Consider the following 72,089-nt stretch of genomic DNA (forward strand, 5'->3'; position numbering starts at 1 on the left):
CCACGGAGGATTAAACTTTTAAGTTTCATTATCTCTAATAGATCGCATGCGTAATCTAACATGATCAAGGTTTTCAATTCACTACCTATCATTTAGATTTAAGCCATATGGAATGTCCACTTTGCATAAGTAGATTTCATACAATCCAAATACATTTCCTTCGTATTCCTCTCGATTCATACCAAATAAAATGCCCTTTAAGCACACTCAAATAAGCCCATACAATATCTTTTCGGAAGTTGGTCAACCCTAAATAAGTCGTTAATTGAAACGCATTTTACAAACATAAAATCATTCTCCTCAAAGAAACTCCTATATGGTGTCGCTAATTCTAGCGACTTCCTTAACCTTGATAAATTGCCTCCATCTTGAAAGCAATATTGCTCGGCCTCATTCAAATGACCCTATACAGATCGACCACCCCTCCCAAAAAAAAACCTTCTTGAAACCTCGTATGAAATTTTGACCATGTATAAATGGACGTTTATAAGAACTACGTAGGGTTTTGATCCGGGAGTGGATTCAAATCCCACAATGAACGGTACTAGAGCAACTTTAATGCTCAAACTACCTAACATATATCATAAGGTTTGATTCACTTTTATTTTCCATTTGAGTGTGATTGACAACGTGGAAACTTTCGTGTTTTTTTATGCATTAGTTTAATGAAAAACATGTGAATAACCATAACCGATTAACAACGTACTAGTAAGAGCCTGTTCGTTAGAACAGAGGAAGAGACGAGTTCCAAACGTTCGATCTTCCTAACTTATACCCCGTACCTAGATCTGTAATTTCTTAATACCATATTTGTTTTGGGTGTTTTTGTCCCTCGGGAGAGTTACGTCACAAAGTCTGGTCCACGCGTGAGCTGTACCTGCAAAACAACGGAGACCCCAGGTGATTAAAGCTCCGCCTCCGACGATCAAGTTAGTAACTTGAATAGGAGTAAAAAGGTGCGGAAATTTAGGTGGGGATCTGCTCGGATTCCAAGCTCAGGATGTCTTTATCAAATAGTAAACTATGTAATAAATGGTAAAAACGTGCCTCCAAAAGGAGGAAATCTCCCTATTTATAGGGTCCTCGGGAATTCTGCCCCTGATTAGGTCATCAAGCCCTAATCATTGGTGGGCTGCGCCGCATTCCAGCTTTCTCAGGATTTGGGCCATGAAGGCCACCTTTTCCCCATTTCTTTGGGATGACACGTGTCAAACAGGGATTGGTCCTATTTGGACTAACCCTAAGGTGACACGTGTCACACTCTGACTGGACCATGTGTTAGGGTAAAATTACCCCAAACAATACTTATATAGTGCCTCACCTAATGGAGTCAATGTCGTTTCCTATTTGTAAACGATCATAAAAAAAAAAGACCGTCTGTATTCGGGCAAAAATAGAGTGGCGACTCTAATTTCTTTTTTAGTCAAATTATCAACTTACGTGGGATTTTGACTTCTATTTCTAATAATTAGTAAAAAAAAATGGGTACCGCAGGATCTCAAGCTCATCTCCCGGCTTGTACCATGAACCATATCCCTCGGAAGACCTCTAGTGAAAGGATCTGCCAAATTGTTACAAGACCTTACATAAACTGTAGTTATAATCCCGTTAGATATTAACTGTCTCACATATGCATGTCTCAAATTGATATGTCTAGACTTCTCATTATAGATCTTATTATAGGCTATAGACAATGTTGCCTCACTATCTATCACAGTGCAAAAAAATGGTTGGCATAAGTTGTGGCCACAACTTTATATCTAATAACATATTTTTCAGCCATTCTGCTTCTTTGCATACTGCACTTAAAGCTAAAAATTCAGCTTCCATAGTGGAATGAGTTATACAAGTTTGTTTCTTTGAGGCCCAAGAAATAACACCACCACCGAGCATAAAAATTCAACCACTTGTGGATTTGTTATCTCCATCATTTGACATCCAACTAACATCAATGTATCCTTCAATTCAAGTACAACCGAAAAATTTCCATAACGCAAGGCATATTTCTTAGTTTGTTTTAAGTAATCAAAAACTCTACCCATTGCATGCCAATGTTTTGTACTAAGATTGCTAGTGAACTTTGAGTGTAATAACCTTAAAATTCATTTCCTTTAAAATACTTGTTTTCCTCCTTTTAAAATACGAAATAGGAAAATCTAAGACATTACCGCCACTGTGAAAACGGCTAAGACAGTTATCAAAGACACACAGCGAAATACTATCTTTAAAACCATTCCAAACAAGTCAACTTTAAAGGTCAAACCAACGAAAGTAAAGTCAAACAAAGTCAACCAACAACTTGGAACCATTGTAAACCCTTAATAAAACCGAGTTAAATATTAAAAACCCTTGCGTTAGTCTCACAAACAAAATATATGATAATCAAACCAATAAACCACATCATATTATTATGGAAACTAAACATGATTCGCTCTTCACTCATGCCCATCATGAATATGCTTCATCACCCGAAAGGCTTCTCCTCACTTTGTCCCCACTATAAGGCCAAGCAAATGAAGGAATCATGTCTTCGATAAGTGCAATTACTAAATATATTAAGGATCATTATTATGGAGATAATAATTTCATTTTTTGGGTCGTCATTGTCTGTTGCTAGATATGATAAATGATCTTTTGGCTAGTCAAATAGTCCAAAGCCCAATAGAATGGATTCTATAAGGCTATGAGGTCACACAACAAGGGTATTAGGTTAAACAAGTAAGAGACCCATTAATGGGCCTCATGAGATCATGACAAACCATAAGGAATGTTGGGCTCTGTTTGATTAGGATTAGGAGTTTGGGCTTGACATTGACTCTTATTTAGAGATATGATCTACAAATAAGATCCATGACTTAGATTGACATAACAATTGACAAGTCAGTTAATTGTAACTCAAGCAACCAAGTCCCAAAGCCCTAATCTCTCTCTCTCTCACTCTCACGACCCATCTCTCTCCCCCCCTCGTCCGTACGGCCGGCCACCCTAGGTGGCGTGTATTGTGGTTCGTGGTTAATTAGTGTTTCTCTCTTCTCCGTAGAAGATTAATTGAAAGGGTTCAATTACAACTAACTAGCATTAGTGGAGGTTTAATCTGTGCCCGTGGACTAAGTAAATAAATCATGTTTGGGACTCTTTGTCTCCTGTTTGTTCCTGCTCAATTGCTAGTGGAATCACGCTTCAAAGGTATTATTAATTGTTCTTTAAGTGTTATGCATTGATCTTGGTGTTTAGATGCTTATGAATATGATTCATGCAATTTTGTAAAGTCCAACAGCAAGGCCACCCACCAAAACACAACATAAGTCCAGCCAAACAATCAACACCCTTATACAACGCAAATGCTGAAACAAAAGAACAAAAAAAAGAGAAAGACTAGCTAATCAAACAACTACAAGCTACTTATTGCACTAGCATACTCTAATTGTGTAACATACCTTCCACAATTATTACCAAGTTCACATGATGTATCATAGGGAGTGTTAAATTCTCTAAAACCTTTATCCAAAGCCCATTGAAACCCATATATGCATGACATTACCTCTACAAGTGAAGTTGATGTACAAACCCCCAACTTACTTTTGCTAATGATTCGATTATCCAACAGGTCACCATTATCCGAACACCATCCCATCTCAGCTTTGTGACTTGGTGAGTATCTTTGAACCATCTATTTGTAGAGAAAGTAAAAAGCACTCCCTTGGTTGAGCGATCCAATAGGAAGTGGAAGACAATGATTGTGGAGTTTGATTCCACAAATTCATGGTTTAGCCTTTAGGAGTTGGGGAAAGGGTTAAAAAATCTCCATCATAAAGTTGTTTAAATGGGGTTTGACTCCACAAATTTGTGGTTTTAAAATAAAACTTTCTCACTAAACCAAACCAACAACGCAACAAGCCTTATTTGAATCTTTTCTAACTAAACCAAGCCAACAAGCCGTGTTTAAATCTTTCCACAAACCAAATTTTACTTTCTTAGTTTTTTTTTTAGTTGACATCGTTTGATTTTTACACTATTCACACATTGCACTTTGACTAGCTTTTGTGATTTATAGATACGATAAAATATAGTCTTGTGATATCTTATCTGAATCGTCTCGATATATATTTTATTAAGAGCACCAGAATTCAAGAGGATATCTATCCTTTTACTCTCCTTTTATGTACTTTTTAGCTTCCTCATAAATGCTGGGTTTGCTAAAAGGATCCTATCTTGATTAGGAAACCAACATTTCCTTTCCGTGAAAAGGAAACCAAGCCTCGACCCACGTGCCAAAATGTAAAGAAGAAAACAAAAGAAAAAGAAGAAAAAAGTGATCGTTGGGAGCAAAATGCCAAACAACTACCAAAAAAACGGTAAATTATCAAAGCAAGCACAAGTAAAGTTGTGACACTTGTCACAACTTTAGAGGTCACATATTTTTTGTGACTTAAGTCTCTAAAACGGCTATATTTTGTTAATGGTAACTTATTTCAGAAAACCAAAACACCAACGGTCATAAAAAAATTTTCTGTATAAAATGAGTATAATTTTTCCATATTTTCATACACTTTCATTTTTTGCATTTTTCCTCATTAATCTCTGAAGGAGTTATGTCTTCGATAAGTGCAATTACTAGATATATCAAGGATCACTATTATGGAGATAATAAGTTCATTCTATAGGGTCGTCAATGTTTGGTGCTAGATATGAAAATTGATCTTTGGGCTAGCTTAATAGCCCAAAACCTTATAAAATGGATCCTACAAGGTCACACATAAGAGTATTGGGTTAAAAAAGTTAGAGGCCCATTATTGGGCCTCATGAGTTCATGAAATACCATGTTGATGATTGGGCTTGGATAGTTAGAAGAGTCTAATGGGTTTTGGACTTGACATGGTTTTATTTCTAGATATGATCTATAAATATAAACCATGCCTAGGTTTGCATGACATAACAATTGACATACAGTAAATTGTCACACAAGCAACCAAGCATCCCAAAACCCTAATTCTCTCTCTCTCTACTCGGCCCTCTCTCTCTCTCCTCCTTGTCCGTACGGCTCTCCCTTGTGGGCGGCGCGTGGGTGGTGTTGTGGTGTGTTCGTGGCTCGGATCTCCGTTGAAGGTTGATTGAAGTGTTCAGTCACGACTAACTAGCATTAGTGGAGGTTTAATCCGTGCTCGTGGACTAAGTAGAGGAATCACACGTGGGGTTCTTGTTCTCCTTATTGTTCTTGTTCGATCACTTGTGGAATCACGCTTCAAAGGTATTATTCTTACTCTTTATGTGTTATGCATGAGATCCTTGTTTAGGTGCTATATGAATATGATTTATGATTATTTCCGCTGCGTAGTACCTATAATCCCCTACAGTGGTATCAGTTAGCCTCTTGCAATTACATATATTGAGTATTAAACCTTTGATAATCCACAATTTTAATTCAATTAGGAGGGAGAATAATTTAATTATGGGTCAATTATTATATTAAATGTGATTTAACAATATAGAATCATTAAAGTTGTTTAATTTGCTCCATATTAGCTTTAAATTGATCCGAAAATAGCCCTATAATATTCGAAAAATTCGAACCCCCCCCCCCTTAATATTTCGAAAATTTCGAAATCATTAACCCCAATTTATGAAATTTGTGTTTTTTGTTTTGATTTAATTCGAAAGTTTCATGTTTAAAGAATTTAATCTATTTGATTCATGTTAAATTATGAATTTTTCATGATCAACCTATTTAATTTAAAAGTTAAATTGAATTGGGATTAAATTCATGAAGAACCCTAATTTTAAAATTGAATATGATTTAATTTTAAAATTAGATGGACCACATTAATTTTATTTTTAATAAAAATGTTTTGTTTTAAATTAAAGAGGCATTGAGGTGCGGCAGCCGCGGCTGGGTGGCGCAAACACGGCGACTGCCGCACCAGTGGTGGTCCAGGAGGGAGGGTGGGCTGGGTACGGGTCGGACAGGGGGCAGCGCAGCAGTGCACCACCCCGATGTGTGTGCTGCTGTTGTTGTCCACGCAGGGGCCGTATCTGGGCCGGGGCAGCCAGGGCGCTCGCCCAGGGCCCCAAAATTTGAAACCCATATTCGTATATATATAAAAAAAAAATACTGATTATACGAAATAAGCGGCGTTTATTCCAGACTTCAAGTTAATCAATCAATTTATTCCCTCAAAAATCCCCTCAAATTAATTCCTCCTAGAAAATAGCCCCTTCATCTTTGGGAAGTTGAATTTGCCAAATTAATTCCTATAATCTACCCAAATACAACCGTATAATCTTCAATTTCATTCCTGAAATCAATTATTTTTCTGATTTTTCATCTTCTTTCCCAAATTAATTCTAAGAAGATGATTTCCCCCATAAACGTTCATCTTTGCAATCAATTTTCAACGGGATCAAAGTCTAAGAATTTTCCTATAAATTATACTCTTTTAATTGTTCTTCACTTATCAATTTTCTTAATCACTTTTTCTATTTGTATCTATTATTTTTTCACCATTATTATGGAGTTTGGCTTCGATGTTCGAAGATGAAATCAGAATTCAGAAATCATACGAGTACGGAGTATCAGAGTATTTCTTGAGATTTCTGAAATCATACGAGTAAGTTCTTAAATTTAATTTTTTTTTCCAGCAATTTAAAGCAATTAATCTATTTTAATTTATGAATAATTCAATTTAAAGCAATTTAAAGATGCTACACGAAATACATTTTTTCAGAATTCCAATTAGTTCTTAATTTATCAGTTTGCTTGAATTATGAATATGATATTTGATTATGAATTATCAAATTGTCAAATGATAATTTTTAATTATGAATTTATGAATTATCTTATCACTTTATCAGTATCTCTACCCAAAAAAAAAAAGTTATTAGTATCACATTTTTTGTGAAATGTCGATTGATAGATTTTAATTATGGTCTTTAATTCTTTATGGATTAATAAATTATGAGTGTATCAGTGTATGATATTATTACAGATTCACCATATGTTCATATGTTTAACTGTTAAGTGGTAAATGATATATTTAAATAATGTATTATTCAATTGTACTGAATTTATAATTTTATGTTATTGTAGGTGTTGCCGATATTTGGACTTTTCGGATTTACTATTAGCATCTTGCAAGATTCGGTGATATTATTCTTTAACTTTTATTATATTATTTATTTTAATAATGTTTCCGAGAAAATATGCATCTGGACATGATAAAAGGGAAAAAAGAAAACGAGCCCAACATTTGATTGAATCTCAAAGAGGAGCATTAGATAAATTTTTTTGTAATAGTCGAGTGGAAGAATCTTCGAATTACTTGAATAATGACGATAATTTTAATGATGTGCCAATTGTCGATGTTCCTAATGATGTGACAATTGTTAATGTTCCTAATGATGTGCCAATTGTCGATGTTACTAATGATGTGCCTAATGTTGATGTTCCTAATGATTTGCCAAATGTTGATGTTCCTAATGATTTGCCAAATGTTGATGTTCCTAATGATATGCCAAATGTTGATGTGGGTATTAATGAACACTTTATCCCTCCTTTTGATATCTATGATCCTAGAAATTGGGGTTTAATTGATGCTAAAACTAGAGATATTTTGATTGAAAAAGGACCTATAAGAGAATTAAATCTCACATTTCCTATCGATAGTTTTTATAGGCGTTTTTCATATTCTTATTTTATAAGAAAGTTGAGTAATGGGGAACCTTCTGATAGAAAATGGTTGGTTTATTCAAAACATGTTGATAAAGTATATTGTTTTTGTTGTAAATTGTTCACTTCTCAAAATAACAAAACTCTTTTAGCAAATGATGGAGTGAATGATTGGAAACATTTGAGCGAGAAACTCAAACTACATGAGAATAGCTAGAGTTGAACATTTGACTAATATGAGTATTTGGAATGAAACAAGATTGAGATTGAATAAGAACAAAGGCATTGATAAAGAGTTACAAGAAGGGATTCTTAAAGAAAAGGAACGTTGGAGACAAGTTTTGATAAGAATAATATATGTTGTTAAGTGTCTTGCTAAACATAATTTAGCTTTTCGTGGATCTAATGGAAAATTGTATGAGGATAGTAATGGTAATTTTTTGGGTTTGATTGAAATGATAGCTGAATTTGATTTGATAATGCAAGATCATGTTAGACTTATAAAAAGTCATGAAATTCACTATCACTACCTTCAAAATGAATTGATTTCTCTTTTAGCCCATAGTGTTAGAACTTCTATGATAAAGATCATCAAAGAGGCTAAATATTTTTCTGTGATACTTGATTGTACCCCGAATGTGAGCCATCAAGAACAAATGACTTTGATAGTACGATGTGTTAATGTGTCTTGTGATAAGATAAAAGTAGAAGATTTTTTTTTAGAATTCTTAATAGTAGATGATACATCAGGGTTGGGACTTTTGAATGAATTGTTAAATGTATGCAAGTCTCTTGATTTAGATATTGATAATGTTAGAGGACAAGGTTATGACAATGGTTCTAATATGAAAGGAAAACATCAAGGGGTTCAAAATAGACTACTTGGAATAAATCCAAGGACTTTATATATGCCATGTGCTTGTCATAGTCTTAATCTAACTCTTTCGGATATGGCACATTCTTGTGTTAAAGCTATTTCTTTTTTTGGAATTGTGCAACTCATATACACATTATTTGCAAGTTCTACAAAAAAATGGAAGGTTTTAGTTGATAACGTTCCGGGTCTTACTGTTAAATCTTTGTGTAATACTCGATGGGAAAGTCAAATCAAAAGTGTTAAAGCTATTAGGTTTCAAGCGCCTCAAATAAAATTAGCTTTGCAAAAATTGTATGAATCTAGTGGTAATGATGCTAAGACTAAGAGTGAATGTGAAAGTTTAGCTAATTGTGTTGCAAGTTATGAATTTTTACTTGGCATTGTGATTTGGTATGACATTTTATTCTCAATTAACAATGTGAGTAAGAAATTGCAAACTAAGTCTATGTGTATTGGAGCTGCAATGAAGGAAGTGAAAGGTATTATTTTGTATTTTGAGGAGTATAGAAATAATGGCTTTGAATCTAGTATAAGTATTGCTAAAAGCCTTGCATTTGATATGGATATAGAGCCTACACTTCCAACAAAGCGTTAAATATTTAGAAAAAGGCAATTTGATGAGAATAATGGTAATGATGAAGAATTACAATCACCCGAGGAATCTTTTAGAGTTAATTATTTTTTGGTGGTTGTTGATATGGCAATAAACTCTTTGAAAAATAGATTTGAACAATTAGAGGTGTTTGATAATATATTTGGATTTTTGTTTGATTCAAACAAATTAAAGTCATTAGACAATGATGAATTAAAAAAATCTTTTCTCAGAATTAAAAGTATTGCAAATGTTGATGCAGATGATCTTTTCTCAGAATTAAAAGTATTGCAAATGAATTTACCAAATATGTTGATGTCGGCACATGAGATTCTAGAGTTTGTCAAAGATGTCGATTGCTTTCCAAATGCATCAATAGCTTATCGGATACTATTGACTATGCCGGTAACGGTTGCATCTGCCGAAAGAAGTTTTTCAAAGTTGAAATTATTGAAAACCTACTTGAGATCATCAATGTCTCAAGAAAGGTTGAATGGTTTAGCTACTTTATGTATTGAGAGAACTATGTTAGAGCAATGTTAGAGCATATTGATGTAGAAACTATTATTAATGAATTTGCATCTAGAAATGCTAGAAGGAAACATTTTGTATAAGCGTTATCTTAACTATAAATAAAATACCGCGTATTTTTCATTTTTTGCATACCCAAATTTGTCTATTATTAAATTTAATAGTTAGCTAACTAGGGCCCCATTTTTTAATCCGCCCCTAGGCCTCTAAAATCTCAGAAACGGGCCTGTGTCCACGCGTCGCTGCAGGGGCAGCGTACACCGCAAGGTGTATGGCCACCGTGGCCGGCTTCGACTGGCCACACCACGGTGGCTGAGACGGTTTTTTCAAAAAAAAAATTATTTTATTTTGAATAAAATCAGTTTTCAAAATTAAAAATTAAAATATAAGTTTTAATTTTGAAAATATAATTAACAAAGTTAAAGTTGTTAATTTTGTTAAGATAGGATAATTATGGAGAAAAAGATTCTATTTGGATAATAATTGATTAAATAATATGATTATCCCATAATTATTTTATGATATTAATTGATTTAAAATATGTGATTGGCAAAGTAATTAGGATAGAATTTCCTAAAAGTTAGGATAATCATGGAAAATAAATGTGATTTATCTTCCATAATTAAAATAAGATTTGATTCTATCTCATACCTAAATTAAAATATATGATATTTTATAATTGGTTATGAATAATATATGATATTATCTAATTACAGTAATTAATTAAAATATGAGATATTTTAGGAGCCATGTTTCCTTTACTGTGAACATTCGATGTTGTAGTTTAGGAAAGCATGATGAGTGATTTATTATATGGAATTTTATAATATATGATGTTATATACTGCTATATAGACTAGTATGGCCCATAGATTCTAAATACAATCTGCGCATCGTTTCAAATTTTTGTAATCTAAATACGGTCTGCGTACCGTTAAGTATTTTTGTAATTTATTTTATTTTATTTAAGTAGTAGATAGAATAGAATAGCATTACAGGTTGCTATTTAATCCAAGAATCCATGGAGTGGAGGCCCAAAGGAGCAAGATGGATGAGATCCATGAAGGTTCAAGTGGGAGCTTTTGCTTTATTAGTTTTCTTAGGATTAAGGGGCCATACTATGTCATGTTTTATTTATGCATGTTAGATTTTATTTATGTTGTTTGATGATGCGCTAGAGTTCACTAAATAATCACACAACATAATGAATCTAGGTCCCAGTAATATTGAGGTTGCTTTTCCAATTAAAAACCCAATGAAACCTTCGATATTTATGTCAGGTCATGCCTCAGCTGGGTGTCATACTATATCTTAGGGGAGTGGGGGGTAAATCACGTTTTACACTTTTAATTGGTTATACTCAACAAGGTTACCTAAAGAGTTTAGAACCTTGAAGCTAAGGGTAATAATTAAACATGTGATGGGTAATTATTCAACCAAGAATTGCAAAGATTTGTAATCAGTAAAGAGTTTACTCACCTTGAAAATGCAATGTTTGATGGTAGGGCCTCAGTCCGATCAATTATTGCACAAATAAAGGATCTTGGAATCATTCTATTCAATATGGATCAATTAAAGATTGAATGAATGTTTTAAAGTTACCAGTTTTATAATCGCTTATGGTACTTTAAAAGTTTATGAAACATAATTATTGAATTTTGCCTCTTTTTTTTTTGTTTGTAGATGAATAACTTATACCACAACACTATTTTACCAATGAAACTTAACTTAAGGCTAAATCTCAGAAACTTCAGGGAATGGGAAAAGGAGTTGAGAAATGTTCTCACAAGCCATGGGCTTGAATCTCGTTTATACATTCCTGTTGAGAGCAAATATACAGAAAAGAATGGAGCTGAAAGGCATGCTGAAATTGTTTCAGCTGCAGAGAAAATCAGAGAGCTCATTTTAGAATCTATTCCAACTTGTTGGAAAAGAATATTCAGGCACTATGAGCTAACCATCTTGTACAAATGTCTTCGTGCTATCTGTCGAGGTGGCATTGGAACATTAGGAAGTGGAGGCATAAATGATCAAAATGTAAGAGAGGTCGTTAACTCGATCCCTTAAATTTACTATTCCTAGACTGACAGTTTCAGGTATGAGGCTTACAATGTTCATCGTAAGACTCATGCATGGTCAGTCAGTAAGGGCCCATGTCAAGGAACTTATTGAAATGTTCAATCAGATGGATGTCCTTGGGAAACCGATCGATGATGACTCTGCTCGTGACATTATCTTGTTCTCACTCCATGATGGTTTTGACATTGTAAAGCTCACTCGTAATGATGAGGGATCTTCGGTTACACTGATCAATCTGTTGCTTAACCATGTTAAGGAGTTCCTGAAGAGGATAGGAAGCGAATGCTTCTTTTGCGGTAGTTGACCATGCCATACACCAGGGTGTCCCCACTATACACCAGTGAAAACAGAAGGTAAAGAGTTACTTGATGTTTTCGTTGTAGAAATTAATCTTACTTCTTCTTCCACTTGGGTACTTGATACCGGCTGTGGTGCTCATATCGTTAATAACGTGCAGGGCTTGAAAGAAAATAAGAAGTTAGCAAAAGGGGAAGTAACGCTTCGAGTAGGAAATGCAGCAAAAGTTGCTGCACTTGCTATTGGAAGCTATCATTTAAGACTTCCTTCTGGACTTATTTTGGTGCTTAATAACTGTTATTATGTTCCAACAATAACTAAAAACATTATTTCAGTTCCTATTTTAGATTCTGAAGGATTTTCATTTGAAATAAGAGACAAGTGTTGTTTTATTTCGAAAGAAAATATGTTATATGCTAACGCCAAATTAATTAATGGTTTTTATGTATTAGAATATACAACCCATGTCTACAATATTGATCATAAAAGGCAGAAAATAGATGGTTCAAACCCAACTTACCTATGGCATTGTAGGCTTGGTCACATCAACCAAAATCGCATCCAGAAATTACATAAGGATGGACTTCTCTCTTCATTTGATTATGAATCATTTGAAAATTGTGAGTCATGCTTGCTTGGGAAAATGACTAAGTCACCCTTCACGGGTATAGGTGAAAGAGCTAATGACCTTTTGGGACTCATTCATACGGATGTGTGTGGACAAATGAGTTCAAAAGCAAGGGGTGGGTTTAACTACTTCATTACTTTTACTGATGATTTAAGTAGATATGGTTATGTCTACTTAATGAAGAACAAATTGGAATCCTTTGAAAAGTTCAAAGAATTCCAGAATGAGGTACAAAACCAACTTGGGAAAACGATTAAAGCATTACGATCAGATCGTGGTGGTGAATATTTAACCCAAGAATTTGATGAACATCTGATTAATTGTGGAATACTTTCACAGTTAACTCCTCCAAGAACGCCACAGTTGAATGGTGTGTCAGAAAGGAGGAACAGGACTTTACTTGATATGGTGAGGTCCATGATGAGCTTTACTGATCTTCATATATCATTTTGGGGATATGCATTAGAAGCAGCTACTAGAATACTAAACAGAAGCCCGTCCAAAGCACTTGAAAAGACTCCATATGAGATGTGGAATAGAAGAGCTCCAAAGTTGTCTTTTTCTCAAGAATTGGGGATGTGAAGCCTATGTAAAACGTTTACAAGGTGATAAAATACAACCTAAATAAGACAAGTGTTTCTTTGTGGGCTATCCAAAAGAAACAAAAGGGTATTACTTCTACAATCGCGAAGATAACAAAGTGTTTGTTGCTCGCGATGGTGTCTTTCTAGAAAAGGAATTCCTATCTAGAAAGCCAAGTGGGAGTAAAGTGGTTCTCGAAGAAATTCAAGACGAGCAACAAATGGATGTGGATAACACCACATCAGAGGTGCATGAGTCGATTAATCATGCGTCGGAGCAAGCTAATTTGACTAGCGAGACTCCTATCGTCCCACTTGAACCTAGTTCATGCGAAAATCTTCAAGGAGTTGGAGAGAATATTTCTATTGTTTCTCCTACCCCACGTAGGTCTACCAGAATCAGAAACAAACAGTTTGTTGAGGTTCTGATAACTGAGGATTCTGAAATCTTCTTATTGGAGAATGAAGAACCCACAACCTACAAGCAAGCTTTGGCGAGCCCCAACTCAGATAAATGGCTTGAGGCCATGAAGTTCGAAATGGAATCAATGTCTGAAAATGAAGTGTGGACCCTAGTTGACTTGCCTGATGGGGTAAAACCTATTGGTTGCAAATGGGTTTACAAAATTAAAACAGACAATGATGGAAATGCCTACATCCATAAAGCAAGACTGGTTGCAAAAGGATACAGACAGATTCATGGTATTGACTATGATGAAACCTTTTCCCCAGTAGCCATGCTTAAGTCCATTCGGATTCTTCTAGCGATTGCTGCATTTTTCGATTACGAAATTTGGCAGATGGATGTCAAAACCGCCTTCTTGAATGGGTTCTTGACGGAGGAAGTGTATATGATACAACCTGAGGGTTTTGAAGATCCAGAAAATCCTAGAAAGGTATGCAAACTTCAGAAATCCATTTATGGATTGAAGCAAGCATTCAGGAGTTGGAATCTTCGTTTTGATAAAGCAATCAAACAGTTTGATTTTGTCAAAAGTGAAGAGGAACCTTGTGTATACAATAAGTCTAGTGGGAGTAGCATTGTTTTCTTAGTCTTGTATGTAGATGACATACTACTCATGGGAAATGACATACCAATGCTTGAGTCAGTCAAGGAATGGTTGAAGAGTTGTTTTTCCATAAAGGACTTAGGAGAGGCTGATTACATATTGGGGATCAAGATACATCGAGACAAATCTCGAAGGATGATTGGATTAAGTTAAGAAACTTATATTGATAAGGTTCTTGATAGGTATTCCATGAAAGACTCTAAGAGAGGATTTCTCCCCATGTCTCATGGCATTAAGCTCAGTAAATCTCAATGCCTTAACATGCCAGAGGAGATGAGACGTATTGTTGATAAACCTTATGCTTCGGCAATAGGGTCAATCATGTATGCCATGATATGTACGAGGCCGGATGTTGCATATGCTCTGAGTATGTGTAGCAGGTTTCAGGAAAATCCAGGAGAAGCGCACTGGACAGCTGCCAAGAACATCCTTAAGTACTTGAGAAGGACTAAAGGAATGGTTCTAGTATATGGTGGCGAAAATGAGTTAGTTGTCAAAGGTTATACAGATGCGAGTTTCCAAACAGATAGAGATGATTTCAGATCACAATATGGATACATTTTCTATCTGAATGGAGGAGCAGTGAGCTGGAAGAGTTCGAAGCAAAGCACTGTCGCAGACTCTACAACATAATCAGAATATTTAGCTGCTGTTGAAGCAGCTAAGGAAGCAGTTTGGATTAAGAAGTTCCTAACTTAGCTGGATATCATACCAAGTTCTCAAAAGGGAATCGAGTTGTATTGTGATAATAATGGTTTCATTGCTCAGTCAAAGGAGCCTAGGTCACACTTCAAATCCAAACATGTAGAGAGGAAATATTACCTCATTCGAGAGATCGTTGACAGAGGAGATGTCAAGATGTGCAAAATTCATACGGATGAGAACATTGCTGATCCACTTACTAAACCCCTTCCACTTCCAAAGCATGAGAAACATGCTAGTGGATCTGGATTGAGGCAAATGATGTAATTAGAAGTTGTATTTATTTTTGGAGAAAAATAAGTTACATATGTAATACACTCATTTGCAGAATTATGTTGAATCAGAAATTTCATTATTTCTCTTATTTAATGATGGTTTTCAATATTAAATAAAATGTCAAAAATAATTATGGATTGATGGGCTCATCAGGTTGATGACCTGATGAATGAAACCCCACAGGTGAACAAAATCCATATATTATTTAAGTTCCTAGTTCGGAATCATTAAACTGGACATAAATGATTTCCAATGAAGGACTAGCATGTAAGATTGATTGGATAGCACAGTTTCATGGGCTATAGGAGCATAGTGAGGCTCGGTCAATCACATGGATATGCATGAATGATGCATGATCGAACTAATGACCTACTTTGAAGTTCAAGTATAGAGCTTCCGGATATATTAGTGGATTCCTTTGACATGAGTGGAACACTGATTCCTTTCAATGATTGATTTAACTGTGATACATTCAAACGTCCAGCCGTAACTGGGGATTATAAAGGGTGTTTCCCGGTTGCTTCATGAGTTGAGTGGGAGCTTTGTGCCACATGATTGAATTGAGTCTGCCTATTTAATGAGGAATGTGTCTTGACCCCTTGAAGAGGGAGAATTCAGAAAAATGCATGGCCGTGCTCAAATGGATTACATAGTAATCATTTGTTCTGTGAATCTCACTCAGTTTTCAAGAAAAGATTTGTAGACTAATATGATCACGACATGAGATGCAATCATATTATCAAATCGACACATATTAACTTAAGGAATTTGAATATTGCGCACTTGTCTCAGACAAGTGGGAGATTGAAGGAGTTATGTCTTCGATAAGTGCAATTACTAGATATATCAAGGATCACTATTATGGAGATAAGAAGTTCATTCTATAGGGTCGTCAATGTTTGGTGCTAGATATGAAAATTGATCTTTGGGCTAGCTTAATAGCCCAAAGCCTTATAGAATGGATCCTACAAGGTCACACATAAGAGTATTGGGTTAAACAAGTTAGAGGCCCATTATTGGGCCTCATGAGTTCATGAAATACCATGTTGATGATTGGGCTTGGATAGTTAGAAGAGTCTAATGGGTTTTGGACTTGACATGGTTTTATTTCTGATATGATCTATAAATATAAACCATGCCTAGGGTTGCATGACATAACAATTGACATACAGTAAATTGTCACACAAGTAACCAAGCATCCCAAAACCCTAATTCTCTCTCTCTACTCGGCCCTCTCTCTCTCTCTCCTCCTTGTCCGTACGGCTCTCCCTTGTGGGCGGCGCGTGTGGTGGCGCGTGGGTGGTGTTGTGGTGTGTTCGTGGCTCGGATCTCCATTGAAGGTTGATTGAAGTGTTCAGTCACGACTAACTAGCATTAGTGGAGGTTTAATCCGTGCTCGTGGACTAAGTAGAGGAATCACACGTGGGGTTCTTGTTCTCCTTATTGTTCTTGTTCGATCACTTGTGGAATCACGCTTCAAAGGTATTATTCTTACTCTTTATGTGTTATGCATGAGATCCTTAATTAGTTAGGTGCTATATGAATATGGTTCATGATTATTTCCGCTGCGTAGTACCTATAATCCCCTACAATCTCATCTATTGTCGAAAACATCTAATATCACTCAAACAATTTTTTTTTCACAAATTTCACTTCCAATTTGAAATACCCTTCAATATGGATCGCAATAATTCAAATTACAGGAATAATATGAATTTTCCAAATAATCTAAACTTTCAATATAATCATAATAATCCTCCTTTAGACCCAAATTTATTGAGTAATCTTCATTTTTAAGCTGCTTTGTAATGGTTTAATAGTCAATCAAGACCAATAAATGTCAATAATATTCCACAATGTTAACCTTCTTTCCCTTTTCCTCAAAGTAGCTCTTCATCTCAACAATCTCTTGGTAATATGCCGGGTTTTCCCAATTCTGAACATTTCACTCAGAACATGAATAAATCACCGAGAGGTTTTGGTGGTAGCAATGCAACTCCAATAGAGGAGAGTGGTGATGAACTCCAATAAAGGAGAGTGGTGATGAACATGTGGAACAATTAGTAGGGGCGCAACATCTAGAAGACATTAACGATGTTGATGTCGAAATTGTTTTCGAACAAAATATCAACACCACCGGGCAAAGGAAAAACCAATCATGGAGCATAGCTGAAGACAAAGCACTTGTATCGGCCTATATAAACGCAGGGGGTGACGTAGTGAGAGGAACCAAGACAAAGAGAAGTGGGTTATGGGTTGACATCTAAAACTGCTACAAACGTACTAGAATAGAAAACCCCGATGATATAAAGGTAAGAAACATTAAATCTATGCGAAATCGCTGGGATCATATCAATTTACATTGTAGTAAATGGGTAGATGCATATAAGTATCATTATCGAACCAAGGGTAGTGGTGAGTCCGAGCAAAATTTGGAGAAATTTGCTCACAAAGATTATTACGCAACTGACAACAAGATGTTTTGTTTATTGCATTGTTTTGAGGAATTGAGAAAATATCCGAAATGGGATCCATCTTTGGCCAAAGATCAATCGAATATGTTACCCGGTGGCCAACAAACGTCAATCGAAAGTGAGGGAAGCGGTAGAAGATCATAACCTGATTCACCATCCGAGGTTTGAGGAAGAGGTAAAAGACCTGCTGGCATAAAACAAACAAAGATGAAAGGTAAAGCATCTACTACTTCATCTTCAAGTATAAATCTTAAAGCGTTAAACACAAATTTTAACGAAGTTGGTGATAAGTTGAATGATTTGGGTGGGTGACTTCTGGATTAGTTGAAGGAAAGAGATGAAATTAAAAAAGCACAAGTTGAAAAAAAGAAAAGGCAAAAGGACGAGGCCATGAAGTTTAGAATGTTAGAAAGATTAATGCAGACGCCCGTTTCTTGATGAAGTTGAATTATAAATGTATAAGAAACTTAGAGATGAATTCGGTAGTAAATTTTCGATTTGATTTAATTTACCTGATTGTACCGAGTAATCATGATTTGTTATTACGATTATGAGTTGTATGTTTTATTATTATTGTAACTTTGCAGAATTATTGTCAATGTACCTTTTTAATATGAATGTAATTTCTATGTATTAATATGAACTTTATGTTTACTAAATTGAGTTCAAGTTTGTTAATGTTACTTTGTATTATTGTGATAATGTATAAGATTGCTACCCATGACCTTTCATCTAACCAAAATCTTATCTTCTGAAATCCTTTGTTTTATGACCACATATCAATATCTGAAATCTTATCTTCTGACTAACCTTATCGTTTTTTTGTCTAAATAATTTATCAGATTGCTCCCATAACATTTCATCTAACCAAAATCTTATCTTATGACATCCTTTGTTTTATATGACCACATATCCTTGGGAGAAATCTTATCATTTGACTAACCTTATTGTTTTTTGTCTAGATAATTTATCAGATTGCTCCCACAACATTTCATCTAACCAAAATCTTATCTTCTGACATCCTTTGTTTTATGACTACATATCCTTGGGAGAAATCTTATCATCTGAATAACCTTACTATTTTTATCTATAAAATTCATAATATTACTCCCAATAACATTACATCTATCAATATCAACCTTATATTCCCTTTAGCATTTTTTTTATAAAAAAAACCCAAAACCTTCTATTTCAAATATTGTTTGGTAATAAACATAATATGAATTTCGATTCAAACTCTTCAAGTTCTTCTTCTTCATCTTTAAGTTCAACTGATGAAATCTATGATCAAATAGTCATGAATTTTATCAACAAGAGTCATCGATTACAAGTCATGCGAAATGCAGTACTTGTAGTTGTAAACCAGTGGCGGATCCAGGATTTGAACTTAGGGGGTTCGAACTTTATCAAACACCCGATATCTAAATAAACGGATATTAATCGGGTATTCAAGTATAAAATAAAGTGTTCAAATAAATACCAATACACAAGTACACAACAAAATAAGTCCAAATTTCAATAATATTCCAAAAATGCTCCAAACTTTTCATGCAATTCATGGTCACACTAGTACACTACAATAATTAAAAAATAATAATTAGTACTACATCTACCGTCCATTTTTCATAAATTATTTAACAGTAACAAACTAACATGTCTAACATACAACAAATGAACAAAAGTTACAAAATAATTAACATTCATTCGATCAACATAATAACAATTAAGAAATTGAAAAACTTAAAAACAAATTGAAAAAAACAGATTAACACTTAAATACTTAATAGAAAACAAATTAACAATCTACAGTCTACAATAGTACAATTTATAATTATAAACAAGTAGAAATAAACCAATTACAAAACAAATTAAACTAACTATTTAAGAAATTGAAAAAAACAAAACAGCGATAGAAACTTACCTCGCAGGCTGGTAGCAGGTCGTCGGCCCTCGTCGGTGAGTAGACTGGGTGCGGCGGCTAGAGTAGTGAGAAGAGCAAGAGATATAGATAGAGAAAGAAAGTTTGGGTTTGAGCTTTTTAATTTGTCTATGAAAATTGAGAAAAGAAATTAAGAAAGGGAACAAATGTACAGAGAATGAGAGTTACTAGAAAAAAAAGAGGAGAAAATTCAAAACAAAAAAAACCTCTAATTGTGTCCCGGGAGAGTCGAACCCGGGTTTTTTTGTCCAAGACTACACTTACTTATCCAACTGAGCTCCTCACCTTATATGGTATATCTTTGTTTCAAATACTTTATATATAGTTTTTCTTTTTTTTTTTTTAATAATTTTCCTAATTTTTTTCGGATCTAACGGGGTTCAGTTGAACCCCCTAAACCCTCGTTGGATCCGCCACTGCTGTAAACAATTCAGTATAGCAAAATAAACAAAAACGTAAAAGAAAATGAAGAATAACTATGGCGAGAAATCGCGAAGCGGCTCACGACAATTTAGTTTCAGATTACTTTAGTGACCAACCAGTATACGATGAAACCACATTTCGAAGAAGGTTTTGTATGCGAAGACCCCTTTTCCTTCGCATTGTCAACACATAAGTGCAACTAACCGTTACTTCCAACAACGCCAGATGTTACCATGCATCTTGGTGCTTCACCCCTTCAGAAATGCACAACTGCCATACGTATGTTAGCTTATGGTTGTTCTGCTGATCAAGTAGATGAGTATCTGAAGCTTGGTGAAAGCACTGCTAGAGAATGTCTTGCACAGTTTGTCGACGGAGTAATTGCTCAATTTGCAACTGATGAGTACCTTCGCAAGCCAACATTGGAAGATATCCAACGCCTCCTAAGAGAAGGGGAGGATAGAAATTTCCCTGGCATGTTGGGCAGCATTGATTGCATGCATTGTGTCTGGAAAAATTGTCCAACTAGATGGAAAGGAATGTATCAAGGAAGATCTAAAACGGCGATTGTTATTTTTATCAGATTGCTTCCAGGGATTTATGGATTTGGCACACCTTCTTTGGGACGCCTGGATCCTGGAACGACATTAATGCACTTCAATATTCTCCGGTGTTTGATGATATAATAAATAAATGTGCTCTACAAGTTCTGTTCACTGTTAACGGAAATAATTACAACAAAGGATATTATCTCACAGATGGGATTTATCTAAAATGGTCGACATTCATAGATGCTATTGCAGTCCCACCAAACCTTAAAGGATAAATTGTTCACTACACGTCAACAGAGTGCTAGAAAGGATGTTGAGCATGCATTTGGTGTGTTACAAGCTCGGTTTGCAGTAATTAGGAAGCCTGCTTTGGCATGGAGTGTGGAGTTGATGTGGAAAATCATGATGACTTGCATCATCATCCACAACAAGATAGTTGAAGACGAGCGTGATACATATTTAAACTATAAAGATCCACTTGAATTCGCCCAAGAACAGCCTGAAAATATGCCAGGGTTGTCCTTAACCTGAAATGCAACAACATTTACCGTAACTTCTGGGGCAGTATGATCCTAATAATTTTAGTAGATTGATAGCTTCAAGAGGGGAGATTCGCGATTGACAAGTTCATGAAGCATTAAAGAACGACTTGGTTGAGCATATATGGGCAAGGTTAAGGAGCTCGGTTGAAAATTAGCATTTTAATAATTTTAAATTATGTGTGTTATTTTTGTTGCTTATTTTCATCCGTGTATTTCATATTTTTAATTTATGTCTTTTAATTCATGTATTTCGTATTTTACTAATTTTTATATTAATGTGAAAATGTATTAGCTGACGTATTTTGTTTGATTAATAATAATAATAAGGAAAATTTCACATTTGCTACCAGGGAAAGGACCCTAATTCACATTTGCTACCCCTTTAATTTTTTATTTTATTTTACTACCACCCAAATCCCAAAATTTTAGATATCACTACCATTTGACGGATGCCGTTACTATTTCCGTTAGTGAAGCCCAACCACCGTCCAACCACCTCACCGCCACCGCTCCATCTTCAACCACCCTCATTGCCACCATCCAACCTCCATTTCCCATCAACGCCGGCGCCCAAAGAATCCCACGGCAGCAGCGAAACTCCACCAGCAGCCCACCTCCTTCCCAAACGCCACCAACACCTCCTCACCTTCACACAACCACCAAGAACGAACCCCTTTCCCAGCCCAGTTCCAGCGAACACCTTCACACAACCACAAATAAAAAATGGCCCCATTCCTAGCTCGAACCCTATTCACCCATCAGCGCGGAGGTTCTCCAGCCAGCCACAAATTAAATCGCAAACCCTAGCCACCCGATCAACCACGAACCCTCACGAGAAAACCAATCAACCCCCTTTAATTCGTTTTTCGTGGTTTTGGGGTGGTGGTTTAGGATTAGGGGAGGCCGAAAACGCGGTAAAGGAAGGGGAGGGGGGTCGATTCGGTGGAGGGAACGGGGTTGGGGCGGATTCCGGGGGTGGTTTTGGTTTCGGTTCGGGGTGGTTGGTCGGGGCAGCGAGAATAGGAAAAAGGGAGGGGGGTTCGCGTTGGCTGCGTAGGGGTGGGGGAAAGGGAGGGGGTGGGCACGGGCCGGCGCCGGCTGAAGTTCTGGGCGCCGGTCGCCAGCAGGGGGGAGGGCAGGGGGTGGCAGGGGAGGGGGAGGGGGAGGGGTGGCAGGGGAGGGGGGTGGTTTATTTTATTTATTTTAATTATTTTTTAATTTATTTTTTATTTTTTTTAATAAACTTAATGGAAACCGTAACGGATTCCGTTAAGTGGTAGTGATTTTTAAAAAACTCTAATTTAGGTGGTAGTAAAATAAAAAAAAAATTAAAGGGGTAGCAAATGTGAATTAGGGTCCTTTCCCTGGTAGTAAATGTGAAATTTTCCTAATAATAATAATAATAATAATAATAATAATAATAATAATAATAATAATAATAATAATAATAATAATAATAATAATAATAATAATAATAATAATAATAATAATAATAATAATAAAACATATTTTACAAACTAAAATAATAATTAAGTGTGTAAATAGGAGAGAGAATATATGGTGGGGTATATGTAAATAGGAGAGAGTATATGGGAAAGGATACTCATTGATGTTGGAAATATTTAAGAAATAGGATAAGTAAAAGGATGGAGATAGTGGGAAGTGATGTGGAAGAAAGAGAGTGTGATGTGTCAAGTGAAAGAAAGGAGAGAGAAATTGGGAAAGGATTGTTGTTTACTCTTGAATGCTGATGCTCTAAATAGGAGAGAGAATATATGGTGGGGTATATGTAAAAAGGAGAGAGTAAATGGGAAAGGATACTCATTAAGAGCATCCACATTGGTGCCCCATTTGAGAAAATAAACAAATGGGGACCTCCCAACCAATGTGGCTTGCTCCCTTTTCATTGAATATGAATGGGGAGACTCATTTTGTTGTCATGGTTCTGATTTCTTTTGTGGGGCCATTTGCCTTACTTTGTCTGCCAACAAGTTACCATTCTTTTTTTGTTTTTTTAATATTTTTTTTTTATTTTTTTTAAAACAAAAAATTGGAAAAATGACCGTTGAAGAAACAATATTGCCGTTGAGGAATAAATATTTTTGGCTTACCTCAACGGTAATATTACCGTTTTTTGTTGATTATACTTTATTACTTAATTATTTTTGTTTACAAAAATACCTATGCTTATATTTTTTGATCCTCTATAATAGAGACTAATATTGATATATTTTCAACACTTCTAAAAAATCATAAAATCTATATTTCTCATTAAAAATATTTCTTACAATCTTATTTGGTAATTATGGATCCCAATCATCCTAATTATGGAAATAGATATCAAAGAAATCAAAATTCCCAACAAAACCCAAGTTTCCAATCAAATTCGTGTTCTCAGCAAAATCCAAATTACCGACCAAATCCAAATTACCAATCATATCCAAATACTCAACAAAATTCAAATAATTTTTTTGATCCAAACATGCTAAACAATCCTTAATTATTTTCTATGTTCCAAGCATTCATGAATCAGAATACTCAACAAAGTTCCTCACATGGTACAATTTATCCAACATCTCCACAAGTTCAGCCACATCCCACAACTCCTGTAGGAGACGGGAATAACACCAACATGCCATTTGATTATCAATATGCAACGCAGTCACTGGTTGATGATGAAGATGAAGATGAAGATGAAGATGAAGTTCAAGTTCAACACATTGAGGTGACTAGTGGTAATAAAGGGAGAAAAAAGGTGGTGGGGTATGGGAATATAGGAGAGAAAAGGTAAATGGGGAGGTTGATGAATGTAGGTATGAAAATGTAAAATGGGAAGGGTATGAGATGAAGTCATTGGAAAGTGATGTAGACTAATGAGGTGAGGAGAGAGAAATTATGGGGAGCCCCATGAATGTTGATGCTCTAATGTTGAAAATATTTAAGAAAGAGGATAGGTACAAGGATGGAGATAGTGGGAAGTGATGTGGAAGAAAGAGAGTGTGATGTGTCAAGTGGAGTAAAGGAGAGAGAAATTGGGAAATGATTGTTGCTTCCTCTTGAATGCTGATGCTCTAATATCCACTTTTTATAATTTTACAATATTTAAAATTGAAGATGTTAATTGTTAAAAGGAAATTTTGTGTAGAACTACCCTAAAGATAGGGTCATTTGTGAACAACTACCCAAATTTTTTTTATTTGTTTAGAACTACCCACAAATTTGAAAATATTTGGGTATCACTACCCATTAACATTTTCCGTCCAATTAAGACGTTACCGGAGCTCATTTTTTTCACTTTTGCCACCCAATTAACTCTCCCAATTTGTATAAAGGTTTTAATCTACTTTAATTAACCTAATTAGGGTTTTAATCATAATTCATTTTAGGGTTCATGAGTATATATTATTTGGGGATTTTAATTTCTAAGGTTTGGAGGTTTAATTGAATTGGGGTTTTTGCTTATTTAGTATTAATTGGCTATTGTAATTGAAAAAAGTGAAAAATTGGACCAAAATAACGTTTTAATTGGACGAAAAACGTTAGTGGGTAGTGCTACCCAAACTTTTCCAAACTTGCGGGTAGTTTTAAACAAATTAAAAAAAACGAAAATTTCACCAAATGCCACTGAGTAATTTAAAAATTCACCAAATGCCATCGGACTTTTCAGAATTCACCAAATGCCACCCAGTTCTTATAAAATTCACCCAGTGCCATTAATGACCAACGACCGTTAACTCCGCTAGTAATTAGGGGTTAATCATGACACGTGTCATGACATATTTGGACCATTTATCTTAATTCATAAAAATTAAAAAAAAAAACAAAAAAAGTTAAAAAAATTAAAAAAAAAAAATCCCCAAAATTTTCCCAGCCACCTCGACCACCGCCAAACACTAACCCCTCCCCCCATCTCGCCGGAAAACGGCCGGTCACCACCGGAACCACCAACAATCGGCCGACCGACCATGTAGCTCCCCACCCGACCCACCGCCGACCCCCAAAACCACCCACGCTGCTCGTCCCGACCCCTAAAACCACCTACACATCCGCCCCGACCCCAAAAACCACTCGTAAAAAGCCCCTCCTCCCTTTCCCCACCCTCAAAATCGGTCGTTTCGACGGTGGGAGAAGGGAGGAAGGGCTTTTTACTAGTGGTTATTAGGGTCGGGGCGGTTGTGTGGGTGGTTTTTGGGGTGGGTGCTGCTCGTGTTTGCGGTTTTATGGGGTCGGGGCAGTTTGTGAGGGAGGTTTTGGGGGTCAGCGGTGGGTCAGGTGGGGAGCTACATGGGCGGCCGACTGATTGTTGGTGGTTTCGGTGGTGACCGACCGTTTTCCGGCGAGATGAGGGGAGGGGTTAGGGTTTGGCGGTGGTCGGGGTGGCTGGGAAAATTTTGAGGTTTTTTTTTTTTTTAAAATTTTTTTTTATTAGTATTTTTTGTATATTTTTTTTAACTTTTTTTTGTTTTATTTTTTTATTTTTATGAATTAAGATAAATGGTCCAATTATGTCATGACACGTGTCATGATTAACCCCTAATTACTAACGGAGTTCACGGTCGTTGGTCATTAATGGCACTGGGTGAATTTTTTAAAAACTGGGTGGCATTTGGTGAATTCTGAAAAGTCCGATGGCATTTGGTGAATTTTTAAATTGTTCAGTGGCATTTGGTGAAATAGCCGTAAAAAAAATGGGTAGTTGTTCACAAATGACCTTATCTTTAGGGTAGTTCTACACAAAATTTCCTTGTTAAAACATGCATTGACAAACATAATACTATAAATGTGTTACTAAGGCCTGTTCTGATTGACTGAGCTGAACTAATTGGAGCTGAACTGAACTCATTGGAGCTGAACTGAATCTTTTGTGAGAGAAGGAAATTAAGAAATTGAACTGAACTTATTAGAGTGAACGAGAACCGGCCCTAAGTATTGGTAAGAATGTGCATTATTTACTTGCAAGAGAATGCTAAGTATAACACAAGGTGTAAATTAAATAAATAAATAAACAAAATTCTTGAGTGTATTTCTGGATCTTTCTACATAAGAGAAAATCCCATTGTTAAACCTCCATCTCTCGCTCTAGATTCTGAATTTCAGAGACTAGAAGCCGTTGAAGATGTCCGTAATTAGGGTTTCAGGAAGAGCATCAAGAACTGCTACCACTTTGTGCCGGAACTACTTGATATCTCCTATTCTTCATTGCAATCGAGTAGGGTTTAATTGGGGTTTAAGAATTATTGTGCATTACTCATTTTTTGACCTCAAATTTATCATTTTTTGTCCTCAAATTTATCATTTTTTGTTCTTTGTTTAATGGGGTTGTTGAATTTTCTGTAAATTTGTTGTTTTTAGGAATATGAATTGTTAGTTGCTTTGTGTTTGTTTAATGGGGTTGACAATTTTTGTGTAAATTTGTTGTTATCAGGAATATGAACTGTTAGTTGCTGCTCAACAACGTTCGTTTTCTTCGTCTATTGGTGGATTAAATAGGATTCTTGGCAGCTCCTTTAGTAAAAATGATACCTTGAACAATAGCTGGTTGCGCAATGGAGTTTCAATTGGAGTATTTGGTGCTACAAGATCGATTCATGGCTCGGGTAATCATTTTTACTGCTAATTCCGTTTCATATTTTTTGATACTTTAAGGTATCATTTGTAAGATATAAAATATTACAAAGTTGCAAAAAATATGAAACGGAGGCAATACATTCATTTGATTGTTTTGTGTTGTAGAGCTATAGAGGTTAGGCCATAACTTCTTATGCAAAAAAATTAAAATAAAAAAATGATGTTATAGAAATTGTAATGTGCAAAATCTTTGAATAGAGTTTTGTGATACCAACTTGATTGTTTCTTTTGATAGGTGTTATGTCAAAAGATTATTACGATATACTCGGTGTGAGCAAGAATGCAACTCAATCCGAAATCAAAAAAGCTTTCTATGGGGTATGCTTTCAGCCTCACATCATTAGATGTTACAATTCAATGATTTGTACTTCTCTATTAATTAAAGAGTGTACAAACGAGAAAAGTGGAAAGTTTGCAAGTGAAGGCGATAAGTATGAATGCTTTGATGAGTTGATGACACCCATCATTGTTTTTCTCTGTACTTAGTATTTATTTTGATTTGTACTTTCTTCAATTGTTGGGTTGAATTGTGCTGCAGTTAGCCAAAAAGTATCATCCAGATATGAATAAAGACGATCCCAATGCTGATAAAAAGTTTCAGGAGATCAATAAGGCCCATGAGGTATTTTTTGGTGTCCTAAACTATAGTTGTATCAGCTTGCTATACAAGAGTTATATCTATTCAGGTGCATAATATCTTGTTATGTCAATTTATAGGTTTTGAAAGACGAACAAGAACGCGCAGCTTATGATCAGGTAAGTAAGAATGTGCAATACATGACAGTGTATCAGATGCAATTGTTCCTGTTTTATCCCTTGGAAATTGTGATGTTTATATTCTTCCTCATTTGGGGCTTGGGTGTGTATGCTTAATTAATACAACTATTTAGAATTATGTTCCAAATGTTAGGATAAGATTCTATCCAGAATTAAAATGTCGCGAGAAATCATTATGAAATTGCTTATTTCACTAATGCCCTTATTATCTTGTCTTTCCTCCTTTTTTTTAAGGGATCTTGCCTTTCCTCCTTATCTTATCATGTCTTCAGTGTTTTGAGCTTCTCATTTTACACTCTCTTTTGATAGTGTTTTGAAACAAATGAAGATATAGTGGTTTGTGCAAGCAAGCTCACTTAGTATTATCGATTGCTGACAAGGTGTGGGCAACAATTCTTAGATGTAAACTGATTGCTTTCTTTTATGGATAAACGTTTTTAAGGAGTCACCTCCTTCAACTTTTTATATACATTTATTCTTGTGCAATAATAGTCTAATAGGCTTATAAGAGTTAGAACATGGTAGCTGTGCACATTGGGTGCTCTTACAGATTAATTCTTGATTCTTGAGTATGGCATGACAACACTTGGTGGAAGATATTTTTGTTAACGTTGTATAGAACTTATATTTGTACGTGAGGTCATGTAAGCTGTATATGTTTAGGAAATGCTTGTACGGTTTCTTTGCAATGCAGGCACATCTCTTTTAGAGCCTTGTTGATTTGATTTTAAACCTATTTTAACATTTCCTTTCCCTTTTTCCTTTATTTTTGGAGATTTTGCTATCGCCTAACCTGATTCTCATCTCATCTCATCCCACCCACCCTTTTCCATTTATTTTTGGAGTTCTGCTACCCCCCTAACCAAATTCAAGCAATAAAGAGCTAAAGACTCAGCATACAAAGGCATGTGTTTTCTGCCCATGGTGATCAGAAAGGCGACCATGGTCGGTGGTGGGATTCTAGCAGGTTGTTGTTGTCGTATTTATTTAATTGGGATGGTGAGGGAAATAGGTGGTGATGGACTGTGGGTTGTGGGATAGGGAGGTTTGAGATAGTGTCGGCCTGTCGGGTAGCTGTATGTACTGCCCATGGTGATCAGGAAGGCAGAAAGCTGATCATGGTGGTGGCCGGTGGTGGAAAAGTAGGTCATGTAGCTGTTTCTTGCTGTCTGATTTATTTATTTGTTTTTACTTGAACAAAAACATAATGAAATCATATAATATATAGTATATACCCCTCCCTTCCTCAAAACAGATGAGGTGGGTAATTTTGGGTGTTTTGATTCAATTCCTTCTCTGTCTCTACTCTTATTTCCTTTATTTCGGTATTTCCCCACCCTTGGTAATATTGTGAATCATGTGACTATATTGTTTTAATTTTAAGTAGAGCACCTTGTTTGTTTTTTTTAGAACTAACTAATGTTTTTTTTTTTAGATGGGCCATGATGCATTTGTACAAAGCAAAGAAACCGGTGGTCCTGGTTCATATGAGAGCAGTGGTTTTAATTTTAAGGATTTTAATTTCAATCCTTTCAACGTAAGGCTATCAAACTTTTCTGCATAATGTTATTATGTTCTTACTTTTAACTGTTTTATATTGATCTTTATTTGGCTATTGTGAATTTGCAATTTGTTGGTATGTGTTGCTATATTAAGAGGTTGATTATTATCTATCTCCTCACATGGTCTCCAATCCTACCCTTCCCACACCTATTTTAATTTTTTACTCACATTCCTTACCTTTTTTTTTTTTTTTTAATCTTTCTGAATTCTCAACAAATCCCCCTTGTAGAATATATGAACGAAATCATCTCAACCGTATAAATCTCTACGTGGGTCTAAGTGTTGCATTTAAAAAGATGGAGGGGGTATTATAAGAAGATTCTTGATATGTGAGAGAGGGAGATGTTAATTTTTTTTAATGTGCATACTTTTTAAGTTGAACTTCTTTTTCTTAGCAAAAAACTCAAAAAAGTTCAAAATCTATGCATACTATGCTCGATGCTTACGTAAATTGAGGCAAAGAAATTTGAATTTTTTTCAAAATATGCGCGCATTCTCTTCGAAATTCTTCACATATAAACCTTCTCATTTTAACACCCTTATTTGAATAAAATAAAATTGTTTTTTGGTTAGTAAAAAAATAAATAAATTAATGTTACATATCTATCCTTTTTATTTATAAGAAAAATGACATTCATTTTAACACCCTTTGAATTGCCTTCTCGTTTTCACACCATTTTTGTATTTGAAATGAAGGATGCATGTGCATATTTGCAAACCAAATGTGCAGAGTTTGTTTTTAGTTGAATTTATTAATGCCTGGGAAAGTTATAATATACACAAATTCTATATAAAATAATACGCACACTCAAATGGCATTGTTGGTGACTTCTCCACATTCTCCCCTTTGTCATTTTTTTTTCTTCTCTCTTTGTCCTTGGTGTTGGATTGTTTGGTGAACCATCCACCATTAAGCAAGGAAACCAAAGTATGTGAGCATATTAGTGCTTGAGTTGATATTTAAGGTGCATTAGCAATCAATTGATATTAGTAATTTGTCTCTGTGATAGCCTGGACTTATGTCAAGTAGCATCAGCAAGTTCTAGTACTTGAATTTTTGATGCTCTGAGGAAAATAACCAAGAAAATACCAAAAGATAGCCAAATTTGGTTTCTGAATTCTTGCACAATATTTTAAACTGCCTACTTGTTGATAGTCCACTGGAAGGAGTGCGATATTATCATTCATTTTATTATTTTATTTTATTTTAATTTCATGCTCTGTGTTTATATGAGACTTTTGGCTTCTAGCTTTGAGGGCATTGCTACATTTTTTTAATATCTAGACCTAATCAGGGCAGGCTGCACTTGGCAAGTTGGCATTGTGTTGTTAATGGTTTTTTTTCCCAGCGTTTTTGTCTACAACCATCTGTTTGTTGCAACCTTTAATTGAACAGAAAATTAGATTGGGGCTCTTTGGCTGCCTCTAAGCAATTAAGCATGAAATAATTGCATCTAGTGACTTGAGCCTTTTTTTTGCTGCTTAGTAGCATGTATTTAGGTGGCAAGGAGGTTTCATTTTGTAATTCATTTTTAGCTATTTCTGGTTACACCCATGCTTCTGGAATTTACTTACATGTCTCATCTGAATACTAAGTAAGAATGTGAGAATATTTATATCAGCAATGTCAAAAGTGATGTTCTTACCTTTTGTGGAGCAGTTTTCTGACATTTTCACGCAAAAAACGGGCCAAGATGTGAAATTATCCTTAGAATTATCCTTCATGGAAGCTGTTCGGGGATGCTCCAAAACAGTGAAATATCAAACAACTTTAAACTGTGAAGCTTGTGGTATGTTAATTCCCCCTTCCCCCAGTAATGTATATTTTCAAGATCTTTCTGTTATTTTATTTATTTTATCTCCAAAACTGTATATTTTTTTTCCAGCTTGCTCCAGTTCTTACATATTTGTCTTTTGTTATCTATTTTAGGTGGAACAGGTGTTCCTCCTGGAACCAAACCTGAGACACTATGTTACATTGACACGGGTACGGGTATCCGATATTGGTACGGATCCGAGTGTCCGATACGTCATTTTCAAAAATTTAGGACACGGGGACACCGTCTTTACTTTGGACTTGGGTACGGATACGACAATAAAAGAAAAAAAAAATAGGATAATCATAGCAAGTCCCCATAAAAAAATTTGCAATTTTTATTTTAAATTAGACTGTATAATATACTCTGTATAGTAATACTATTTTTTTTTTTAACGAAAAGTAGTACTACTACTAGTCTACTACCTAAGTACCTAATATAATAGTCTAATACTGCCAAAACTCTTATTGATACTGCCAAATTTTAAAAGCATATGTTGAAATTTCTGTAAAAAGAGAGTGGAGTGTGGGTCCAATAAAAGACTCAACCATTCATTTTTTATTTCTCTCTCCTCTCTCCTCTCTCCTCTGTTGAGTGTTACTGTTCGCCATTTTTGAAGCTCTTCCCTGCTATTTTTGAAGCTCTTCCCTGCTATTTTTGAAGCTCCAAGACAACTATGCCATACCCGAGAGCCAAACGGAGTGTCCGGAACGGATTTCATACCCGGGTCCGTGTCGGGTCGTACTGACCCGGGTATGAGGCCAAAAATGGCGTGTCCGAGTAACATAGCTGAGACATGTAAACGATGTAGAGGGAAAGGCATGGTCTGTGAAATAAAGCACAATGTTTATATTATTCGTTATCTGATTATAGTACATAAATTACAATCTCTAATCCTGATGTTTTGTATTTCTGATTTTCAGATTTTTATGGAAAAAGGTCCAATTGCCTTTCAGACTACTTGTATTAATTGTAATGGAACTGGGAAAACATATACGGTACAATCTGTTTCCTTTTGTTTATATTTGTATTTTAGTACTTATGAGCTGATTCTTTATGCCGAGATGGTTCATGTTAAATGGATCTAATGTCACCCCCCTCCTCCTCCTGTTGGTTTGCTTATGCACTGGTTATCTATATAGATTTAATGTCACCCCCCCCCCCCCCCCCCCCCCCCCCCCCCCCCCCTTGCTTATGCCTTTTTTTTTTAATAAAAAAAATCAGCTGATAATTGAAAATAAGTTTGTTTGTACTTCATGAAGATATCATTTTATTTACACCCTCCCTGCTGCATTTTAATAATGCTATAATAAATGTTAACATATAAAGCATTGCCATACTTAATTGTTTTCTTGTGTGATTTTGAACTGTTGTGTTGAAGTGGTTTTCCTGTTTTCATGTCATGGAAAATATGTACTCTTGTTGCCATGTCATTACAAGATATTCACCAATGATGTTCTGTTCAAATGTTGTAAGAATGCTTGTAATTTGTTTAATTTTTTGGTCTCTGCCATGTAATTATTGTTTATTTTCTGCTGTAGAAACTTTTATTATCTTTGGAAACTTGTGTGGTATTCTGATGATAAGTTTGGTTTGGTAACTTTACTTGGCATAAAAAACTTATCAGCAACTTCCTTCGGGACAATAGTTGCATCATTTTGATCATGCATGTTTATCAGTGCAATGCTTTGACTTAATTATCTATAATTATATTTCAACAAAATCATAAAAAAAATGTTTTAATTAAATATATAGAGATTAACCAATCAACAATTAATGTAATGCTATTTATTGTTACATACTTCGTATTAGTTATTAAACATGGGCAAAATCAATATGAAGTGGAAAAAGTCAATATGATGCAATTATTGTGAATTGGAGGAAGTAATTGTTTTAGCTTTGTCACAATTTTCAAGAACCATGTTTGACAATTATTTTCATTTGTACTCCGTAATATATTATCTTATTGGGATAAAATCCTTATGAATATACTTTTCAAGAATAACCCAACAATGATATTCTTAAAACACAACCCATCGTAATTTTTAGGAAATTTTGTCTAAAACCACCCCCAAATACTGTTTTTTGTCAAAAACCATAAAAAAAAAAATGTTGCCTAAGACCACCCAAATAAAAAATTTTGTTGTCTAAGACCACCTAGATCAACTTTCCGGCATTGACTTTGAATTCCAGCGTTGACCTGGGGCATGTGACAACCACGTGACCCCCCTCCCCTTTTCTTTTTTTTCCCCCCTTGAATTTTTCTGACCACCACCCACACCACCGGCCCCACCTCAGAACCACCAGCTCACCCAACCAACACAAAGACCCCAACCACCAACCTACCCACCACTATTCCCACCAGCCCATTCCCCACCGTCACACACAACCGCACACCACCACCGACACCACACATCACCACCATTCCACCAGCCCCCACCCCACACTACCAGCTCCACCTCAAACCACCGCCTCACCCAACCAACACAACGACCCCAACCATCACCTACCCACCAACATTCTCACCAGCCTTTTCCCCACCGTGACACACACCCACACTCCACCACCAACACCACCACCATCCAAAAATTATTGCCAAAAACCAAAATTAACCCATTAAAATGAAAATCAATCCAAAAAAATCGAAAATTAACCTAAGAAACGAAAATAATGATACAAGACAATAGGAGAGCCACCCCAAAAGCTAGCTCAAGGGGAGGAGAGCCCATTGCCCTATATAAATCCCACATTAGTCCCCCATATGACCGATGTGGGACTCAAGTCCCATTCCTTGCAATGGATCATTAGATCCGCAATCAAGAGCCACCCTCTTGTGGCCTCAATGAGAGGATCGTAACAAATAAGCCCATAAATAAGAAAATTAACACAATAAAATCGAAAAATACCACACAAAAAAATTAAAACCATTAGATCTACAAAAACAACGATATTTAACAAACAAAAAATAAAGAAAATATATAAATATACAATTATCTAATAATATTTATAAACTAACATCACAATTACATAAAACATTAACTAGATCTACAATCTAACCTAAATTAAAACAAGATCTACAAGAGATAGTAAGTTATTGGCTCGTGACGGTGGTTGTTGGCTTTAATTTGTTGTTGTTGCCTTGTTGGTGTTACGCCGTTGTTGTAGTTGCGGTTGACTATGTTGGTTGTTGGCTTTGTTGTTGTTGCGGCAGTTGTTGTTGGTGGTGGTTGGTTGATGTTGTTGGTGTTGCGCCATTGTTGTTGGTGGACAGAGAGAGAAGAGGAGGACCAGAGAAGGAGAAGAAGAGGAAAGAGAAGAGAGAGGAGAGAGAAATTCAAGGCAAAAATGCTCAGAAAATTCAAGAGAAAAAAAAAAAAAAAGAAAGGGGGAGGGAGTCACGTGCTTGTCATGTGCCCTGGGTCAATGCCGGATTTTGAAGTCAGTCGGAAAGTTGATCTAGGTGGTCTTAGACAACAAAATTTATTATTTGGGTGGTCTTAGGCAACATATTTTTCTTGGGTGGTTTTTGACAAAAATTAGTATTTGGCAGGTGGTTTTAGACAAAATTTCCTAATTTTTAATATATCGATATTGAAGATTTTGAACTGAGGAAGTTCAAAGAGATATGATGAAATAGGAATACTAATTTTGAATGTTATGTAGATAAGTTTAATTTTCTGAATTTTTTTAATTTTAAGTAAAACCATTGACTTGTACTCCCTAATGTCCCATTTTAGTTGTCAGATGTAGGGAATGAAAAAATTTGAACTTCATTTATAATCATGTTTCCCACCTTTTAGATTACTTTTGATCAGCAAAATTTGAATTTAATGGCATATTAAATGCTTTTGTTGATTTTAGAAAAAAAAAAAACTTTTGTAAACATTATACTTCTTCCGTTTAATTAAATGCAGCATTTGTAAAAACACCTATGCAGTTTTTGGAGATGAGAGAGTTAGAGAGAGAAAGAGGACCCCTGTGACATGAGAGAGACAGAGAGAATTTATTAACTAAATAGGGAAGTGATGCATTTAATTTGAGACTTCCTTATCTAGAAAGTGAAATACAATGCTGAAAGAACACACGGAGGCAATTGACTAATCTCCGAATCAAACCTGTTAAACCTGTTGCCTGCGTGTTAACTACAATTTTCTTTTAGGCATACCCTCTTTATTTTTAATCCCTGTAGCTTATATACAAACAGCAATATAGGGGCTTTAGGCCTTCAATGGTTTTTGCACTCTGCAGTAGGCTGCAAAACTTCCTTAAAGTTTGATGACCATGTAGCCAAAACATGAAATATATCTCCCTCAACCCCAATGTCTCAATATTATCAATCATCAAAGAATCTGTATGTATTCTGCACCTTTTATTTCTGTTCTATGACAATTCCTTTCTGGATGCAATTTTGCTTGCTGATGTGACTCAAAGCTATTTGTAATCAAACGTTCAAGAACAATACCTACTCGAACAATCAGGCATAAAGATTTGAGCTTCTCATATGTATTAATTCACCAACGCCTTGAATATGGATAAACGGTTGAATTTTGAAATAGGTTTTAGTTGCAACCAAGGCTGTTAGGATTGGTATCCCTGGTTGGATTGATGAGGGAAGTAGGATTGAATCAGTAAAATCGGATTGTAGATTTGTAAGATCCTACAATTGATAAATGAGGCTATCAAGGTGTTGCTACATAACTAGATACCCATCTTTCAAGCAATAAGAATGCCAAAATGTATATTTAATACTTGCAACAATATTCTCAAGTAGTGTTCGCATTACAACTAAATATGTTCATGCTGTTGTATACTATTATTTGTCATTAATAGTTTCTTCTTAGAGCATCCTTTTTGCTGATGAATTACCAGTCCATACCTTGAAAGCTGCATACATATTTGGGATGTCTTCACTAAAATGCTGGATTTTTTTTTTCTTTATCTGGTGTTAACCATTTTTGAGATTCAATCAAATATCTTGTTAGTACCTTCCCTGCTATGTGGCATACAGACATTTGTATGTGGTGAATAATATGTTGAATCTGACAATTCTTTTGCTTTTGATATGTGGCATACAGACATATTGCAAGTCCTGCAATGGTAATCGAGTGGTGCTGGGATCAAAGTCTGTTCGACTAGACATCATTCCTGGTAAAAGCTTCTTTTTGATTAGCAGATTATGCATGTTTCTGTTTGTAGCTGGTTATGTGTTTCTTTTAATTATGTTATATGACCCTATCCATTATTATTGTTATTGTTATTGTTAGGGGTGTTATGGATGATTATTGTTGCCCAAGTCTCCATATTATTGATAATATGTGCATTTGGGATTTGGATTGTGGGTTGGTTGTGTGCTATATGTAATTCAAAGCTAAGATGGCTACAATGTATATATCTGTAAGCATCTCTCAGCTTATCTCAGGGGAGAGATGGAAAAGTGGATCTCTTCTATTTGTTTATATTTGTTTATTTTCATATCCAGCACCTGTTCTTTTAAAGGAAAGATAACTTATAAAATCATGCAGATTCTTGGACTAGAAAAATTGTCATAATATAGTACAATGATGACTTGGTACACTATCAAATCACTTTGGGTTGAAACCTAATAGTCTTTGGCTTTAATACAACAAACTGAAAATTATATAAACCAGTTTTCAGGGTATTGTTACCAAAATAAATGAATAAATATATATAATATGTACCATTATAATTGAGTGACCTTGCTTATAACTAATTGCTTTATTTTGGTATGCTTTTGGTTTTACCTTACTCTTAAGTGGGGGTTAAGTGAGTTTTTATTATTGTCTTAATACTCCCTTGTTGTTTGTCAATGAATTACTTTGACCATAAATTTCTTTAGTTTCATATTAGTGAAGATGTAAAATTTGAATATTAATAAACTTCTCATTGTGACAAATCTTATAAAACCCAATGCTTTGTTTTATATACTGAGGGGCCGTTTGGTTGGGGGTATTTAACAAAGGGAATGGGAATCAATTACCATAAATCCTTTTGTTGATGTTTGATAGACAAATTCAATCATTCCCTTTACCCCTCCCATTACCCCATTTTCCTCTGTGTTCATCCCCCCCCCCCCCCCCCCCCCGCCAAACCCCCAAATTCTTCTTTAGCCAACTACCTTGACCAACTTTCTAACTACGTTGACCACCCTTGAAAACACCAACTGACACCACAGCCAGCCACCAAAAACATCGGCCACATCATCACCACCTCCCAACCGCCACCAGAATCACCGCCTAGCCACCGGAAACATCGCCCAAACACTCATCACCGCACAACCACCATCCTTCCCCACCGAAACCACCAAGGAAAAAAAACCCACCCACACCCAAACCCACCCTTCCTTACCGAAACCACCCAAAACCCAGCAAAAAAAAACCCACCATCCTCGAAACCACCCAAACCCACCCAAAAATAACTTTACACCCACCACGTCCGCCGCCTATTACCCCAAAAAACCACCATGAAAACCACCCAAAAAACCCTAACCATCTCCATAAACAACTCAAACCACCCTATAAACAACCTCAAACACCCAAATAAACAACCCTTAACACCTTAAAAACAAACAAACTACGAGATCTATGAAAAAAAAAAATAAAAATTAAAAAAAGAGAGAGAAGAAGGATGGCATGGCTACGGCGGGTGGTGGGTGTTGGAGTCGGACGATGCGACAATAGAGGATAGAGGGGTGACAGTGTTGGAGGCTTGAGGACTAACAATTGCAATGGTGGTGTTAGAGAACAATGTTGGTGGTGGAGAATGCTGGTGCTTCATACGAAGTATTTGATTCCCATTCTTACTTAATAAAACACACAACACATTATAAATGGAGGCGTTGCTTTCCTTTCTCTCTCATTCCCTTTCCTAATGTGTTTCCTTTTCCCCTCTACCAACCAAACGACCCCTGAGAGTAACTTAGAAGATCCTCTTATCATATGAATAGTCTCTAGATTCCAAATGGATAGAACAAATAGGATTAGAGGGAATATTAGTGGGGCCTTTGGCTTCCAAATTATTGTTAATTAGTTATTAAGACGTCATGGGTCGTCAATTATTTATTAGGGCCTTTTACTTAGTTTGCTTGCAAGGCACTTAGGTTAGTTTTATTTTCCTATATATATTAGTTAAATGTCATCAATCTTGGATGTTTTATGAAATAAAAAGTAGATTGTTGATCTTTGGCATGAAGAGAATTTTGTTAAGGTTTAAAGTAGCTGTTAGGGTTTTAGGATTGTTGCTTTTAAGATCAAACTTAGAAGTTGTTGCCTTCTATCATTATCCAACATTTTTCTACCATAAAAGATCAAACTTAGAAGTTGTTGCCTTCTATCACTATCCTACAATTTTCCACCATTAAATCTATATACAACCTTCCATCCATTCATATCCACATCAAATTGGTAAATCAATCAATCAATCAATCAAAGCCTTAATCCCAAAAGTGGGGTCGGCTAACATGAACCAAATTTGATTATTCCGTGTAGTCATCAAATTGGTATCAAGAGCCTAAAATTGTGAGTTCTTCCTACTTACACGATCTTAGTTTATAAAAAAAGAAAAAAAAAAAAAAGAATTGTTAGCTGCTATTTCTTTTGAGGGTCAATATTGGGTTGCCAATTCGCGTCAACTTGGCAAATAATGGGCTTTTGGGGTAAGACCAAAGATGGGGATAAATTTAACTTTAATATTAGCTAGTTTGGTGGATTATTTTGTAACTATGAGTTTAGGGATGTGGTGGAGAAATTGTTCGAGCATTTAAATTTTATTGGTTATGGACTTGTTCCAATTGTGATTTCATCGTTCACAAATTTTGCTATGGAGTGGTGAAAAACAGTGGTTGCTTTAAAGCCAAGACTTTAGTAAAAAAAATTAAACTAAAGCCAAGGGCCCAAGAGTTTAGCAAAAATATTAAAGTAGATATTGACAAATTTTGGAATCTTTATTTTCTACGGTGAAAAATGAAAGGAATTTAATGTTAATGACAATCTACATCAAGAATCAGATATGGTGATGGAATTGCACCAAGGCTGCATTATTGAGGAGCAACCAATGTCTCCTAACACTCGGTAAAATGTTTTGTTGTATTATATGAGAGACCTACAAGTCTGTGTGTTCCAGATTTTGTGGCCAAGTTAGAACAATTGACAAAGGTATAGTCTTTACATATGTTTACTCCAAAGGAGGATTACATAACTTCTCCATGCATGCTAAAATATGGGTATATGCAACATTGGGAAGAAGCTAGCGGTTTGTTATGCTGTGATTTTTTTTTTTATGCGTCATCGTTGAAGTCCTATTGGATTCGAGGACGAATCTTTTCAAGAAGGCAGGTTCGGTGGGTTGGTTTCGTGGTTTCAGATCGGCGGGTTCGATGGTGGTTGTAGATCGGCTGGTGGTTTCGTGGGTGCAGTGGTGGTGGTAGATCGTGTGTGCGGTGCTACTGGGTGGTGGTGGTGGGTATTTCAGTGCTGCGAGTGGTCCTAATGGTGGTGGGTTATTAGTTTAATTGTAGTTGATTTTTTTTTTTTTTTTTTTTTTTTTTTTTTTTTTTTTTTGTGGGTTGGATTAATCCTTAAGTGTATTCCCTTACCTTTCACTAACTATACTTAAGATCTTTTGACTTGGGAACCTCAAAGTTGTCCTTTGTTGCGAGTGAATTGGACCGGAGGTAGTATATATTATTGCAACTTGCTTATATTTGTGTTTTCTGTGGTATTATAACTCTCTGGATGGAGTAGCTAGGCTGGTATTTCAAAATCAACACAAGAAGTTGTTTATTTATATTTTAAAGTGATACGTCATTATGGCTTTTCCATGTCTCCTTATGGGTGGTGTGAAATTATATGCTCGGTTAGAAGCAGCCAGCTGGAGGCTGGATGATAACCATTCTTTTTATGTCGTGGAAACCAGCTCCATACCAATATTGACATTTTGGTTTGTTTACAGGTGTGGATATTAATGAAACAATCAAGGTATCTAGAAGTGGTGGAGCTGATCCTGATGGATACGGGCCAGGTGATCTTTATGTTGTCATTAAGGTATCCTTGCTAATTCTTGTTCCTGGATCTACTGTTGCCATTGCTACTTCTGCTGCTGCAATGATCTTACCAAATTTGCACCCCAGGTTAGAGAAGACCCAGTTTTCCGAAGAGAAGGATCTGACATTCATGTCGATGCTGTTTTGAGTATCACCCAGGTAAATAGCTCTCACTTTTTCTGCCATTTTGTTTATGCTTTTGGCTGAATAGTTTCTTTTGCTTTTACAACAAAAGAATATAGTTCTGTTACTTCAACTGGGATTTGGATGTCGTGTCTAACATGGTGTCAAAGGATCAAACACTCCTCCAAAATTGTCCAACACTTCGACGCACTTAGATACTGCTACCATATGAAGTATCCGGACATTCATATTATTTAAAAACAGTACAATTTTAAAAACAATAAGATGAACATAAGTACAAGCATTAAAAGAATGATACTTCCTCCAATTGGAAATAGATGCAATACTTCCCTAAAATGGATTTTTTGTTTAGTTGCGACATCACTAATTAGTAAGTTTTTCCTAATAAAATACCAAAAGTAGCACATGTGGGGACCAGCACTCCCTTTTTATTACACAAGGGCTTCTTTGCCTAATCTCATACCCCATGGTGGGAACTAAAACCCACTAACTCCCTTTTCCATAATCTTTGTGCCCACACCCATGTTGCAACTAATTCCAAACGGATGAAGTATTGTACATGGAAAATAAAAATACACGGAGTAAAAATAAATTAAACTACTCCATAAAAAGCCACGTGGCCTACTTCTGTTTTACCCACCATTCAATTAAATGTAGTGAATCTGAGAATTAAATCTAGATCAATTTCCATGCCCCATCATCAATTAAATACAACACTAAAGCTTTCTTCCCTCTTTCTCTTTCTTCGCTCTCGTGAAATAGCTGCTATGTCAGCCATGGGCCCATGGTGGATATATCCACTGTGGAGAAGCACCTCTCAGGTTTCTATAAGCCCTATCGTTTTATTGCCTGTAGGTGTCCTCCATTTTATGAATTTTAAATATAGGTTTTTGGTCTAAACTAGGTCTGTAATTACAAAGAAGATAATTGGGTCAACGGTGAACTGGATATCGACACTTGTCCCAACACTTTTCTGGAGCCGTGTAGCACTGTAGCCCGTGTTGAGCGTTGTATGTGTCGGAGAACAAAGAAAACTAAATATAAAAGCAGGATTACAGCTGTCCTAATTCAGCAACATCTTTACAAATTAGGCTTAATTCGTAACACTTGAATGAGTAATTTACGCCACAAGGATGACAATTAGTTGGTACGATATCAATAAACCTACCCAAGTCTAATTTTTTAGCTTGACTTGTTTATATTATGGTGCCGCACTAAAAGGTGCGTACGATAAAGGTTGGTTGAAGATGTTACGCAGCTTTCAGAACAAGTCAAAGTAATATTCGGTCTATTTGATTGTCGTTATATTGGGTTTCTCCCATCTGGCCACAGATTGTATGATGCCATTTGATGATTGCTTTCAGGTTAAAAGTACTCAATGGGTTTATGATCATATTTGAGCTAGGTTCTTTTGTGGCTTCTTATTAGAAGAGGCTAAGAGGGTTATAGGAGGAATTATTTATTCTTTGCAAATAAAATAATTGTTATTAGCATTAGTTGATGTATAATTTTTCAAAAAATTTAGACTAGCATAGTTATTTTTATTTTGTACGAATTTTCTATAGTAACGCTAGGGGGGTTAGTAGCTTTATCTGGGATATACTTGCTCCATTCTTTTTGTTCTACTCATTTTTCTTACTTGTATTTTAGGTTTGCCCCTTTTACCGACACTCTGTGTTATTGTATTTTCTCTTTTTTCTCTTGCTTCATCCCACTTTTATCTTACAATCATTCACTTTTTTCAATATTTTCTTAAATTGTGTATCTACAAGAATTAGGTTGAATATATAAGATGGATGAAGTGTTTTTTGATAGATTACATGGCTTAATAAAATTAAGGTTGCAATTTGTTTTAAAAATAAAATAAAAATTTTAAGGTTGCAATATTTTATTAAATTTTTGGTTAAAGCAGGATTGTTAAGCATCTCTTCTGAGATTAAGAACACCTTTGTTTGATTCGATATGAATGTTAGAACATTTAAGTGATTGAGATATCATCTAGATGTATGTTCTTCACCTTGTTCCGCATCAAAACCATTTGTGATCTTTCTTCCATTAACTTGGATCATCTTGGAAGCATAACAATAAGTTATTGTATCACACATCAAATTGCATGACTTAGTAGTTCCTGTAAAGATGCGCAAATTCTGCTAAAGAATAGCAATATAGAATCTTCTTCTCCTTGCATCATCAGAACCCCACAAAATGCATTTGCAACAAATCCAAAATAGTGAAGGGTAAATTGAAGTTTTCATGAACACTACAGTAACGTGAACTGTGAAAGGTAAAACATTGTCATTCCTATATCCAGAGTTCCGTCATAGGGACGTGACTAGGGAGTAATGCTGTATCATTTGTATGATGTACCCCTTCCTGGAACTCTAATCCCAATCCTTAGACTTCAAGATCATGTTTAATGCAACATCAAAGCCAGACTATTTATTTAAAATTATATAGCCTAAAGATGGAAGGATTGTCTGTGGCCATGACCCACTTTTACATCTTCATGAACATGAACAGATTGCATGTGTTTTTTTTTTTTTTTTTTTTTTTTTTCTTTCCAACTTATGGTTAGTAATTCCCGACACCAAGTCTTTATTATGATCAGTGATGAAACTCTCTCCTCTTGTTTGACTTACCGAAGGTTATATTATTAATATTTGAGAACTGAATCCCTTGTGCAGGCAATTTTGGGTGGGACAATCCAGGTTCCAACTCTAACTGGAGATGTTGTTCTTAAGGTTTGTGCAATGTCTCTTTGTTTGTAGAGTCTTGAAGTTTTGTTGGCAGTGAAGATTCATATTGAACTCTATTTTTTTTTCTTTTTCTTTGATAAAGGTTCGTCCTGGGACCCAACCAAATCAGAAGGTCGTGCTGAAGAAAAAAGGTGAGCAGAAGGCATAACTGAATGCTATATTTTGCATTTTTGCGTGTTCAATTTTATCCCATATGGTTTCCCCGATTTCTAATTTGTATGGTTTGTAATTCTGGTTTGAGGAACATGGATGGTTGTTGTATCATGTAAGGAAGCTGTTGATATGTTTTGCAAAATATATAATACAAAACTGTAGTAGTAGTAGCTCAACTCTGTTGTTTTAAATATTAGTGCAGTCTCTCAAGTCTTAACTTTAATATAGGGTAAAATTTAATTTACTATTCAGAAATAGACAAGTTTGCTGCACCATCTCGTTTCTAGGCAATATCTTTCATGCTTAAATTTGTGTTAAATTGTTAATAACATTCTAGCTATATCTTATTCCCAACTTATTTAACCTCTAGTTTTTAGGAATCTGGTCATCGGTACGGCAGGGGAGGTTTTCAAAGATAGAGTTAACATCTACCGTCCACTAGGTTTACTGAGCTCTCTGTGTGGCATCATGCATGTTGAAATTTTGTACCCTGAAATCTTGTTACGTTATGTGATTCTTGCAGGAATTAAAGCAAGGGGCTCTGCCTCATTTGGGGATCAGTTTGTGCACTTCAATGTCAGCATCCCAACGTAAGTTGGCTTAGTTTTTCAAATGCTGATGATTTTTGTAGATTTTACATGTGTTTTAGGGATTCTTTAACAATAGATTATCCCCTATCTAATGTGAGGGTGTTATGTGGGTGGTGAACAATTGGCAGGAGCTTGACCCCAAGACAGCGGGAACTAATAGAAGAATTTTCCAAAGAAGAGCAAGGAGAATGTGACAAACGTGCTGCAGCTGGTGCCTCTAGATAGATAATCTTGGTTTTCATAAACAAAGTAGCAAAATCTGAACTGCATGATCTCTCATGCAGCTAAAGAAGAAAACTCGATCTGTTATTCCTGGATTTTAAATAATTTACGTTTTTTTTTATTTGTTGAAGGGGTTGAAATTGTTAGCGAGGTTGCTCTTTTTTGGGACAGTGGTACGGGAGGGGGTTGGCCGAATATGTGTTATATGATTAGCTTAACCTATTAGTGAGCTGAAAATTTTTGTAGGACATAAATACTTGGTCGATTTGACGCTGTTATATGCAAACAAGAAGTTGGCTGCATTGCCAGGTTTGTACTGTATATATTAAGTCTGAATAAATACAAATTTACAATGTACCTTGTTGAGTTTTTTTTTTTTTTTTTTTTTTTTTTTTTTTTTTTTTTTTTGGGCTTATGATAAGTAGATGACTCATTTTTCCTTTGTGAATTAAACATTTTTTTACTGGTTTTGATAGGTTTTAGGAATGACATTGCATTGTTCTATTAGTTCCCGTTGTATTCGGGTCCAAAAAAAAAAGGAATGACATTTGCGTAGTGATTTGTGATTCAATATTGGTTTTCCAATTTTATCAGCAGTACATATTGGACGTATCTACCATTAATCCTCTTTACCCGTACAACCTTAAATTGAATTGACTTGTGAGGTTTTAATTTGATAAGACTTTCGTACTTAATAAAATATTTTTTTTTTTTTAAAAAAAACCTAAATGAAATGTAGGATAATGGTTCAATCAGCTGGTATTAAAGGGGATTTGTGTTGGAGAGTTTATTAGACCTTATTGTTGGGCAGGTCAAGTTATAGTTAGTCAGTTAATCGTGGCTTGAGTCAAAGAGGGTCACATATTATAGGGCTAATAGCGGGTATGGGCCTATAAATTATCAATTAAAATAAATATTTAACAATAAATATTTAACAAAGTTATTGTTAAATACATACGGATACAAAAATATGTAACCAAAATACCATATAGAGTAAATTTTACATTATCTTTTTTCTTTATATATTAAATTGGATAAATATTTTGGCTCTGAACTTATTCAATAAGGGTCTTATAAGCTGGACCCTAACCCTATTAGACTACCCTATCCAATAACTAGGTCTAGGTTTTATAATGACTAAATTTATTTCTCTGATTTCATAAAAAATATTCTTAATTTAACCGTAAGCTCATTCCTTATTTTATTTTATTTTTATTTTTTTTTTTTGGAACAAAGAAAATTCTAAATTACTACGTAAAATATTATGCGAAAACTATAATGTCATATCTAGTTAGCAAAGTCTAGCACAGTGATACGATCCAAGCATAATATTGCTATAAATTTCTTATCTAATTAGTAAATTAAATTGTAATATTATGGTTCGTATCATTGTTAGCATGTAGTTTCATATCTGTGAACACAAATTTTAAATCTGCCAAATATAGATTCAAAACAAATGCAACAAAGTGTGAATTTTATTAATTTGATAATTTTGGGTACAATCTCTAATTTGATCATCTGATTCGATCTCCATTTTGACTTTGACGTGATTCAAAGATTGACTTGATTCTCGAACGAGGGCCGTCGAGGCAGACCTTTGACTTGTTATTGATGTAGACCTTTAATTTGTTGTTGACGTAGACCTTTGACTTAAATTCTTGATTGAGGGCCGACGAGGCTTGATCTCGATCAATGACTATTTGATGTAGAGATTTTGATGATTTGAAATCCTTCTTTCCTTCGTGTTGAGGGCCGTCGAGGCTTGATCTCTTCCACGAGTGATCTTCTATAGTAGAACGGCATGCCGAATGCTTGTTGTTCTTCTTTTAGGTTTTGAGAGGATTTCTTTGGAGAAGTTTAGAGTATTTGATGAGAGGTTTTCTCTGAAGAGGTTTAGAGTATTTGAGAGGTTTTCTCTGTATTTTAACTCTCTCTAGTTTTCTCTCTCTAGGTTTTCCTCTTAATTTTTCCTCATCCTCCCAAATGAATTAGAGAGCTTCTATTTATAGAGAGAGACACCCTAGGGTTAATTAGCTTAGGGTTTGATATGTATTGGGCTTTTGAGGTAATCATGACTCATGTACAACAGTTATCCATTTTAATAGGTTTTCACTATTAAATAAACAAATTAATTAAAAATAATTAAAATGGGCTAGTTTAATTAAAATGTGCAAACAAGGGGAATTGAACCCTTGACCTTCCCACATCTATACATCAAGTAACTAACCAACTACAAAACTTATATTTTTCACACAAGATTTTTTATTTATATGTATCAAAATATGGGCATAGGGGGGCCAAGGCCCGAGTAGGCCACCCCCTAGATCCGCCTATGTTTTTGGCTCGTTCAATGCACCAGTAATCATACGAAATTATTGTTTCATTTTTAAAATTAAAAGAAAAAAAGAGTGAGGGTAGAATTGTAAATGAAGATGAAGGAATTTAGTTAGATATATACATACATGAAGATTGTGAGATATAAAATGACATATTAGTTTAAATTATATTTAAAGTCTAGGAGATGAAAAGACAATTTTTATTATAATCCATATGTTAATGTAATGTACTCCCTCCGTCCCTTTTTTACATTTCTGTTTGTAAAATTACACAGGAATTAAGGAATTAAGAATAAAACAAATAACAATAAAACAAAACACAATGGGAAGTGCAAAACATTAAATGATGTCTTTGAGTAAAACAAATAAGAATTAATATTTAATGATGCCATGTCATCAATCCTTTGCAAAAAAAAAAAAAAAAATACCAATAACATGCTCCTATTGGAAAATTAAGAACCAATCATATTCATCTAAATTTAGGTACAAGGATTCTGAATTTTTTTAGGCCGGGGGAAAATAAGAGTGAGAATAGGAAAGTAAGAGTGAGCATTAATTACAAAACAGAAAAAGAGGGATAATTTGGGATTTTTGGAAAAAAAAAATACTTACTAAAAAAGGAAAGGATGAATGTAATTTTGGAATACCAAAAAAAGAAAGCAGAAATGTAAAAAAGGGACGGATGGAGTAACTAATTAATTGAACTTTATTTCATTATGGTGGAAATGAAATACTTCAATTTCTTACTTGAATTTGCAAGTAGTAGAATGCATAAAGACTAAAATATAAATATTAGGGGAGGTGGCATGTGACATATGGGGGTAATGAGTGACTTGTGACGCATGTGTCATATAAAAAATTTGTGGTTTGTGTTTTTAAATACTAAGTAGAGATGTAAGATGTAATTTAATTTACAGTAACATGCATGTAATGTAATATTAGAAAGGTCAAGCAATATTATGGTAAAATCAACAGGGTTTTTGTGTGCGGCTGGCCACACGACACAAGTAACCCCTGATTGACTAAGTAATCCCTGACCGAGTGCCTGACCAACCTAATAACCCCTAACCAAGTAACTCATGACTGACCTAGTAACCCTTAACTAAGTAACCCCTGACGGATCTAGTAACCCCTGACCTAATAACCCCTGATCTAATAACCCATGATTGACTTCAGGGCCGTTCCGTTAAATTTCGAGGCCCTGTTCTAAACTCTAAAATGGGGCCCTAACGAGAAAAAATTATAATACTTAAATATTATATAAAAAATTATAAAATGGGGCCCAGCTAGTAAGGTTATGGACAACTCCACAACCAAAATTCCAAAACAGAAACATCAAATCTCATCAAACAATATATAAATCGTATTTTTTTTTTCTCCCAAAAATAATTTTGAGTAGGAGTTGTAGAAAATTCTGAAATCGTTTGAAAATTTATAAATGGTAAAAAAAATTAGCCGTTTGAATGTTTGATAATAAACGAAAATCAAGAGAAGTAATGGTAAAGACTGAAAAATTAATTCTTCCATTGAAAATTGGAAGAGGAAAGTGAGATAATTACTAATTATTTTTGGGTAAAATAAGAAGGTTAAGGAGAATTCAGCATTGAAAGAGATATGGAATAGAAAAAGGGATGGAAATTTCATATTCAAAGTAATGAAATTAAATTGGAGATTGAAATTTGAAAAGTTTGATAATATTGAAAATGGAAGCTAGATTGATTGGAAAGTAGATTGATTGTGAGGAATACTGGAATACTTAGTCAATCTTGCGGAGATAACGAGATGGCTGACTTTAGTTTTTTTTTTTTTTTTTTTTTTTTTTTTTTTGGGGGGGGGGGGCTTTATGTGAAAATGGGCCCCATAAAATTGGGGGCCTTGTGTAGTAGGTCTGTTTGCACAGGGAGAGGTCCGGCCCTGATTGACTTAGTAACCCCTTACCAACTTAACTCCTAAAAAAGTAACCCCTAACCGACCTAGTAACCCCTCACCAACCTTGTAGACTAAATAACCCCAAAACCCCCAAAACTCGAACTCCAACAGCCACTGCCAACCACCAACTCCATAAATTTTCAACCAAAAATTAAACAATAAACCTCTAGGTTCAAAAAAATGACAACAAAATAAAATCAAAATTGAAAAAAAAGAAATATATACCTTAATTCAACCACATAAAGCCTTGAAGTTGGGTTTACGAGGCCAAATTCGACCTTAGAGTTTTCATGATCGAATTTGACCTGAAAACCTTCAATTTGTTTTGATCATGGGAAGAGAGAGAAAGGGAGACGAAAAGACCGTTTTGCGACGTTGTTGTTGTGCGATTTTGTTGTTGGTGGTTGTTGATGTCGGTGTTGGTGTTGTTACAATGGTTAGTTCCGGTGGTGGCGGCTAGAAGATGTAAGAAATGAAGTGAAAGAGAAGAAGAGAAAGAGAATAGGAAGAGAGAAATAAAGAGAAGATGAAAGAGAATGAGGAGAAAAGCTAGAAAGAGAAGAGGAGAACGAGATGATGAGAGAGAGGGGAATTATTTTTTTACAAAATATTGTGATTGGCCACACGGTGTGGCCAACCATATATGAAAGTTATTGATTATGGCAACATGATACGAGCATCAAATATAAATATTTTGTCACATATTTTTTTACACAAATATGGCAAAAATAAAATATAGTTAACATTTTAAATCAAATCATAATATTCAAATAATAAATTACGATACAATATTTTTTTTTTTTGTATTTTCATCTTTATACATAATAGCAAGAAATTCTTTACAATCTTCATTTTAAGGTCATATTATATATATATATATATATATATATATATATATATATATATATATATATAACCAAGTTATAATGAGAACCAACGCTAAAATAAGAACTAGGAACTAATCTAGGCCCTTAGATCATGTTAATCGGACGACTCACATGCATCCCGTATCATTAATGGCATTTTTGTAATATTTTAACTTTTTAAAGTAGTTTATAGTTTCATTTCTCAAAAGTAAATGAAAATTTAGTAAAAGTAAATGAAATCAGTCTTAAAGTAAATGAAATTGCCTTAAAAGTTAAAAAACAAAAACTGGAAAAAAGTTTGAAAACAGCAAAATTACGAGAATACCATTAATGAGAGCGGGTGCAATATGAGCCATTAGATGGTGTTCGATCAATGACTGAGATTAGTTCCTAGTTCCTATTATTCACCTTGGTTCTCACATGATCTCAATTCTATATATATATATATATATATATATATATATATATATATATATATATATATATATAATGATCTTCAATATGGCATTTATTATGATATCTAACCTCATCGCTCTTAAAGAATCATGGTGAATACAATTTCGAATTGGGAGATTATGGTACCAACTTGAATATTCCAATACAAACAAATCTTAATTTACTTGAGTTAATTTTATTAGTTGATGAGAAGGTACATTGTTACAGTTTCATAATAATTTTTGTTGTTTGATTAAATGTCATGTGTTAACTTTTTGTAATGTGTTTACTTTAAAAATTATAATGCAAAATTGATTTATATATATATATATATATATATATATATATATATATATATATATATATATATATATATATATATATATATATATATATATATATATATATATATATATATAAATGATCATGTTACATGCAGGGATATAAGATACAAACAATTATCAAACAATCACTCATTCAATGATTTGAAGGTCTTGTGAAAGAGGACACTTCCCATATTATCTCTAGCTTCAAAGTGACTAATAACAATGGCAAACAATTGTCTACTAACCATGCCTATAAAGTGAACTTCTATTATAATAACCATGTCTATTGATAAATTAAAAAAATCTACCATCAATAGACATGATCTATAATAAATACGATGCATAATTTTCTACGAAAGTAATATTGAATTAGTACATTTTTGCGAAGATTAACGAATAATTTTTCACTATAAGAAACAAAGGAATCAATGTGTAGCTGACAAGTGTCATTGTATGATTAACTTGTCTTATATCTGTAATATTATATCTTAATCTTTTTCTTACCATCATGAAAAGGGTTTCAAAGGCTTCAATTATTCTTCTTTTTCTTTCGAAAATGAAAAGGACTTTACATATTTTATTGCGTATTTTTTAGTTAGTGTCTATTATATAACTTATTTTGATTCCAAAATATAGTTTATTGAATTTGCTTGATTCTAAATAATTGATTAAATTTCCAATATGATAATTTTTTTTTTCAAAGCTTATATATTTATGAATAATTTTTGTTTATTAAATTTCAAATATATATATGTACATCTTTTTTCACAATATGTATCCACCTATCCAATATAATTCTAGAATACGTATCTAATGTAATTTTAGATTAATATTGAGTTTACAAATTGTGAATATACAAAATTAAAGTAAAACTAAATTAACTAAGAATAAAAAATGTAAATCTAATGCAACTTTTTCCTAAAAAAAGGTTAAACATTATTTTCCTAACAATAATTATATTATTCCAAATATTTATGCATACATTAATAATAATTAAAGATTTTATATAATTTTAAAATATTTGTTTTCATTAACATAGATTTTTTTTAATGAAATTTACATGAAGAATATCCTCATTTCTATAACCATTTAATTTTCGTATTTTCTTACTAACGTAATGATAATATACAAAGTTTAAATAACTACAGTATAGAAAGATATATATATATATATATATATATATATATATATATATATATATATATATATATATATATAACATACATGATTGGTTAGTTGATAAAATATGTCTTTTATTCTTAAAAAACTTAATAAATATCTTTTATTCATATATAATTTATCAATATCCATATCTATATATTTGTGTTGTATATTCAATTAGTTGTTGATTGGCTGTATGGATATTATGTAATTGTTTTTTGACACAATGTATATTTTGCTTAGGAAATGTATATAGTGGTGGGTCAAATATAAAGTTATAATTATGTCTATAGATTTGGTGAAATACAATGAGTAAAGCAGATATTCCATTATATAGCTACTGTTAGCTGAAGCGAATGGTATGACAAGAAAATTTTAGTTTTTATCTACGGGAGGTAGGAAATGAATTAGTCTACTTCTCTTGTATAGTTATGTGGAGCGTATTTTTTTTATTTTTCATTTTTAAAAAACAACACTATAAAAAAAATAAAAGGAATAAACAAATAAATGTAAACGACATAGAATACTATTCAAATTACATTTTTAATTTATTTTACGTATTGCATTTAATAGTTGAATTATCTTTGTTTTTTTTCCTACTCGAATAATAATGTTTTTTTTAAAAAACAAAATTAATAGTTTGATTTATAAACCGTGCATCGTACGGGCACTATGCTAGTTTAATTGGAAAATGAAATACGAGTAATTAATTTTGGTTAGTTTATTGAATTAGTATGCAACTTGGGGAGCGATATTGACATTGACATTTCAAAGTATTGGAGTGGTTTTTTGAGATCTCATAACATCACCATTGTACATGTATTCAAGCACGTTTCCAAATGGAGTTAAACACAAATTAAATGTGACATTGTTGGCGGTCTTTCCTTATACATTTTCTTTGATGTCTGTTTTCAAGTATGTTTTCATCATCATAACCAACTTTGAGTTCACCTTAAAATTATTATTACTTTTTTTTTTCGTGGAAAGTATGTGGAACTTTTGCTTTATATTCTTTATTATGCCAAAAGATAAAAGTTGGCTTGATACCAAATCAACAACTGAAAATTTAAGAAGTAGCACAATATGTTAATCATCGATCATCAAACAATAGAGAAAGTGGATTGTCTTCCAAGATTTAAAACTTCTAATATTTGTACTACGGACAAGTGTGCAACAAGCGTACAACATTTGTACAATACCTGTGCAATGTACGTAAATTAGTATTAACTCATTCTCTTAATGCATGTGAAAAAAATTAAATGGGTTAATTATGGGTCAAGTAATATTGTCCATGATTGACAATTTCAGTTCAACAATTTAAATTTTGGTTAAGTAAAAATACTTTAAGTTTAGCAAAATAACTTAAATTCAATAAAAATAATTTCATTTTAGCAAAAATAAGGTGAATAGAACACGACCTTAGTTGGTATTTATTTTTAATCTCTTCTAAATTATTTTCATCTTCTCATCCACTCTTCTTTGACTATTATTTATCTCCATTCTTTGACCTTTCTTCATTTTGCCCTCTAATTTATTTTTGATTGATTTCTCATACTTTTACTAATTTTTCATTCACTTTTCATAAATGAAACTGGAAAACACTTTACAAAGTTGAAAAATTAAGAAAATATCATTAATGACACAAGAAGCATGTATATTGTCCGATTAACCTATAATGAGAACTAGCTCTATAATAGGAACTAAGAACAATCACAACCGTGGATTTAAGATACAGAGCGCTAGAATGATGTCTAGGATCAATTCAGACAAATTAAATGCAAACAAAAAAGTAAAGCGTGAATTCTCTCTCCTCCGTGTAGACACCCAAATGTGTCTCCCCAAAACCAAACCCAATGATGAATACCTTTCATGTCATTTGATTATCGAACAAAGCGAAAGTGTGAAAAGTCTAGTGATGAGGATGTTTTTATTAAAATATCTTCTTTCTTTTTTGAAAATATTTCTTTTCTTACCTTATTTATGAAAAACGTGCATTCCATTTTAGTTTGATCCATGATAAGGGTCCAATAATAGTGTATTTGGATGGGGTTGAAAATAACTTTCCAACGATATATTATAAGCCCAATTCCGATGAATAATGAGGAAGTTATGGCCAAAATACTAAACTGGGCCCGATTTGGTTTTTATATGCGGCCCAATGATCTAGAGGAGGGCCTATTATCAATTATCATTCCTAAAGCTATTAGGATTGATTATAGTCTTCTAGAATACTCTAGAAAGTTCTCTTAAATCCTAATGGAGCTAGGATTGATAATTATGTTTCAAAGAGTTTGAAATTGAATAAAACTACTCCTTTTTAGAATCCTTGTTTTGTACGAAGTAGAATATATTCAGATTTTATTTTCGTGCCTCATAATATTTATCCAAATTTTATATGGTTGGATAGATCTTGAAATTATCTTTCCAATGATAAATTATAACATTAATTCCGAGCTATAACGAAAAAGATATGAATGAGATATGAAACTCTATCCAAAACTGACACCCTTTCACTATTTCGGCCATATCTTTTTGTCTACAAAAGATATTAATCTGATTCTAATTGGGTTGGAAAGTAGACTTCAAGAACTTTCCAACTACATATTATATGTCTTATTTAGACTTCTGGATAAAAAGATATGATAAAAACAAAAACGCGTGAAACTGATTATTAACGCCTGACGACAAGCATTAGCGCCTGGCGCTAATGACCAGTGTCTGGCGCTAATCGTGTTTTATTCTTGTTGAAACTCTGATTCATTTTTTTATCCATCCGACTGATTTTTTCTATAAATAGCCTCTTAAAATTCTGTTTTCAATCATAAATTTCCATCAATCCTTCTCATCTAATTATCATCAACTCTCATCAAGAATTTCTTAATTCTCTCTCCCTCTTTCTAAACCAACCTTTTTACATACAAAATTCCGCATTCACAAGATCTAGAAACACCTAGCATTGTTCGAAGTTGCCTTCGCCCTAGACGTGAAAGGTTTAATATTTCTGAGGGTTTGGTCCCAAATCTAGTCTAAACTTTCTTATTCTTACGTTCAATTATTTAATTTAATTATTTGATTTTATATTTTCCTTGAAGTTACTAACGTGTGTATTTTGTTATTAGAAAGAGATACGAGGCATCCAAGTAAGTGCTTTAATTGTTTGCATTGTTATTATGATATAGAAATCATGTCTAGGTTGTTATTATGATTTCTAGTGTCATGTTAGGGTATTTTGATCTTCGTAGTATCATGTTTAGGGTAACAACTATAATTTCTAATATCAAATATGACAATTGTGATTCCTGTGATGCTTCTTAGTTTCTTTCCTAATATTCATGTTAGTATCATGTTAGGGCTATAAGCTTTGATTTTTATTGTTTAATGACATGCTAGGGTTTGTTATTAATCTTGTTAGTATCATGCCTAGGATCTTGCTATTATTATGCTTTAACATGATTATTTTAATTGTGATTATTATTATAATTATGATGATTATGATTATTATTATGTTGCTTTAGATATATTTATTTTTATTGCTTGATCACGCCTTTTATGCATGTTTAAAGGGAATTGGTACTTGTAATCACGCTAAATAAGATAATTAATAATCTTGTTTAGGGTTAATTTGATTATAATTCAAGTGATCGCCAATAATAGATTTATTTGTGCATTAATCTTCAACCAACATAGATAAATAGGTTTAGGGTTAATCCTATTGATTGCATGTTAGTCATAAAGCGCACATGAATACGATCAGAATAAAGTAGAGGCCTATTATTAGGGCATGTTCAATCTCTTTTAGGTTGGATTTGTACCTTCATCCCCGAACTACCAGTCATGGTTCCAGACCTATTGGAGTTGACGCTATCCTAGATCGTTAAGGGGTGTAACCTTCACCTTGTGAACGGCTTACAAATTCCTAAAACTTGTTGGCGACTCTTTTGCTCTATCTTCTTTCCATTTGGACGCCACCATGCTTAATTGTATGATCACAGTGGGGTTCAAGTTTGGGATAATGCTTGAAATATTCCCTGCATGTTTTGGCGACTCCACTGGGGAGGATTTCTATTTTAATTCATGAAATTTATTTCGGCAATGATTTAGAATGAGTGGATGAGACTCAAAAAGTTCTAAGTATTTCATGTGCGTAATTTTGATTAACATTATTGTCTTACGCATAAAAAAGATCTCATTGGAAAGACCATCCGTAATGAGTTAAAACATAGGTTTTTTACACGTAGGAAATTTGAGGAATATCTTTCACAACTAGGATCGAAATAATGCTGCGCGAAACTGGAAAATTTTATCGAGCACAGAAAGCTGCTGAGGCATGTGTAGGAGATTATAGGTACTACGCAGCGGAAAAACATGAATCATATTCATACAATACCTAATCCCAAGATCTAATGCATAACACATAAAGAACATATAATCGTACCTTTCAAGCGTGATTCCACGTGCGATCGAGCAAGAACAATGGGAGATAAAGAACCCCAAGCGTGATTCCTCTACTTGGTCCACGGGCACAGATTAAGACCTCCACTAATGCTAGTTAGTCGTGATTGAACGCTTCAATCAACCTTAAACAGAGAAGAGCGAGCAACGAACCAACCATGAACCACCACACGCACCACCAAGGGTGGCCGGCCGTGATTCCAAAGGGGAAGGAGAGGGAGCCGTGAATTATAGAGGGAATTAGGGTTTTGGGATTGGTTGCCTTATTGTCAAAATTCAGTGTGTGTGAATTATGACTGCTTCACTACAACCCTGGGCATGGATCTTATTTATAGATCCTATCTCTAAATAAGAGCCCATGTCAAAAGCCCAAAACCTAATTCTCATCTAACTATGCTAGCCAATCCATTTCATGATTAGTTAATTGCTCATGAGGCCCATTAATGGGCCTCTTACTTGCTTAACCCAATATCCTTGTTGTGTGACCTCATAGGATCCATGCTAGTAGGCTTTATACTATTTGACTAGCCCAAAGATCATTGATCATAGTCTAGAAACAGATAATGACGACCCAAAAGAACGAACTTATTATCTCCATAATAGTGATCCTTGATATATCCAGTAATTGCACTTATCAAAGACACAATTCATTCACCATGTAGGAACTCGCATCAGGGAACAAAGTCTAGCGCCAACAATTTGACGTTAGCGCCAGGCGACAGCTTCTGTCTCCAGGCGCTAAAGCCAAAAGCTGGCGCTGGCCTCTGTTTGCTGGCGCCAAGTTCTTCCAATACCAAGCCAGAAATATGCGTTCTAATTTCGACCAGTTTTTAGCACTGTTTGCTCGATCCTACTTCTTGATTGAGTTTTTCTCACTTTTTTGAAACCCATATGTGTTCTAGATATGGACATAACCCTCTGAGAATTCATACTCCATCTACCTGATTGAACGCTCTGTGCAACAAAGGGTACATCCGAGAATGTTGAATTCCTCAAACCATGGAAGCGAGTTTTTCTTAACTCGCGGTGTCCCATCCACTCGCGCCACCCCTTCACGGTTGGGCTTCCGCGTGGTGCATCCGGACAATTAACCATGGAACCTCTTTGACTAACCTATATCCCGAACTTTAGAGAACTAGAGCCATGGTTAGGTTGCAAACTCATTGCATCATGTTGTGCCTACTGTAGACACCCATTTGTGTCTCCCCAAAACCAAACCCAGTGATGAGTACCTTTCACGTCAAATCATAATCAAATGAAGTGAAAGTGTGGAAAGTTTAGTGTTGTGGATAGTTTTAATTTCTTTTCTCTTCTCTCTATTTTTGAAAACTTATTTTAAGAAAACAGCCAATCCAGTTTGGTTGGTCCATGATATGAGTCCAATAGTAGTGTAGTTGTATGGGGCTTGACAAGAGCTTTCCAACGATATATTATAAGCCCAATTCCGATGAATATTGAGGAAGTTATGGCCAATTTACTAAACTGGGCCCGGTTTGAGCCTTATATGCGGCCCAATGATCTAGGGGAGGGCCTAATATGGATTTATCATTCCTAATGCAATTAGGAATGATTTTAGTCTTCTAGATTCTTCTAGAAGGTTCTTTTCATTCCTAATTCAATTAGCATTGATAAATTGACTTCTGTTGACTTTTAAGAGTTTTAATTAGAATCAAAGAACATTTTTGAGGAAAAATACGATTTTATCCTCCTGTACGGCAATTTTTATCTGATTTTAAGAAAACGCGTCAAAAACAGTGTTAGCGCCAAATACCAGCCATTGGCGCCTGGCGCTAAGCCTGGTGCCAATAGCCTAATGTTGGCGCCAGCTCTGTTTCAGTTGCGCCAATACTCTGTTTTGTTAATTTTATCTTTTTGGCTAATTTTCTCTATAAATAACGTCGTAAAAACTCCGTTTTCATTCACCTACAACCAGTTTTCAATTCTCTTTCATTCTCTTTAATCATTCGCTAATTCTCATCAAGTTTTCTTTAATCATTCATTCATCTCTCTCTTTCTCTTTTCTAAACTAGTCTTTTACATACAAAATTCCGCATTCGCAAGATCTAGAAACACCTAGCCATATTCGAATTTGCCTTCGCCCTAGACGTGAAAGGCTTAATTTCTGAGGGTTTGGTCCCAAATCTCTATTTCAATTATTTAATTTAATTGTTTTGATTATTATTTTCCTTGAAGTTACTAACGTGTGTATTTTGTTATTAGAAAGAGGTACGAAGCATCAAAGTAAGTACTTTAATGATTTTAATTGATATTATGATGTAGAAATCATGTTTATATTGTTATTATGATATTCCTAGTATCATGTTTAGGGAAAAAGTTATAATATCAAATATGCTTAATATGATTGTTACGATGTCGTTTATTCTCTTCCTAATATTTATGATTGTTAGTATCATGTTAGGGTTAAAGATTTGATTTTTATTGCTTAGTGACATGCTAGGGTTTGTTATTAATCTTGTTAGTATCATGCCTAGGATCTTGCTATTATTATTATGCTTTAATATTACCATGAACATGATTATGATTATAATTGTTATAATTTATGATGATTATGATTATTATTATTATTATTATGACTATTATAATGATTGATTATGATTATTTATTATGTTGCTTGATATATATATATATATATATATATATATATATATATATATATATATATATATATATATATATATATATATATATATATATATATATATATTTTGATTATAATGATTGATTATGATTATATATTATGTTGCTTGATATATATATATATATATATATATATATATATATATATATATATATATATATATATATATATATATATATATATATGTATATATATATATTATTTATTGTTTGATCACACCTTTTATGCATGTTTAAAGGGAATTGGTACTTGTAATCACGCTTAATAAGATAATTAATAATCTTGTTAGGGTTAATTTGATTATAAATTCAAGTGATCGCCAATAATAGATTTATTTGTGCATTAAATTCAACCAACATAGATAAACAGGTTTAGGGCTAAACCTATTGATTGCATGTTAGTCGAAAAGCGCACATAAATACGATCAGAATAAAGTAGAGGCCTATTATTAGGGCAGGTTCAGTCTCTTTTAGGTTGGATTTGTACCTTCATCCCCGAACCCTATTTGGTTCAAGACCTTATGGAGTTGATGATCACTTGGATCGTTAAGGGGTGTAACCTTCACCCTGTGAACGGTTTACAAGTTCCTAAAACTTGTTGGCAACTCTTTTGCTCTATCTTCTTCCCTTTTGGACGCCACCGTACTTTAGTGTATGACCACAGTGGGGTTCAAGCAAGGGGATTGACGCTTGAAATTTATTCCCTACACCTACTTGACTAATTGTGCATTATTTGTTGTGCATACTCTATGTGTTTTTTCCTTAACCGTTTGTTTGACTTGTGTTAAGACTAAACAAACTAATTAATGACTAAAGGACTTTTCTTAATTAATTAATTAATTAATTTGAGCTAATAAATATGTCTAAAATCGAGTCATAGTTCCTTTTAAGTCGACCCGGATTTTTATTCCCGTATACTGCACAAACGTCAACTTGTTTTGGTCACAGCCGGAGTTATAGGAAGAACTACGAGTCTTACAGCCTATGGATCTGTAGCCCCGAGTTTTATCTTTAATTTGGAGTTGGTTTCATCCCAATCAAAGTCACAGTTCAAAAGTTATGATTAAAATACTATAGCCTGTCCAGTTTAATGCATATACATGAAGTCTTAACTTAGTCTTTGTTCGAGTCTAGCCACATGGTCATGACACGAGTCTTAACATGTCACTTGCACTCACAATAAAGCACCCACTAATATGTATATACACCATGACCATGTCTTAGGTTCATGTATGAGTCGATTTTTTACGTCATTTGAGTTGGGGGTACATTCTATTCCTAATTTTTTCATATCTCTTCATCTACATCATCTTTCCATTCTCTACATGCTTTTTCCATATCACAACCTTCATTTTCCTACCTTCTTCCATCTATGCATGTTGAATCGAATTTGAGTCATGTGATTGAAAAACAAAAAAAATGAGGGTAATGATGAAACAAATGCACAAGGCAAGCTTCTCACCAAGATTTCATGCTTTCTTCTTCTTTTTTTCAAACCCTTTCCCCAATAAGTCTAGCATAGGCACCCTTCATCCTCCTTGAATTTATTTCTTAGAGTTTTATTTTACCCTTCACTTTTAAAATAAAATGAGTATTTATTTCCTTGCATATGATCATTTCATTACATTGCATTAAAAAAAAAAATTAAAAAAAAAAATTAAAAAAAATAAAAAATTAAAAAAATATATCATTGTCAAGCTAAGCACAAGGTATACCAATGATTTGAGGCACCCCTTGTAGCCTCATCATATCACCTTTCACCTCTCTAATTTACAATCCTTTCTTCATAAACCACTTTGAGTCTCGTCTAACGATAGACCTGTCATTTTTCAACCTATATCTACCTAACCTTGGGATAAGATAGTGTGCAACTTATGCAGTTTTCAATATCATAAAAAGCTTGAGTGATTTCAAAAGATTAAAATAGCAAAAATAGAAAAATAAATAAATAAAAGTGTACAAAAGGGTAAGTGTTCCAATGTCTTTGATATGAAAATGTCTTTGATAAGAACACGTCTCAGATTGCGTCTCTTATCGAGTTCTCGGTACCGTGCCTGAGAAACATGAATACCAAGTGAGTGATAGACCGCATGATCAGGATTGCCCACATTTATAAAAAAAAATGACAAAAAAAGAGCTAAAAAAGAGTAGAAAGCCTCAAGCATAAAAATATAAAGATTCAAAAGCAAGGTTGCACACCTTGGGGGCTTATCTAGGGTCTTGAGCCTTTTATCCCTTTCTTCTTCAACCTTTAGCCTAACCACGTTACAACCCTTAAAAATACCTTTTTGAGGTAAACACACACTTGTGTGAGGTTCGGCTATAGCTATGTTCGGCCTGATTCCTAACAGATACGTAGGCAACCTCACATCGAGGTGCGGCCGTAATAAAAATGCATTCATATTCACATTCACACACTCACACCATGATCATATCAAGGGGTCTCCTATGCTCATCCCTTTTCACTTAGAGCTAGACTTGGAGGCTTGATCCCTACATCATTAGATTACCTAGCCTAAAGAGTCACCATTATTTGACTCTTTTCAATATATATTTTTCCACACACTTAGCCTTTGCGGCCTAACTTTAGTATCACTTTCACACACCGCATAGATACATGACCAAATATACTTCCCTTAGGAACCCTTGTCATGAAATCTTAACATAACGCTGAAGCATGCCTTGCCATGTCAAAATCACTCATCAATCATAATCATCATTGCATCGGAGTATGAAGTGCTTAGCCTCCGCGCCTAAGTTACCTTAATACTTTCATTATCGAGTCAACTAGGATAGTCTAAGACATTACAATCCTTTTACTATGAGAGACAACGTTAACGAATTAAGCTCATTCAACATGCACCTTCAAAAACTTCGCTTCTTTCTTTTTTAGAGTCATTCTTTTTCGGGAGAAAGTCGGTACCCTCCACAAAAATGACGGAAATTTTTTGCTATTTTCATTTTCGAGTCGCATGATCTCAATACAATGCACAGACGGGTCATGAATCACAGCGAGTCGAGTTTATACCTTGAGTCGTGTCAAGTCGATGAGTCAAGCAACTCTAAACCTTAGGTCAACCCTAAGATAATTAAAGAGATTAGCAAAGTCCTATAGTCAAAGATAAATACAGGTGCATCCCAGCGGCACCAAGAGTAGGATAGGGAAGACCCTATTCTAGCGCCAAACGACAACATCTAGCGTTTGTCAACATATTTCAGCGTCTGGCGACAGAGCCAAATCGCAGCGCCAGAGGCAATTGCAGCGGCGACAGAATGCTCAACCACTTAGAGCAGTTATTTCAACCTCTTTCAGCAATTTCGGGTTCCTTGGTACGCCAATTAGCCCCTACAAGCAATTTGACATGATTAAGTAGTCGACTTGATTACAATCGCAATAAGTGATCGACCTGACAAAAGATCGTCTCACTTAGCTTCACTACAAGAAAACAGCTTAATAGCGACGGACTGCTTCCGACGGACCCATTATTCCGTCGGAAAAAACGAAATTTCCGACGGATTTTTTTTCCGTCGGATATTTCCGACGAATTCAATAATTCCGTCGGAAATCCGTCGGAACTTTCCGACGGAAAATAAATCCGTCGGAATATATGGACTTTTCCGACGGAAATTCCGTCGGAAAGTACAATTTCCGATGGACTACAAATCCGTCGGAACTTTCCGACGGAATTTTCCGTTGGAATCTAATTAAAAAAAAAGGAAAAAGTTATTAAAAACCCTAATACCCTACACCTTTCTTCCGCCTCCACTTTACTTTTTCCCCCTTCTCCTTCTCTTTCCACTTCTCCTTCTCTCTCCTCTTCTCTTTCCTCTATGTTCGTCTTCTCCTTCCCCCTTCTCTCTCCTGGTTCGTCTTCTCCTTTTCCCCTTCTCTCTCCTCTTCGTCTTCTCCCACGGACAACACCAACAACAACATCTTCTCCTCTCTCCTCCTCCATCTCTTTCTATCCACCATCTTCTCCTTCTTTCATCTCTTTCCTCATTTCTCTTCTCATACTTGTGTTTTCCATGGCCGAAATTAATGGTTTTTTGGTCAAATTCGACCATGAAAAGTGTAGATCTACACTTTTTATGGTCGAATTTGACCTATTTAAACCAAATTCAAGACTTCAAAGCCAATTTCAGTTAATAAGGTATGTTTTTCGAGTCTTTAATTTTTTTTTGGTTTTTTTTTTGTAAATATTTTCGATTTTTGGCTGTTCGATGTGGTTGTGGTGGCTTGTGTGGTGGTTTGGTGCCATGGTGGTTTGGTTTTTGGTCGGATCTGGGTCGTTTAGGAGGGTGGGTCGGTTTTAGGGTGAGGTGGGTTGGGAGTTTTTCGGGTTTCTGGGTGTTTGGTTGGGATTTTAATTTTTTCTTTTTATTTTTGGGTTGTGGTAGTTTGTTTTGGTGGGGGTGGTGGCGGTGGTTGTTTGAGGTGGGTGGTGGGGTGGTTCGCTTAGGTGGGGTGGTAGATCTGGGCTCGTAGTGTGGGTTAGGGTTAGGAGGGTATGGGTTTGGGTGGTGTGGGTGGTGGTACGGGGCGGGTTAGGGGGGCTAGTGATACGGGTTAGGGGGCTGGTGGTGTGGGGTGGTGCCGTGGTGGTGGGGGGTTAGTTAGGGGCTGGTGGTAGTGGTGGTTGTCTGATGTAGGGGTAAGGGTTTATTTGGTGGTTGGTGGTGGATGATACGCCGTGCCGTGGTGGCGCGGCGTTTTTTTTAATTCCTTAAATACAGGTTCCGACGGAATTTCCGTCGGAAAATTTCCGACCGAATTGTATCTGTCGGAAATTTCCGACGGATTTTCCTGGTGCTGTAAAACCTCTTTCGACGGAAAATTCCGTCGGAAATTCTGTCGGAAAAGTGTTTCCGACGGAATTTTCGTCGGAAAAAGACAAATTTCCTACGAAAGGTTTTCCGACAACCGGTTACGACGGAATTCCGTCGGAAACTGGTTTTCCGACGGATTTCAGGGTGGTTCCGACGGAATTTTTCCGTCGGAAATGACCCTTTTTCTAGTAGTGCTTAAAGCGCCTAAGCATTGGCTCTTCGCAAGACACCGACATACTGGTTCATAAACAGCAGAGGCGCTGACATACTGGTTCATAAACAGCAGAGGCACCGACATAATGGTTCAAAAGCAGCAAAAGCGCCAACGTACTGGCATAGCGGGAGCAAAGTTCAAGCGAGCTTTGAATATCGACAAGCGTTGGTATTCAGAAGTTTTCTTCGGAATTATTATCACAACAAACATTCATATTATCAAAGCTCTTTTGTTCAGAGACGCGTGGACATATCATCAAGCTCTTTTGTTCAGAGACGCGTGGAAATTTCTTTCAAGCTCTTTTGTTCAGAGACGCGTGGACATTTCTTTCAAGCTCTTTTTTTCAGAGATGCGTGGACGTGGACATTTCTTTCAAGCTCTTTTTCTCAGAGACGCGTGGGCATCCTATTATCAAGCTCTTTTGCTCAGAGACACGTGGGCATCCTATTATCAAGGTATTTGTTCAGAGACGAGTGGACACATCATTTAGAAGTTCATATTAAAAATAATCTCTTTGTTCAGAGACGCGTGAACATATCCAAAAAGCTCTATTGTTCAGAGACGAATGAACATCAAAACAGCAAGATGGCGTTCCCTAGCTTATGGAAGGTTGTCCCAAAGACAAATGCAGCAACAAATCGGTTACTTTTAGAGACGTGTGCTCAACGGTACAAGATACGCGTTTCTTAACTCTCTTATCTGTTTAACTAATGCTAGTTTTCTGGTATCGGCGTTACAAGAATGATTTAGAATCGCAGAACATTCTGAATCATTCTCCATCCCTATCAATACTTTGACTTTTGTTTTCGAAACTTGCGTTTCTCCAAACTCAGTCAAAGTGGGGGATTCTGTAGACACCCAAATGTGTCTCCCCAAAACCAAACCCAATGATGAATACTTTTCATGTCATTTGATTATCAAACAAAGCGAAAGTGTAAAAAGTCTAGTGATGAGGATGTCTTTATTAAAATATCTTCTTTCTGTTTTTGAAAATATCTCTTTTCTTATCTTATTTATGAAAAACGTGCATTCCAGTTTAGTTTGGTCCATGATAAGGGTCCAATAATAGTGTATCTGGATGGGGTTGAAAAGACCTTTCCAACGATATATTATAAGCCCAATTCCGATGAATAATGAGGAAGTTATGGCCAAAATACTAAACTGGGCTCGATTTGGTTTTTATATGCGGCTCAATGATCTAGAGGAGGGCCTATTATTATTTATCATTCCTAAAGATATTAGGATTGATTATAATCTTCTAGAATACTCTATAATGTTCTCTTAAATCTTAATGGAGCTAGGATTGATAATTATGTTTCAAAGAGTTTGAAATTGAATAAAACTACTCCTTTTTAGAATCCTTGTTTTGTACGAAGTGGAATATATTCTGATTTTATTTTCGTTCCTCATAATATTTATCCAAATTTTATATGGTTGGATAGATCTTGAAATTATCTTTCCAATGATAAATTATAACATTAATTCCGAGCTATAACAAAAAAGATATGAATGAGATATGAAACTCTATCCAAAACTGAAACCCTTCCACTATTTCGACCATATCTTTTTATCTACAAAAGATATTAATCTGATTCTAATTGGGTTGGAAAGTAGACTTCAAGAGATTTCCAACTATATTATATGTTTTATTTGGACTTTTGGATAAAAATATATGATAAAAACAAAAACGCATGAAACTGATTATTAGCGCCTGACGACAAGCATTAGCACCTGGCGCTAAGGCTTGGCGCCTGGCGCTAACCTTCAGCGCCTGGCGCTATTGACCAGCGTCTGGCGCTAATCGTTTTTTATTCTCGTTGAAACTCTGATTCGTTTTTTTTATCCATCTGACTGATTTTCTCTATAAATAGCCTCCTAAAATTCTGTTTTCAATCATAAATTTCCATCAATCCTTCTCATCTAATTATCATCAACTCTCATCAAGAATTTCTTAATTCTCTCTCCCTCTTTCTAAACCAACCTTTTTACATACAAAATTCCGCATTCACAAGATCTAGAAACACCTAGCATTGTTCGAAGTTGCCTTCGCCCTAGACGTGAAAGGTTTAATATTTCTTTGGGTTTGGTTCCAAATCTAGTCTAAACTTTCTTATTCTTTCTTTCAATAATTTAATTTAATTGTTTGATTTTATACTTTCCTTGAAGTTACTAACGTGTGTATTTTGTTATTATAAAGAGATACGAGGCATCCAAGTAAGTGCTTTAATTGTTTGCATTGTTATTATGATATAGAAATCATGTCTAGGTTGTTATTATGATTCCTAGTGTCATGTTAGGGTGTTTTGATCTTCCTAGTATCTTGTTTAGGGTAACATGTATAATTTTTAATATCAAATATGACAATTGTGATTCCTATGATGCTTCCTATTTTCTTTCCTAATATTCATGTTAGTATCATATTAGGGCTATAAGCTTTGATTTTTATTGTTTAGTGACATGCTAGGGTTTGTTATTAATCTTGTTAGTATCATGCCTAGGATCTTGCTATTATTTTGCTTTAACATGATTATTTTAATTGTGATTTTTATTAAAACTATGATGATTATGATTATTATTATGTTGCTTGATATATTTATTTTTATTGTTTGATCACGCCTTTTATGCATGTTTAAAGGGAATTGGTACTTGTAATCACGCTTAATAAGATAATTAATAATCTTGTTTAAGGTCAATTTGATTATAATTCAAGTGATCGCCAATAATAAATTTATTTGTGCATTAATATTCAACCAACATAGATAAACAGGTTTAGGATTAATCCTATTGATTGCATGTTTGTCATAAAGCGCACATGAATACGATCAGAATAAAGTAGAGGCCTATTATTAGGGCATGTTCAATCTCTTTTAGGATGGATTTGTACCTTCATCCCCGAACTACCAGTCATGGTTCCAGACCTATTGGAGTTGACGATCTCCTAGATCGTTAAGGGGTGTAACCTTCACCTCGTGAACGGTTTACAAGTTCCTAAAACTTGTTGGCGACTCTTTTGCTCTATCTTCTTTCCCTTTGGACGCCACCATGCTTAATTGTATGATCACAGTGGGGTTCAAGTTTGGGATAATGCTTGAAATATTCCCTACACTCCGCCATGTTTCCTCTCCTCAAAAACGCTGAAACAATTCCAAAAACCCGCAAAATCACCATTATATTGATAACTGCTCAATTTCACTATTTTAGCACAATTCATCTCACATTATCTACGTTTCTTCATTGTTGAAAATTCTTTTGGAGGAAATTTGGGGAAACTGGCAAAAGTTAGGTATACTTCGATACTTTGAAGCTAATACAATTTCATTTGTTTTTGTAGCAATATCTTACTTATTTATTTGTTTTTAGTAAAAATTTGCTGAAATTGAAGTAGAAGAAGTTAAATCAAAGTGTTTTGAAGTTCAAATTCCTAAATATTCAGGGTTTTTTTTTTATTTGTTTGTATTTTTTAGAAATTGAAGTAGAAGAAGTTCAATAGAAGTTTTTTTTGCTGTAATTTCATTTAAAAAACTCTTGATTTGTAATTTTTATTAACTTTTTGGAAATATATCATGTTTCAAAGTGATTTCTAGATGAATTTGTGTTAATTTCGTTTTATTTAATTTAATTTGGCTACAAGTTTAAACAAAATTTATGTTTAAATTTATGTGTGTTTCAATAAATTTTTGGATGCATTTTTGTGTTTGAGTGTGTTTGTGTAAGTTTTTGATCAACATGCAATTATAATCATGTATTTTTTAAGATCCATTACTCGATTTTGCATGCTCTGTTCTCAAAATGCGGAGAGACTTTCGAGGGCAGATCCGCGTTGGTCCAGAAAGTGAAAGTTATGGGAGAAGCAGGCTAAGTGAAATAATCGACTGATGCTTTTATAGAATCTTATGAATCACGCGCGGCACACTTTATGTATCTCCTCCGTCTACAAGGTGAACAGCTTAGCTTACAGCACAGCGTGTTCACCACCACACTGGCTGGCTAATGCATTGGCCTTACCATAATAAGGCCGAAAAGTATGAGCCTTCGATTAGAATGCCCCATATCTTGTGACACGCGGAGCGTGGCATTTCCTTTTATCCGTTCATTTGTTTGTGTATTTAGCAGTTTTTTTAGAGTGATTTTTTGATGAATTTGTTGTAATTTCCTTTGGTTTACTTGAAATTAGGGTAGAAATTTGATACAAATGTTGTTTAAGTATGTATTTGTATGTTTAAGTGTCTTTGTATAAGTTTTTTATCTGCATGCAATTATAATTGTTAAGATATATTAGAATGAATATATCTTTGACTTAGTATATATGTAAATATTCTGTTTTCCTAACTTGTAGCTTAGCATTTATTTTGATGTATAGATTCCCCTTAATTAGTGGCTTTAGTAAAGGATTGTAATGTGTATATATTAACAACAAGTCTAATGGAAAACTCACCGAAATAATTTCCTTCATGGTATCAGATTGTTAGGGTTACTTCCACTGCAAATCCTACTGCTCCGCCTCTTCTTCCTACTCTTCTCTTCTTCATCTTCTTCTCTTCTTCCCTCTGTTCATAAACAGCCATGGAAGACTCAAAACCGCTTTAACTGTGAACAACATCAAAAGTATCATTCCCATCACACTCAAAATGGAGAATGTACAATACTCCACATGGGCGGAGCTATTCAAGGTTCATGCTCGTTCTCATAAGGTCCTTCATCATATTATTCCTCCAAAGAAGAAGCCACCCGCACCTTCTACGGATGAGGGAAAGGAACTCTGGTCGACGTTAGATGCGGCCATCCTTGGGTAGATTTATTCCACCATTTCTCATGACCTTTTGAACACTATCATTGAACCTAACTCAACGGCAATGGAGGCTTGGGATCGTTTGAAAGAAATATTCCAGGATAATAAAAAATCCCATGCCGTTACCCTTGAACATGAGTTTTCAAACACTCAAATGGAGGACTTCCCTAATGCATCGACATATTGTCAACAGCTCAAGAGCCTTTCCGACCAGCTGAAAAACGTTGGGGCTCAAGTAGACAACAACCGCCTTGTCCTTCAATTTGTTTCTGGCCTCACGGAAGCATATTCCGGGGTTGCAACCTTGATTCGGAAAAGCAATCCTCTCCCTCAATTCTATCAAGCCCGTTCGATGTTAACATTGGAGGAAGCGGGTTTGGCCAAACGGACAGCGACTTCCTCGGCTTCGGCCATGGTGGCGAGTTCACGTGAACCGGACTTGGGTGCTGAAGGTTCGGGTCATGCTCGTGGAAGGGGGAAAATCACAAAAAAAAAATTAGCAAGAAGAACAGCCAGGGTGGTGGTCGTGGTGCCGGCGCCGGTGGTGGTTAGAATTCCGGCGGGGCAGGTGGTGCAGGCCGCGGCGGCACAGGACAACAGCAGGGGCAGTTGTTCTCCTCTTCTCCGTGGCAGGGGCAGTTGTTCTCCTCTTCTCCGTGGCAAGGGCAGTACCCTCCTTGGTTTTGGGCGCCACAATGGGCTACTCCCCCATGCCCTTACCCAACCCAAGGGTGGGCTGCCAGACCTCAAGGCCCAGTAAGGCAGGGACATCAATCTGGGCTGCTTGGTCCATGTCCACAACAGGCTTATGCTTCTTCTCATCAATCCAACTTGTATGCCCCGACTGACATTGAAGCGGCTATGCATACTATGTCCCTTCAACAGCCCAATCCCTCGTGGTACATGGACGCCGGTGCCACTTCTCATATGACATCCACCAACGGTAATCTCCCGTCGTATTTTAATTTGAGCAATCATCATAATGGTATTATTGTTGGTAGTGGTCATACTATGATTTGTGGCTGTGGAAACACTGCTTTGCCATCCCCAAACCCACCTTTGTCCCTTTCTAATGTCCTACATGCTCCCAAACTCATTAAGAATCTAATTTCTGTTCGTAAGTTTACAACTGATAATTGTGTGTCTGTTGAGTTTGACCCTTATGGTTTTTCTGTGAAGAATTATTGGACGGGGATGCCCATAATGAGATGTGATAGCCAAGGGGACCTTTATCCACTCACTACCACCCTCTCAAGCACTTCTCCACCAACTTTCACAACTTTAGCCTTTTCTTTTTGGCATGATCATTTGGGACATCCGGGATCTTCTATTTTAAAAACTCTTAGTAATAATAAACACATTGAATGTACTTACTCTTCTAATCCTAGTGTTTTCCATTCTTGCGTACTCAGAAAACATATTAAGTTGCCTTTTATTTATTCAAATTCTACTACTTCATCACAAAATGCAAAGGCAGAGAAAAATTAGATCATTGAATAATATAATTCGTACTCTTCTTGCTCATGCCTCTTTACCTCCATCTTTTTGGCATCATGCTTTACACATGGCAACTTATCTCCATAATATTCTTCCGAGTAAATTACTAGAGTACAAGTCTCCTCTCCAAGTTCTTTATCAAAAGGAACCATCTTATTCTCACTTACGTGTCTTTGGGTGTTTATGTTATCCCTTATTTCCTTCGACTACCATTAATAAGCTCCAACCTCGATCTACACCTTGTGTATTTTTGGGATTTCCACCGAATCATAGGGGATATAAGTGTTATGATTTATCTTCTCGTAAAATCATAATAAGTAGACATGTTGTGTTTGATGAAAATGTGTTTCCTTTTGCTAAATTACATACTCCAAATTCTCATACTTTTGATTTTTTGAACGATGGTCTTAGTTCATATACCATTCACCATATGCAAACTGTTGGGCAGTCCCACGCGGACCCTCCACCAGCCTAACAGCCCAGCATACCCACCATTTTAACTCCTCAAAGAAGACCTAGGCCGCAACCTTCCTCACCCACCAGCAGCCCATTTCCACACTCTCCTCCTTCTTCTCCAACCCTAAACCGAATTGGGCCACACTCTAATTCTCCTGGCAGCCAAATTCGGTACCCAACTTCTCCAATCTCTTCTACCCAACCCCATAGCACCGAGGCTATTGTTGGGCAGAATAGTTCCCAGGTGGACTGTGGGCCTGTTCAATCAGCCACAACCCCCTTGGGAGCTACCCACACTCTCGGCCCACATGCTACCAACCCACAAAATCACAACCCACAGCCACCCCCTCCTTCTATTGTCACACGAAGCAAAAATGGAATTGTTAAGCCAAACCCGAAATAAAAAAATTTCAATAATATGGTTTCTAATGTTACGAAATCTATTCTCCCTCGTAACCCCATTTCTGCTTTACGTGACCCGATTTGGAAAATGGCTATGGATGATGAATTTAATGCTCTTATTAATAATAAGACGTTTGGAGTTGGTGCCCCGTCCGCCTGATGTTAATGTTATTCGTTCTATGTGGATATTTACTCATAAAGTGAAATCAGACGGTTCTTTTGAGAGGCATAAAGCCCGTCTTGTAGGTGATGGCAAAACACAACAGGTTGGCATTGATTCTAGTGACGCAGAAATTCCTTCAAATTTAGAATCAGAGATGACGACCCAAAAGAAACTTAGTGACTACTCGCAGCCGAAGCTCACAGATTTCCCGCACCTTACTGACAAGGTAAAGTCGTATCCCCAAATCAAAAGTAATTCCTAAATCCTCTAACTAATGTAGATAGGGAAGTAGGGTCGAATCCACAGAGAAACGAGTCTTTCTATTCCTAATTAACTAATATAATCTAGATTATGAAGTAACCAATATATAAATTGGAATAATAAACTAAACTACGGAGATAAAGAATAAGGAGAAAACAATATATAAAAGGATCTAGGGCATAGGTTCACCAATAAATAATATTCCAGGGTAAAATATAATAATATTCATCAATGCATACATTAATCAGATTATAAAGGGCTTTCGCTACGTATTATAATCACACAATTAATTTACCGGTATTAAATCTCATCTTTCGAATCTCGACTTAACCATTTATAAATTAACCTGCCTATTGGAACTAGACCTAAACATCAATTCTCATCTGTCGAATCTCGAATCAATATTGTCAAACTAATGCATAAAAGATCGGGCCTAATCTAGTCACAGAGCATTAAATCAATCAATAGGAAATTAATCTAGCATTGACAATTAACAACAATAAATTACCCCTTCATATTATTTATGGATCCCCATAAACCCTAGAAATAAAACTACTCACACATAATAGGAATTAAACTAATCAAAGCAATAAAACAAGACATGATAAAAGGAATAAAATAAACAACTAAGATTAAGGGAAGAGAAATCGTTACCAAAATAAATATGGAATTAAGAATAGATTAAGAACAAAAGTATAAGAGAGATAATTAATCTAAAAGCTAAGTAGAGAGAGAAAATCTAAGAAAATAACTAAGAGAGAGTAAAGGAAGAGAGAGAGTATAGTCGTTTTACGGAGAAGTATTTATACTCCGTACAAATCCTGAACTAAAACAAACTTAAACGTCGAAATTAACTCCTAATAATAACTCGCGCCCGATCGGGCGAGGCATCGCCCGATCGGGCGCGCCTTTTTGCTCATCAGATAAATGTCTCGCGCCCGGCCGGGCGCGTCATCGTGCGCCGACCTTTGCTTCTCTCGCCCGGCCGGGCGCGCCTCAGGGCGCTAGCCTCTTTGGCCGGGCGACTCTCTTGGGCCACTATTTGGACTACGATTGGGCTCCAATTCTTCGGGCCAATCTGGGTTTCCTCTTCGGGTCTTGAATACTCGGTCCAAATGCTCCGATATCACATATACTGAGCCCTTAATCACCGGTTCGATGGCTCTAACCGGCCCTGGGCTATAAAATCTAGTCGTGCTTCTCCAGTGCTCGTATTTTCTCTATAATATCTCGGGAAAATGCTCCAAAAGTGCAAATCCCTGCAAAAGTCAACCAAATCTACGAAAACACTAGAAAACACCAATTAGTAATAAAAGTTGCTCTAAAGAGCCAAAAACACTACTAATTATGACCAAGGGACGGGGGTAAAACACTATATAAAATAG

General features: G+C 35.2%; 3 protein-coding genes across 4 annotated transcripts; all 3 read left to right on the top strand.

Annotated features, from left to right (window-relative positions):
• The first annotated feature begins 7,899 nt into the window (after window positions 1-7,899).
• Window positions 7,900-9,675, top strand: LOC145625244 (uncharacterized). Its single transcript, XM_081678312.1, has 2 exons — window positions 7,900-9,019; window positions 9,395-9,675. Exons 1-2 carry the CDS (start codon window positions 7,900-7,902, stop codon window positions 9,673-9,675), a joined length of 1,401 nt encoding a protein of 466 aa, XP_081534438.1.
• A 16,542-nt stretch (window positions 9,676-26,217) lies between these two features.
• LOC145624057 (chaperone protein dnaJ GFA2, mitochondrial-like) lies at window positions 26,218-44,289 on the top strand. 2 transcript variants are annotated; one of them, XM_081676995.1, is made up of 17 exons: window positions 26,218-26,433; window positions 26,650-26,821; window positions 27,088-27,170; window positions 27,391-27,474; window positions 27,570-27,608; window positions 29,065-29,166; window positions 30,853-30,982; window positions 31,123-31,152; window positions 31,799-31,833; window positions 31,933-32,007; window positions 36,085-36,157; window positions 39,977-40,068; window positions 40,155-40,226; window positions 42,896-42,952; window positions 43,050-43,098; window positions 43,644-43,710; window positions 43,839-44,289. In XM_081676995.1, exons 1-17 carry the CDS (start codon window positions 26,341-26,343, stop codon window positions 43,933-43,935), a joined length of 1,350 nt encoding a protein of 449 aa, XP_081533121.1. In that variant the 5' UTR covers window positions 26,218-26,340; the 3' UTR covers window positions 43,936-44,289. The 2 variants fall into 2 exon arrangements, with proteins under 2 accessions (XP_081533121.1, XP_081533120.1); XM_081676994.1 differs by lacking the exon at window positions 31,123-31,152 and having other exon boundaries at window positions 31,673-31,833.
• Window positions 44,290-67,989: 23,700 nt separating this feature from the next.
• LOC145625245 (uncharacterized) lies at window positions 67,990-69,413 on the top strand. Its single transcript, XM_081678313.1, has 2 exons — window positions 67,990-68,472; window positions 68,559-69,413. Exons 1-2 carry the CDS (start codon window positions 67,990-67,992, stop codon window positions 69,411-69,413), a joined length of 1,338 nt encoding a protein of 445 aa, XP_081534439.1.
• The last annotated feature ends 2,676 nt before the right edge of the window (window positions 69,414-72,089 follow it).

Source organism: Chenopodium album, chromosome 3 (assembly GCF_948465745.1).
Source record: "Chenopodium album chromosome 3, dcCheAlbu1.1, whole genome shotgun sequence".
NCBI lineage: Eukaryota > Viridiplantae > Streptophyta > Magnoliopsida > Caryophyllales > Amaranthaceae > Chenopodium > Chenopodium album.

What these genes read in the sequence shown, in the direction of transcription:
- LOC145625244 (XM_081678312.1), top strand. Translation starts at nt 7,900, where the DNA reads ATGAGTATTTGGAATGAAACAAGATTGAGATTGAATAAGAACAAAGGC. An exon ending in TGCAATGAAGGAAGTGAAAG is followed by an intron (nt 9,020 to 9,394) that starts GTATTATTTTGT and finishes ATGTTGATGCAG; the next exon opens with ATGATCTTTTCTCAGAATTA.
- LOC145624057 (XM_081676994.1), top strand. Translation starts at nt 26,341, where the DNA reads ATGTCCGTAATTAGGGTTTCAGGAAGAGCATCAAGAACTGCTACCACT. An exon ending in TTAATTTCAATCCTTTCAAC is followed by an intron (nt 29,167 to 30,852) that starts GTAAGGCTATCA and finishes TTTGTGGAGCAG; the next exon opens with TTTTCTGACATTTTCACGCA. An exon ending in ATCTTTATGTTGTCATTAAG is followed by an intron (nt 40,069 to 40,154) that starts GTATCCTTGCTA and finishes TTTGCACCCCAG; the next exon opens with GTTAGAGAAGACCCAGTTTT.
- LOC145625245 (XM_081678313.1), top strand. Translation starts at nt 67,990, where the DNA reads ATGGAGGCTTGGGATCGTTTGAAAGAAATATTCCAGGATAATAAAAAA. An exon ending in TGGTGCCGGCGCCGGTGGTG is followed by an intron (nt 68,473 to 68,558) that starts GTTAGAATTCCG and finishes TCTCCGTGGCAG; the next exon opens with GGGCAGTTGTTCTCCTCTTC.